The sequence below is a fragment of the Ochlerotatus camptorhynchus genome, unplaced genomic scaffold (assembly GCF_037179485.1).
Source record: "Ochlerotatus camptorhynchus isolate MF236.1 unplaced genomic scaffold, CSIRO-AGI_Acam_v1.1 ptg000371l, whole genome shotgun sequence".
Taxonomy (NCBI): domain Eukaryota; kingdom Metazoa; phylum Arthropoda; class Insecta; order Diptera; family Culicidae; genus Ochlerotatus; species Ochlerotatus camptorhynchus.
The window spans coordinates 3,147,416-3,219,504 of record NW_027040859.1 but is presented as its reverse complement, the minus strand read 5'-3'; the positions used below and the strand labels follow the sequence as shown (position 1 = coordinate 3,219,504).

General features: G+C 40.5%; 1 protein-coding gene across 1 annotated transcript; it reads right to left on the bottom strand.

Annotated features, from left to right (window-relative positions):
* Positions 1–30,023: 30,023 nt before the first annotated feature.
* On the bottom strand, positions 30,024–49,015 carry LOC135710196 (uncharacterized). The gene is made up of 2 exons (XM_065232709.1): positions 48,397–49,015; positions 30,024–30,280 (listed from the first exon to the last, which is right to left on the bottom strand). Exons 1-2 carry the CDS (start codon positions 49,013–49,015, stop codon positions 30,024–30,026), a joined length of 876 nt encoding a protein of 291 aa, XP_065088781.1.
* Positions 49,016–72,089: the final 23,074 nt, after the last annotated feature.

Genomic DNA, 72,089 nt, shown 5'->3' with positions numbered 1-72,089 from the left:
CCTTGGTGTTTTCGAACGGAAGTTGTTGCGTACCATCTACGGTGGAGTGCAGATGGATGACGGAACGTGGAGGAGGTGAATGAACCACGAATTGCACCAGCTGCTGGGCGAACCATCCATCGTCCACATTGCAAAAATTGGGCGACTACGGTGGGCTGGGCGCGTCGTAAGAATGCCGCACGACGACCCAGTGAAAATCTACAGAGAAAGCTAAATTACATCTTAAACTTATTGCTTCTTAAATCTAAAGTGAACTATTCCTAAAGTTAATTCTATTCGATACGCTACGACAGGTAAAACTGATACACATTGTGAAATTGTGAAACATAAAAACAACAATGATTAACTATTGCAGCAAACATTGCGGTACCCTACGCGCTAAACCAGCACTAACTAATTACATGCAAGAGAAAAACTAAACGTAAGTACTAGAACACTAAAAAAATTATAAACTCAAACTATTGCTAAAAATTGGTAAATCACGTTTATACCCCAGGAAATTTCTAACCCTACAACACCAAATAAAGTGAGGTTAAAAAGTCGGAAACTGTTTCGTTGTCATTGCATTGTTCCAAGATACACAACTTCTTCCACTACCTCAAATTGTCCAAATCACGTTTGCAATGTTCTAACCATATATGTATCTAAAAAGCCGTTATGCAATTTTTAAAAAGTATTAACCGACTGGAGAATCGGACGAATCATTTACGAAACTGTTATAGAACCTGTTTTGCTGTATGGCACACAGGTTGCCGTACTAACGAAATACAGTCGAAAATCGATACGGGGATACGAACAACAAATCATGAAAGGGATGTCCGTTCTATGTAGCAGTTCGGATGATGTAGAAACGGCGGGTAACCAAGAAGGTACGCATATACCACAAGCGTTAGTGGCGCCATGTAAGAAGACGACCCTCATCTCATCCACTACGCTATGCAGCTCGTCTGAGAGCACAACATTTGCGTCGCTGCAGACCTAGTCAAACAATACAACGCTACGGCAATCTTACATACGAGCAATGGAAGGAATTAGCGATGAACAAGGAGGCATTTCATAAAAAGTTATTTGAAATCTACGATCAGGAAGAATCCGATTCCAGCGATTAGGTATGGCATTATAGGTTCACTACAATGTTTATTAACACTCTCCTTTTCTTTTTTAGAAACCACGCCAACTTCCGTGTAAAAAGCTCATCCGTACGTCGAGTTAAGATTTATAATTTTAACTATGCACTTTTGCTGATAATTATTGCTGATACCATTTCTTTTACCAATGTTCACCTTTTTTTTCTATAAACTGACTGAACTCCAATTCTCTGATTGCCATTCAACAACTTGATTAATAATTGACAGACCGTCAGTGATCTGAAATCATATTAATAATTTTTCAAGTTGGAAAACAGCTCCAAGGAGCATTTTTTATTATGGCCAGTTTACCACATTTCAGGTCACTCGTGACTTATCCGAGAATGGGATTGTTACTCGTGTTTTTTTAATGTGAGATGACTAATGCTAACCAGTCCACTGGACCAAACCCTCCTCGGAGCACTAAATTCTCCGCGGAGCACGGTCTGAAAATCCCTGAATTAAGAAATTTATACCGATTTGGGCATTAACGATTTCTATCGCAAATCACCTTTCGGCACTATGAACCACGTTTTCAAAATTACAGACTTTTGACCTTCAAAATTTCTGCATCAATAAATAAATAAATGTTGGCATCCAGCGGACGTGCCTCCCATTCCCAACTGACACAGTGCTCCACATTACATAATTTACACCGCCGAACAAAAAAAAAAAACAATCATCAATCTCCTCCATCAACTCACAATTTGCACCACTTTCTTCCACATCATATGTGGCTGCACTCTGCACGTATTGGCACCGAAAACCTACTCCCAATTCGTGTTTCATAGATGTAGAGAAGAGCAAAAGCATAATTGAAAACGCACAAATATCGGTTACCAGGTAGAAGCAAAAAAGAATTGCTCGCCGATTGCTTTTCACCTCTGCACAACCTGGGGCACTATAATTAACGTTAAAATTGCGAGGCAAGCTGTATTTAACTATTCACCGGTTCCAACCGACCGACCCCATATGTGAACCGATCAACCGTTTTGAATATGGAAGCGCCCCACCACCCTCCACCCGCATCTCCGGAAATGCATCGCCAGTGCGGATCAATCAAAGCCACACCAACTACCTGTCTTATACATGGGTTCCAGTGTTCCAATTGATTGAACCACCTAACGGCGCTTCCAAACGAACGTACCAGATCTGAATCAAATTGGTGATACATTCTCAATTTCTGCTGCGTATGGGATTGACAGGAACTGCATCCACCATTGATTGTAGGAGGAAGGTGTTTAGTAATCGGTATAACTTATTGCCGATCTGCTCGGTGGTGCCAAAATTACCAAAATCACTCGGTGGCACTCTAAAAGTTATGTTAATTTCTCGTTTTCAAAATAATCACTCAAACAAGTGACCCCAACTAACGGACACCCAGTCTTGCACGTGCCTGAAATTGCCAATACTGCTATCACACTCTTTGGTTAGATCTAGAACGAAATCCAAGCGCTTTCTGGGAGTATTTTTCGCTGTTGTTATCCGATGCGAATAGAACGAGATTCGCCAATTCATGGAGAGTTAAGTGCTCAAACTCACCTACTCTCGTCCGACTGGCAACCGAATGGCTTTTGGGAGGAATAGGAAGAATCTTTAATTTATGCTCACATAAATCTGTATGTAACCGTTGCTACAAGACGCAATGGCAAGCAGCAAGCATATAAAACAATGATATATCAACGAATGGGTTCGGTCAGAAACTGATGCTTACCAACACGCCACGTTTGTATGGGTGAATTTATGATGCGTTGAAAAGTGTTCGTTTTCGCATTAGTACAAATTAAAGTTTCTCTTTCCCTAGCGGAAGTTGCGATTTAAACTCAATTTTTTTTCCTGCAGCATTTACAAAGGGTCATAAGATGATCGCCAAATTTGCCGTAATTTTTTTTTTCACGCGGCCAATAATAGCGAAACCGATCACACGTTGTCAATTTGTCTCACTTTCGAAAGCAAAGTATTTCTAGCTTAAGGGGTAGAGGCATTCTTCATATTGTAATGTTTAGCACTTTCTATTTCGTTTGAATCAATTTCAACCCGATGCGGCGAGGAAAAGGCGTAATCGCAACCTGATCACTCTTCACATAATTGCTCTTGTCAAGTTTTTTTTTTTTCTGATTGCTTCCCTCGATCGCAATTGTTTGCTTCGGTGCTGTCGTCACTGCTCCATTACAGTTACACAGAGTGTGACTAAATGGTGACTTAGCATCTTCTCCTCGGAGGCGCAAGCGAGAGCTGGGTGCTTTAAAGCAACCAATTTATGGCAGACACGTGACAACGGAGAGCGTGGCGCTCATTGCCTAGCTCGGGTGAAGTGCGTGCAAACAATGGGGCCTCTGATGACAGTTGCGTTTTCCAAATTTGAAGATCGTTGAATAGCGGCAGTTTAATTTGACTTGACGGTGTGTGGTGGGAATGCATGGGATTCGTGAGAGGTGTTCAACTCAAGAGTGAATTTTTGTGGCATTGTAAGAGCTTGTATATGACACTTTCAATGATCTCGTGTGTGGTCGATCGGTGAATATGAAAACATTGTTGAAGTGCAATGCACTTCACCGTTGGTGTGATGCTATGGGAAGGTTTTGATGAGCTAAAACCTGTGAAACACAGCACTGTACAATATTTAGGCACAAACCTTATGAAAAAAAATATACATATTTATATATACCTATCAAAGTTGATATTTTTCAGTTCATCTTTAGAATTTCTTATTGCGTTAAGCTCCATCGAAGATAGTTCGCCAATATAGAATTATCCTCAATTTTGTATGATCTTCAATTTTAAATCTGGATTTAACTGCTATACCCCGAATTCAGAGTATTTGATAAAATGAGAGATTTTCGAAATTCATGCAGCCATTACAAAAACTCTCTCACACACAGTTACATATGCTACAAATTTCACGTTTATATTATTTATTCGGCAGCGCAGTATTCAAACAGTTGCTGATAATACAAACATATTAGCCTGCTGTTGGGTCCTGGTCCTCGGACTCATGACCGTTATATCTTTTACTAACCACGACACGTCACGTTTGAAGGTTGAAAAGTAATTAATTTATTCTGATTCCTATTTTTCATATAGAGTCTAAGTTGGAGACACTTGATGCACCGAGTATATAATGCTATATCATACGACACCTTTATTTGTCGTCATAAATGCTGAGTAGGTTTGAACAAGCATTGAACTGAAGGTTCAATGCTGGGTGTGATTTAGCTACGCAGCATATTCCCACAAGTGTGGTCTGATAAAAGTGCATGATAGAAAAATAGCAATGACATGTGGTACGCACATGTCACACTGCGGCTGTTCTGCCAGCGGAAACAAAAACAGGCCAAGGAGCGGGACAAGGAAACGGCTGCAAAAGGCAACTTCGATCTTCCAGATGTGACAAACTGACCAGCCACAATAATATTAACGAAACCATCAACCGGCCGGTTTCGTCATAGGAGTTGACCAAGTTTGCCCACCGGATCAATACATCGAATTGGGCAAGTCAGATCTGAACATCAATAGTCACAACCTGCAGAACCAGAACAGTCTGAACGAGATGCACCGGAATACGACTGTGGCTGGCGATGGTGGTGCGGGGACTGGAAGTGGCATGTCAGGCAGTCCGACTTCGGCTCAGAATCAATCTTGTGCGTTGATTAAGCATCCTTCAGGGAAACTAAACGTGGTGTAGGTTTAGTTTCACTGGATGACGTATAGGTGTTGTCCACAGACAGTCCCAGCTCCAGCAATGCGATGGGGGAGGAAGGGGGGCTGTTTTTTAATATGTACAAACTGCATTTCGGCATCTCGTGCGCGTAGTCATTGGTCTTTCTAATCTGGAGGTTAAGTATACCCCTAAGTGTCGCAGAGGTTCTGTCGTCTTATACGTTGCCCCGTTGATGACGATTTCCGAAAGAGCCTCGCCGTTTGGCTCTCTTGTAAGTGAATTACACTTTTTCTTATTTAGGTTGAGTCCTATGTAGGATAGGTATTCTTGCAGCTTCGAATAAATTTTCTCAACATCCTCCTTCGATTCCGCAATGATTATTAGATCGTCCGCAAGCGCTAAAATCATGGGCAGCAAAACGCTCCGACTGATTCAGTTTCAGATTGTCTATGTCATCCTCAACTGACTCGAGAACAGAGTCCATCAGCAAGTAGAAGATAAGGGACAACCTTGCTTGATACCTTTTCTGCGTTGGAAAGGTCGCGACAGTTGCCCTCCCTACAACACTTGCTGCTTTTCATCTCTAAGACATTCGATAATCCGATTTATAAAGAGGTCCGCCTATTATTATGCCTTGAAAGAGAAATTTAGCATACGTCATTTGCATCAGCAAAACATACCACTTAAAATGGCAGGTAGTGCATCAAGAGACACTTGATCGAACGCCTTTTAAATGTCAAGGGACATCTATAGAAGAGGTCTCTCACCATTCCATCGTTCCTGCAGAATCCTCTGCAACACATGTAAGCGATCAGTTGTCGACCGTTCCGCAAGAAATGCAGCTTGGTGAAGTCCTATCGAAATTTCTGTTGAATCCAAGACGCATACACCTTGTATGCTGTGCAGCTTAGGCTAATACGCCTATACTCGTCCACCGATTTAGTGTTCCTAACCTTTGGTATTGGAACTACCAGAACTCTCTTCCACTCCTCGGAACACTTGTTTTCGTTCCAAACTCTCACTAAAAGGCTGTGTAGCTCTTGAATCGTTCGATCATCACAGTATTTGGAAATTCGGAATGGAGACCATCTATTCCAGGGGACTTCCCGTTCTTCTTGCTGTTGATGATCTGCTTCACCTCACTCAAGGTAGGAGGGTTAGGAGTGACACGTATCTTCAGGCAGATTTCCAGGAATCATTGGGGGACCAGAGCAATTAGGTATCCACTCACCCGAGCAAAGTATAATAACAACCTGATATCATCTTGAAAACAGGTCTTGTTATTCCAGATATCAGTTTGTTTTCAGTTGTTATCGCATAACTAATTTAGTTATCAACCTCGACTAATTTTGTTATCAGTTGATATCATGAAAGAATATGAAATGATGCAAGGTTAGTTCAAAACTTCAAATATTATCCTTATGGTGAGAAACAAAAACACTACCAATCATGTTTCAGTTATTAGCGTAAGGCTTTTATACCTAATCGATAAAATAATTTGGAATTTTGTTAAAAAAATGGGCATGCATACCAAGATTTGTTATCAAGATGTTTTCAATGATAACTAAATCAGTTAGTTTTGTGATATCCCAGAAGTATGCTTTTTGACAATTCAGCAGATGGTGATCGTTGTATCTTCTCCTAATCGAATTTGAACTCCATTCGACCGAGGTTTGTTCTTCTTATTGATACTGGCTGATTGATCTGATTGATCTTCGGCTGGGTACTGGTTAAGGTCTCTAAAGAACTTCTCGATCTCTTTCTCTTAAAAGTTACTAAAAGCTTTCTATACTCTTCATTTGCCTCAGCGAGCATATAAGTCAACTTTGGATTAAAAGATCGATTTGCCCAGAACAAGCGAAAGCCAGTCGGCAGACTCTATCCGGTGGAATAGATGACGTTTTTGTCAATTCAGCAGATGCTGATCGTTGTATCTTCTCCTTTAAAAAATGGCAATTATCCTCCAACCTGTCCTGTGATGAAGCTGCTACCTCTTGCAGACCCAATCTTTCATGAAATTTCTTCAAAAATGCTACATTTAGATTCTTCTTAGGCATACTGGATGCCTTGAATGATATATTCCCTCGATGATCAGGAGTGATCGTTTTAGTACGATTCTCGATTATATCACAAACTAATAGCTTTTGATCAGTTGAATCTGTACCTGGTCGAACATAGCACATGTTTCTCAAAAATAGTTTGGAATTTAGATGAGTAAGGAAATGATCAACCTGACTTCTTGAAAATTCATTATTCCACGTCCACTTGAAGCTGTTGTTTGAGTTGTGCTGTGTTGATCGAACAGCCATGGAGTACAAACTAGAAAACCTTCCTCATCTGTTAACCATTTGTATTGAATTGTTCGTGACCTGCAAAACAGTCAAATGGCTGTTAAAATATCCGGCGACGATCTAGTAACGAGTGTCAGACTGTTGGCTTAACAATCTATCTAGTTCTGCGAAGAAACATTCAGCGTTTCGATTTGGACCATGAACGTTTATTACCAACATGCACCGTCGAGCAGATTCAATCTTCATAGAATTAGATAAAATATAGAAATGAAATTAATAATAACTTTAAATTTGTCGAACCTCTTATTTGGTTTATTTCCTTTAAATTCCGTTATAATTGCTTCCCAAGTAACAATTTTGGTTTCTGAGGGTTCTGTAGACCATGAATTGGACTTGTAGAATGCTTTAAAACCTTGATAAAATTTGCAATGTTACTTGGGTTATCTTTTGATAGATTTGGTGTTGAGTACTGATGAAGTCTGCAAGTAGTAGACGAAATACGCGTATTTGTCAAAAGCTAAGCAATTGTAACGGAATTAGGGTTTAATTTTAATTTTATTTAGCCAGAAATCAGCAAAATTCTACATGACATAAATTTATGTCGCACGTGCCGCTGGTTTTGTCTGTTTCTTTGTGCGAAACTGTTCTGTCGCTGACAGAAAACAGTTTAAAAATGTCACGACATTTTTCCGCTTACCAGCGTGTTTTGTGTGTCTTCACTTTGGTCATTCCGAAACTAATCAAATGTTGAGGAAACAATGTTTAAAACCTGTACTCGTGCCTGGTGCCTGGTCACTGCACGAGTAACAACATGGAGCAACCATGATTCGCGTGACGGTCTAGGGGCGCAGAGTTCTGGGCTATGTACCGATGCTGATGCCGTTGTCGAAAGTCAGCACTGCGTAGTATCGTGGGCTCACAAACGGCTAATGATGATATCGGAACGGGTCGACACGTGAGCATAGTTCGACTTGATTGCCGCCAAAGAACTACTTAAAACCACACGCGAAACCACGTAGATTGAGGAGAGCTGGGTGTTTAGAAGGGCCACGAGGATGGTGCTTGCTAGAACCCAAATAAAGATTAAAAAAAACTAGTTTAGAGTGTAATGTGTACATGTATGTATGTATGTATGTATATACAATCCAACTTCCACTGTCCGGCAGTGTTTTTATGGAAGAAAAATGTTTGCAATATAATCTATTATTATTATACTGACCTCATTGCAAACAATTTTAGCCCGGAAGTTGAAAGGCGATAGCTCTGTTGAGATTCAGTAACCCATTTCAGAATGCCTGGTCACTCACGTCCATTCCGAGGTTACTTTCACTTACAACAAGCCCCGCATACACGTAGTACCGATATAAAATGTATATTGGTACTGCGTGTACACTTCCATCATCAAAGCAATTCCTGCTTTGTAGGTGGCACGTATTTAGTAGGATGCATTTCATATTTTTATATCTAGTTGTAATCAGTTAGATCTCACCGCTTATGTATTGTGTCCTCGACGTGGAAGGATCGTAGTCTAATCTGCAAAATCATCTTTCCCGGTTATTGTCCAGGGGGCAGAACGCCAATACCAAATACGTAAAAAGACACGGCAAACGTTGCTTCCGGGAGTGGAGGCGTAGCACCGAAACACACTAGCACGACGCTACAGCAACACAACTATTAAAAAAAAAATTCTAACCCGGGAATTTTCACAATAATTTACAATATTAAAACACCGATAAATTAATCATGATGAATCTATATTCACATGATAATAATGAAAACGAATTACTTTTTTCCTTGGTACAAGCCAAACAGCACGCGGAAAACACGGAATTTGTGACAGCGAAATTAAAACCGACCGTTTGCGGGCAGAGCCTACTGCGCAAATAGTTTAGAGTGTAATGTGTACATGTGCAAAATCTCGTCACAATCTGTTAATCTGTCGAGATGGCTTCCAAGCCCCGGATATATTGATTTGGTGAGTACGTTCCAGTTGAAGATTGTTCTCTCTAAATATCCCTTTTTTGAATACATTTCATTTATCAAACATTATTATATGCTGGGTTTGGGGGGGGGGGCAGCCTAAGGGTTTCAAAGTATTTGTAGACTGGACAAGGGTTCGTGGATTTGCCAGTCCCTTGTCACGTGTTGATAGACGTACATCTTGTCGTTTGTCTTCCAAAGGTCTTCAATGAAGTTGATTCACCCTGCTGCAACAAACCATCAGGCAGAACTTTACAACCAGTGAAGTATCTGCAGTCATAGGTAATCCTTGCACTGATGGTGGGTTCTATTCACATCACATTAAATGGAATATCTACGTATTTAGAGAAATTAGTGGCACCGCGAGCGATAATGTGCGTGAAAGAGCTCCGTACGATCGGTGTTAATGTTGGTTCGCTTGCAAATATTTTTACAAAAAAAAAAATAAGTGTTTTTGTACGAAATTGATATCGAAAGTGTGCCAAAAGTGCGTCTAAACGTGTTTCGCAGTTGGGTGTGGTGAAATTCGTGAATTCGCGGTTTTTTTTTCAGGGAAAATTGCGTATTACAAAACTGCTCACCGAGTTCCCGTCGACGACGACGGGTTTACGAGAGGAAAATAAGCATCGGGAATGTGCTCCCGGATATATTGATTTGGGGAGTACGTTCCAGTTGAAGATTGCTCTTAGGGGCTGTTCATTAACTACGTAGACAGGATTTTGGGATTCTTGACCCCCCCTCCCCCTGTGTAGACAATTGTCCATGCATTTTTTTATATGTGTGGGCCGTGCATAATTGCTAACGCGACGCGACCAATTCAAGAGAATCTTATTATTTTTTATTAACGTCGCTTAAGAGTAGAATTTAATGAAGGCATAAGCGCTTTTTCGTAGCTGTTTTGTCTCCAGGTTTAAAAGATCATCGGTAGAAGAGGCTTATTCTTGTGTAAAGGGCACCACCGTGGAGTTTGAGTTTGAATAAATCCCTGGTCCTATTATATTATTATTATATATTCAATGACAAATATTTAAAACAGGATCAAAACACAACTGGAAGAAGCAACGTAACATTGTTTGATTTTCTCTAATGTATGTTCTACGTTTATATGACAGAGCAATTAACCATTTTATTTTTCCATTCCCGGAGAGAAAATTACATTACTTGTTGATATATTTAATTGTATACTTGTAAATACTCATTTAATCAGATTCGGAATATGAGTGATCGGGGAGCTTATTGTGTTCGCGAGTCCTCCGTTTAGGTTGGATTTACTGATTTGAATCTTTAAGTTTATTTTCAGCTCTTCGATGATGGAAATTTTTTAGAATAATATTATAATGGTTCACTTTTTCAGCCTTCGTTCAGGAAAATACAAAAAATATTGTAATCCATGATAACAAGTGCATGAAAACTGTTAACTGTCCAAATAACCTCGATTTTTCTGACTAATTGATTCATTATTAAAGTGAAATTATAAACAGCTTTCGGGGACGCCGTTTTACTTGCATAGCTTTGCTGCGACGAACACTTGAAGAAATATTATTATTTAAAAATTTATTTTCAGCTCTTCAATGATGAAACATCTTTTGAGTTCGTTGATGACGGAACATCTTTGGATTTATAACGTAATGATTAGTTTTTCTCAATCTTCTCTCAAGTTAGATCCATTGTTTTAAATAAGATAAGTTTATTTTCAGATCGTTGAATATTTGAATATATGACATCATTAGGTTTACAAAATAATAATACACTTTTTTTCAGTTTTCATTCATGCGGGATGTATGGATTTTAATTATTTAAGCTTACTTTGACTATATGTTTTTAGTATTACTTCTACGTGAAGTCAACGATTTACATAGTTGAAGATGCTAATTTCAAATAACAGACTGTAGTGGTAATTTTTATACGATAGATGGAGTAGATGAAAGCATAGAGTTGATAGTTCCGTTAGAGTACGGCAGTGTGAAGATTGTATATAGATATTAGAATAGCGAACTAGGACAACTTTTAAGGAAGGTACAAATCGGTTTTTTCATCTCTCTTTACCAAACTCCCCCTTTGGAGAGGGATGGTGAGGGGTGTCCCCCCCCCGCCACCACTGGCAAAAAGAGATGAAAACCGACCCGTTCAAGTACCAACTGTGTGTTTGAAACAGTTCTACCGGTAAAAATCGGTAGAACTGTTTCAAACACACAGTTGGTACTTGAACGGGTCGGTTTTCATCTCTTTTTTCCAGTGGTGGCGGGGGGGGGGGACACCCCTCACCATCCCTCTCCAAAGGGGGAGTTTGGTAAAGAGAGATGAAAAAACCGATTTGTACCTTCCTTAAAAGTTGTCCTAGTTCGCTATTCTAATATCTATATACAATCTTCACACTGCCGTACTCTAACGGAACTATCAACTCTATGCTTTCATCTACTCCATCTATCGTATAAAAATTACCACTACAGTCTGTTATTTGAAATTAGCATCTTCAACTATATTTAAGCTTGCTTTCAGCTCTTCGATGATGAAACACCTCTAGGATTATATTATAATATTTCATTTATATTATTGAATTTTGCATTTATATTATAAATATTCACTTTTTCAGCTAAGAGATGAACTAGCCTACAGAAGTTAATGTAAAGTTAAGGTAAAGTTAAAGTAAAATTAAAGTTAAGTTAAAGTTAAGTTAAAGTTAAGTTAAAGTTAAGTTAAGTTAAAGTTAAGTTAAAGCTAAGTTAAAGTTAAGTTAAAGTTAAGTTAAAGTTAGGCTAGAGTTAAGTTAAACTTAAGTTAAAGTTAAGTTAAAGTTAAGTTTAAGTTAAGTTAAAATTAAAGTTAAGTTAAAGTTAAGTTAAAGTTAAGTTAAAGTTAAGTTAAAGTTAAGTTAAAGCTAAGTTAAAGTTAAGTTAAAGTTAAGTTAAAGTTAGGTTAAAGTTAAGTTAAAGTTAAGTTAAAGTTAAGTTTAAGTTAAGTTAAAGTTAAGTTAAAGTTAAAGTTAAGTTAAAGTTAAGTTAAAGTTAAGTTAAAGTTAAGTTAAAGTTAAGTTAAAGTTAAGTTAAAGTTAAGTTAAAGTTAGGCTAAAGTTAAGTTAAAGTTAAGTCAAAGTTTAGTTAAAGTTAAGTTAAAGTTAAGTTGAAGTTATGTTAAAGTTAAGTTAAAGTTAAGTTAAAATAAAGTTAATATCATTTTATATTCTGTTTATACTCACGAGTGCGAGTGTGTGTGCGTGTATATGCGCCCGTTTTTGTGTTTGTGTACCTATCATAAATCACTACAATCAGCATTAGTTTACCAAAAACGATCCGGGCTGCTGCAAACCTTTCCCCACATCCAACATCCCAGTGATTTCTCGTGGAAGCGCAGAGGATTTCTCGGTTTCCTTCACAGCGAGTATCACGTCAACACATTCCTTCCCATTCCCTATTGGACCTGCATTCGGACACGGCCGGCGCTGGTATTGCTAAATATTAGATCTTCAGTTTTTACACATTGAGGATGAATGTTAGTCCCAAACATCATCTGTTGGTTCTCTGTGTAATTGCAGCTGATCTGGTAATAACAGAGTAGCAACCGTGGGTGGTCAAAAATGCTAATGCTAATGCTAATGCTTATCGAGATGGCTTCCAAGCAAAAAGTGCTTCGACAAAAAATTATGGTAGTGGTCTTGGAAAATCCAGGTCAGTCCCACAGGTGGATCGCGAAACAGTTTGGAATCTACAATTTAACCGTTTCCCGTGTGGTAAAATCTATCAAGGAGACCCAGACGACCCAGCGGCAAGCTGGCAGCGGAAGAAAAGCGAAAACGACCGACCTCGTGAATGCAAGGAAGGTGAGGGATTACTTCAAGCGCAATCCGAACCTTTCGATTCAGGACCTGGTAAAGAAGGTCAATTCTTCCGTCTGGTTCGTCCAGCAGACAATTAAGCGGGCCGGAATTCGTGTCTTAAAGGTAAGGAAGACACCTAACCGAACCGATAACCAGAATACGGTGGTTTGTGAAATAATGGTTGGTGCAGCCAAAATGCATCGACGAGACGTACATTAAAGCGGACGCCAAGCTGATCCCTGGCCTGGAGTTTTTTTATTGGCAAGTCCTGCCTGGATATTCCGGTGAAGTTCTGGAAGAAGAAGGTCAACAAATTCATAACGACAAAACCAATTCAGCAAACCGTACATAACGCCCGGCACCATCAACAGCCGAATATATAAAGAAGAATGCCTCCACAAGCGCCTGCTGCCCTTCCTCCGATCCCATGAAGGTGACAAGGTCCCATGAAGGTGACAAGGTCCCATGAGGGTGACACGAAGGTTTCGGCCGGATCTGGCATCGTGACATTACGCAAAACCGGTGATGGAGTGGTACGAAGCCAACTTTGTTGTTTTTGTGTTGAAGGAGGTAAATCCGCCAAACTCGCCAGAACTTCGCCCAATAGAAACATTCCGGGTGATTATGAAGAGAAAGCTCCGGAAACAGGGAAGATCATCAAAAATGACAAGGATCGAAGAAAGAGTGGATGAAAGTGTGTAAGAAAGATAGCGCAAGTGTTGCACAGGATTTGATAGGTAGCGTTAAGTCCAAGGTGCGGCATTTAGTCTAGGAGGAGAGGTTCAATAAACCATGTTTACAAAAACATAGCTAATATGTGTTTATTGATTCTCTGATAGTTTCAAAAATATCCGACTTAAAATGAATTTTATGTGATCATTTTTGACTGTTGCATATTTTTCGTGTCTTTATAGCCTACGTGAGGTCAATTCTGGAAAATTGTATCATTGTATGGTCTCCTCTTTCAATCACGCACAAAGAAAGATTAAAACCAGTACAAACAAAAATCTACTATACGTCCTTCGTAAATTAGGTAGGACATCATTTTCTTTTACATCATATAAAGCACGTTGCATGCTTATAAACATACAAACATTAAAAGAGCGACGTGAATATGCAGTGGTTTCGTTTGTAAACGATATCGGTAACCATAGCCAGTCGAAGTCCAGGCGAATGTAGAACCGCACTTCCGTTCATACTGACGACAACACTCTGATGGGACAACAAAACCCCACCCAAGCTCCTCCCTTGATACTATCCTTCGAAAATGTACCCCCCTAACCTCGGGTAATCTGAGAGTATTCGACCCAACTCCTACTAGACATATACATAAGTGAATTTTGTTAAAAACAATGAACAATATATTATCGGCTCCGTCAAGCTATTGCGATTAAGCCTTTCAAATAAGCGAACTAGAAAAAATAGCAATAATTGATTTATATATACTAACCTATAATTAAAGGGTGTCTCACGTCAAATTGTTTCACGAAAAAAAACGAGGGGTGCGACACATCTAAATCCCAATTTTACATGGTCGAAAAATCTCTTTTTTCATCTCTTGCATCTAAATTCATCTACTCACATCGCTCTCCACCTTTTTGCAGAAAATCTTCAAAGTCCTCATCAATCTTCTCTCTATCTATTAAGCGCGCACGCATAGACAACAACAAAGCAAAAAATTACCTGCATCTTAGATAGAGTCGCCTCCTCGGAAAAAAAACGCTGTAGAAAATAACCGAATTGACCGATCTTTTTCAAACTTTCGCACCTTACGCTTAACTCCAATCATTAGGTTCTGTACAACATCTGGCTGCAGCTACTTCTGTACGGAAACCCACTTTTTCTTCATGTCTTCCTCAGATTTAATCTCGTTGGGATGCTTCCGTAGTGCCTGCTTCATAATAGCCCAGTATGTTTCGATGGGCCTTAGTTCCCGTGCATTGGGGAGGTTCATGTACTTGGCTTCATACCACTCCAGGACAACATTTGAATAGTGGCACGAAGCAAGATCCGGCCAGAAGATCATAGTGCCCTCATGTTGCTTCAACAGAGGAAGCAGACGCTTCTGTAGACACTCCTTGAGGTAGCTTTCCCCGTTTACAGTCCCACATGAGCAGATCGCTTGCCAAATCATGTATTTCTTGGCAAACTTTGAAAGTTTCTGCTTCTTTAATTCCTCCGGAACATCAAACTTGTGCTGGGCGGTGAATAACAGTAGCCCCGGAAGCTGCCGGAAGTCCGCCTTGACGTAAGTCTCATCATCCATGATGAGACAGTGAGGCTTCGTCAGCATCTGGGTGTACAGTTTCCAGGCCCGTGACTTTCCCACCGTATTTTGCCATTAGTCACGATTTGGAGCTTTCTGCACTTTGTACGTATACAGTCTACCGGTTCTTCGCTCTCTGAACGAAAGACTTGGACAGATTCAACTTTTTGGCCACTTCACTGGCCGAAGTATTGGGATTTCGCTTAAACGTTTTCACGACACGCTTGTGATCCTGATCACTAATAGAACATCCATTCTGACCGCATTTCTCCTACCGTTCGATACTCAGAGTTTCGTAGTAACGTTAAATCACACGACTCACCGTTGACTGCACGATTCAAGTTGTTTTCCGATGATAGAGTTGAGGATTCTGCAGGTGTTTGCGCAAAATCATTCGCGACGTTGCTTTTTGCGTGACGCCATGTTTTGCAACTCTCGAAAAACTGACAGCGATAAAAATACAGTGTGAACAATACACTCTACGCTACTTCTACCCAAATTTTCAAGAGAAAATACCCAATGGTTAATTTTCTACAGCGTTTTTTCCGTGATGCAATTTGATGTAGGACACCCTTAACGTTGGATTGCCTCACTTTTCAGACAGAGAAATTACCCTCCATTAAATTGTTTTAAAATTGGAATCGCATCATAAAGGTCCAACTCGATCCATTACACGCCATTCTCCTATGGCTTAATCAAATGCCAAAAAGTCATCAAGCCAAGTTCATGCAAGTACATTTGTTCCGCCTATCTTCACCATACGATAGCAATTTTCAACTAATGAGCATCAAATTCACCTCCTCAAAAAAAAACCGACTCCAAAAAATTAAAAGAAAAGATACACCTCCGCACAATCTGCTGTTTCTCATTTTTCAGATCCTTGCCTCTCCACCATCGACCCCATTAACCACATCTAATCGAGAAAAAAAAAACAAAATCGCCATGTCTCCCCCGACTCAAATTACATTTAAAAGCCTGCCTCAAGCGAGGCCGATTACTCAATTATATTTTCGCGGCCGCTTTCATCGCGGCATCATAAACCATTTACTCCAAACACATCGATCTCGCTATTGTTTTGCCTTATTTCACGATTTCCTCCACTTACAATTCTCTCTCTCTCTCTCACGACGGACCACCGAAGAAACCAAGCGGTGGGGATGCTCTTATCATGGTTTTGATATGATAATTGCTCAGCTAATAACCATTGCATTAAAGTGAGTGGCAGTGGCAAGCTCAAGCACACATCCATTCAAGAGAGCACGATAAACATTGCATGTGGCACGCGCTGTTCATCACAAAATGCTCCATCGGGTGGACGGGTTGTATGTGAGTGTACGGCCCGAAATTGTGCGTTACTTTCATCCGTTGCGGATGGACATTGGCTAGCAGCAAGCAACTAAAAGTTGGACGCGGTGCACGCTTTTAGCCATGATTAGGCTCGTTTCCAGCACTCGTATGTGGAAAATTCATTTCATCATTATCGACCCCCAACCGACGAACGGCACACACGGATCGGCACTTAAAAATGGACAATTAAATCGGTGATCGACGCCACCATCGCATAGTTGAACTGCGAGCGATTCGTATAAGGTTGAATCTTTATGTTGTGATAATAAATTCAGTACATTTTACTGGCGGATTTTAAAGCACAGGATATGCGTATGGTGTTGCGTAACAACGAGCCATGGGGTGAATGATCTCAAATGAATGGATTAGACCGTGTAGGATTGAACCAACTCTAATTTGAGTTTGGTTCAGTAAAATACGCTTAAACGTATGATACTTATAGACTGAGTAAAACTTTCCTTGATTTCCCGGAAAAACTAATTGTATATGTGGAAAAGTGAGTGAGGTTCCACTCAGTCTATTAGTATACTCCTAGATCGTGTAAAGTTTTCGTCAATTATCCCCATATTCGAGCAGATTTTTGAGGTAAGATGAGGAAAATTTTACTCAGTCTATGAGTAACCTTCATTTTTGAGACTTTGAGTGAAAAACCACTCAATTTTGAGTCGATCATATCGGCAGTGTATTATTTCAGAAATAAATCACAATGAAGGCAGCACTAATGTTCATAACATTCAGATGTTTTCCATCCTGCTTTTATGTTGTCTGTGAGCTAAAATTTGTGACATCTCAGAGTGTTACTCAGATTGTTCCAAAGTGAAAATGCTTATCAATATTGAAACAAAAATGGAGGGTATTTTCTGTTGCATAACAATATTCAAGCTGATTTATTTTACGAGTCGAACTGGATTTTGAAAATAGGGTCGTAAGTTTGAAACCACAATTTATTACTTTTTGTATTTAGAACTTTTCCAACATTGTGCTATAAGGTGTTATGAAATGTGCGGCACGATCTTCAATGTTGAACTGAAATATTATGGGCGATATTATGGGCACAATATTACTGGAGGCTTCGGCCAAACATATATCAGTCTATATTACCTGTGTCATTGAAAAATTTATGAAATATGCTTCTTTCTGAGAAAATTTAAAATTGGACACTAAACTAACAAAACTGCTTGAACTAATTTTTTGAACTTTTGGTATACAATTTTTGGATTTCTTACCCAAAATTGCGTGAATTGTTTTACCATGTGTAGTTTTTCATAAAAGACATATTTTTTTCTAACAACTTTGACTCGGATGTTATTTCGATTTGGAAGTGACGTTTTTGAGTTATGCTTTGTTGAACAATTTCGAGTACGCCATTTTGAAATGTTTTTTGAGATGCAAAATGGCCAAATTTTAGCAATAAATAATTATGCACAATTTCATGCAAATCAGAGAAAGTCATATCAGATTGATTCGTCATTTGGCGTTGAAGTGCTCTTTTGTCATCGCCATTAGAAACGATTTGTGAGAAATTAAGAATACCATCAAGCAGCGCCCAACAAAGTCAATTTCAATATCGTCAAGCGACGACGAAGCTCTCAACCATCACTTTCAATTAACCACTTCATTCGAGCAGTTCAAATGACGTTTACTACCACTCGAACTTTGAAATATAACATCATTTTGAGAGTGGAGGCGAACCAGCCCAAGGCTGAAAGCCTCCCTAATAAAGTTAAATAATAATAATCATTTTGAGATTTGTTCTTCTAGAACCACGAGAAAACTAGCCAACATTTGTGCGTTTCATAAAAAAAATAGAAACAAGTTGGTCCAGTTTTGTGAAATCGCTGGTAGAAAGTCACGCCAAAACTGCTTGACAAAGTGGTCAATTCAAAGTCATTCTGTCTTCCCCTTCAATATCAACAAATCCACTTTGGATCAGTTTTCATGCTTGTTTATTTTGGCTTGATTCGTGTTCCTTTCGTCTCTCATTGTCAAATGAACTTACTTTCGCATAGAAGTGAAGCTGTTCGATCCAAATTCGCGCAGTTTTTCAGACTTTTGTTTATTACTCGGTGAATTTAAGCGTATGGACGAGTGCACCGATGAATTTGAGTTCATGCACTGATATTTGACAGGAGGGTGGGCAATGTTGCAAAACAAACATTTAGTGTTAAATTTTTTGTAAACATTGTTCTCTATCATGTCAAATTTTCGTCAGTGCATGAACTCAAATTCATCAATGCACTCCCAAGTAACAATTTGGGTTTTATGAGGGTTCTGTAGATCATGTTTTAGACTTGTAAAACGCTTTAAAACCTCGATAAAACTTGCAATGTTACTTGGGACTCGTCCATGCACTTGGATCGATACACATGGATGTCAAATTTATCATTGTCGGGTGGTTTGTTTATCCATCAATATGAGTATTTTTGGAATCGGAGTGACGTCTAGAGGCTGAAAATCGATATCCGACACCATTTTTAAATCCAAGATAGCGGCTTCCAATTTCAGAAAAAAGTGGGAAATACTTATGCCATCCCATCAATAAGAGTATTTTTGGAATCTGACTGAAGTATTGAGATCGAAAATTGATATGCGACGCTATTTTGAAGTCCAATATGGCGGCCTCCAGTTTGAGAAAAAGTTAGAAATACTGTAAAATACCCATCAATACTAGTATTTTTGGAATAGGCATGTCCCTTTGATGGTATAAATTGATGTATGACGCCATTTTTAAATCCAATATGATGGCTTCCGATTTAAGAAAAAGTGTGAAATACTGTCAAATACACATCAATATGGGTATTTTTGGAATCGGAGTGATGTCTAGAAGCCGTTAATCGATATTCGACGACATTTTGAAATCCAAAGTGATAGCTACCATTTTCAGAGAATGTGGGAAATACCGATACTGACCCATCAATATGGGTATTTTTGGAATCGGGGTTACGTCTAGAGATTTGAAATAGATATACAACTCCATTTTTAAAACCAAGATGGTGGCTTCTGATTTCAGTAAAAAATGAGAAATATTGTCAAATACCCATCAATGTACACACTTAAAAAAAATCATGTAAATTTATGTGCTCTAAGACTGACATATTCGAACGTCAATTTTGACATCAAATTTTCGTCGAGTGATGAACTTTTCAGTCTTGTAGCACCTAATTTTACATGTATTATTAGTTTACGTCTGATCCTATATGTCAAAGATGCATTCCGTCACGTGTAAAATTAGTTATGTCTAAGTGTGTAGGTATTTTGGGAATCGGGATGACGTTTCGAGGCTTGAAATGGATGTCCGACGACAATTTGAAATCCAAGATGGCGGCATCCGATTTAAGAGAAGTGGGAAATACTTATGCCGACCCATCTATATGTTTATTTTCGGAATCGAAAATCGATATGCGACGCCATTTTAAAATTCAAGATGGCGGCTTCTAGTTCAAGAAAAAGTGGGTAAACTGTCAAACTCCCATTGATATAGGTATTTTTTGAATCGTGGTTACGTCTAGAAGCTGAAAATCGATATCCGACACCATTTATATTCAAGATGGCGGCTTCATATTTTAGGAAAAGTGGAAAATACTTATGCCAACCCATCAATATGGGTATTTATTGGAATCGGGTCGAAGTCTAAAGATCGAAAAGTGATATGCGACGAAAAAAGTGGAAAATACTGTCAAATAACCATCAATATAGATATTTTTAAAGTAGGGATGATGTTAAGAGAATGTTAATCGTTATCCGAAGCAATTTTGAAATTCAAGATGGCGGCTTTCAATTGCATTAAAAGTGGGAAATACTGTTAAATATCCATCAATACTGGTATTTTTGGAATCTGAGTGAAGTATTGAGATCGAAAATTGATATGTGACGCTATTTTGAAGTCCAATATGGCGGCTTCCAGTTTGAGAAAAAGTTAGAAATACTGTAAAATACCCTGTCAAACACACATCAATATGGGTATGTTTGGAATCGGAATGACGGCTAGAGGCCGTAAATCGATATCATTTTTAACATTTTTGACTTTTTTAAATCCAAGATGGTGGCTTCCGTTTTCAGAGAAAGTGGGAATGCGTATTTTTGGAATCGGCATGTCGTCCAGATGCCGTAAATTGATGTATGACGCCATTATGAAATCCAATATGGTGGCTTATGATTTCAGAAAGGTGGGAAATATAGTCAAATACCCATCCATATAGGTATTTATGGAATCGGGATGGCGTCTAGAGGCTTGAAATGGATGTCCAACGCCATTTTGAAATCGGAGATGGTGGATTCCAATTTCAGGAAAAGTGAGATATGTCGGTCGGCATGATCAATATGGGAATTTTGTTTTATCGAGGTGCCGTCTACAGGTATAAATCGATATACGACGACATTTTGAAATCCAAGATGGCGGCATCCGATTTCAGAAAAGTGGGAAATACTTACACCGACCCATCTATATGGTTATTTTTGGAATCGGGGCTCTAGAGATAGGAAAAAGATATGCGACACCATTTTGAAATCCACGATGGTGGCTTCCGGTTCAAGAAAATGTGGGAAATACTGTCAAATACCCATCAATATGGGTATTTGTGGAATCGGGATGACGTCAAGAGGATGGAAATCGAGCACCAACGCCATTTTGAAATCTAAGATGGTGGCTTCCGATTTAAGAAAAAGTAGGAAATACTGTCAAACACCCATCTGTCGGTACACGCAAACCAAAAATCTATTACAATGAATGTTAGTTCCATTTCCTATCATCCTTTGTTCATGAACATCGCAGCGAATGTTAGAAGTTGACCTAGCAGGCGATGTAATGGTTTTTTGCCTTTTTTATTTCGTGTTCTGTCTGTGCTTTCACCTACACAAGCAAGCATTTGCCTTGATTTTTATGTATAACATGGTAGAACGACGCACACCCTTGCCTCGAATCTCTCCAGCAGAAAAAGCATACGAAGTCGAGTGTGAGAGGAAATGAGCGCTTCTTGTTTGCTTTTAGGCTATCCTTATTCAGAAGCATGGAGAGAGCAGTGGAGAAAGCACAGGTCTTATATTCGCAAAGTTCGTTGTTCGAGTCTAGTCGGCAACCTTTTTCCTATTTTTTTTTTCGACATAATTAATTTACCTCACTAATACACTCTACATTTTTCGGTCTCCAATTTTCTTGCATTGGACCGCAGCTAGGTATATCGCATCCTCGGTTCATGTGGTCTCCACTTACATCCTCTGATGATGAATTCCACATAATAATAAGCGAATCTTACATCCACCGGTTGGGTGTAGCACAAAGACGGGCAGCGATAACGATGATGATAATCTTCATGGTATGTAAGCTTTTCAGTTGATGGTTCTAGTTTCAGGTGAGTTTCCAGGTTGCGGTGTTCGTGCAGGTTATTCTTTATTTTTCAATTTATTCACTCACTGATTTGTTTTCTTAATTCACCACTTATTGATTCCCTTAACTTCAAATTAACATGCAAATTCAGTTTTTATTACTGACAATTATCTACCACTACTTTTCGCTTGAACAAAATTCTTCACTCATCACAGTTTACATTTCAAACCGATGACGTTCAGGAACATGAGGCCACACCGACGACGAATCAAGCTTTTACATCCAGGGGTGATCGGAAGGCCTGTTTCCACCATGTTGGTATTTCTGAAGGGCCGTTATCGTCTTCTTCAACGGTTGTCGGAGTCGGTCGATGTTCGAGGAGATTGGCGATGTCCACGTTGTGAGTTGACTTGCAAGTGGCTCTGCAATGATCTTTCGTGAGGAATAACTATGATGCACGAACACCACCAATATAGGAATTTTTGGAATCGGGATGATATCTGGAAAATGAAAATATATTCCAAGCCATTTTGAAATCCAAGATGACAGCTTTCGATTTCAGAAAAAGTGGGAAATTCTATCAATTACCCATACATACGGTTATTTTTCGAATTAGGATAACGTCTAGAAGCCGAAAATCAATATCCAACGCCATTTTGAAATCCTATACGGCGACTTCCGATTTGAGGAAAAGTGTCAAATACCCATCCATATGGGTATTTTGGAATTTGCATGGCATCTAGAAACTAAAAATCGATATTCGACGCCATTTTGAAACACAACATGATGGCATTCGATTTCACAAAAATTGGGAAGTACTGTCAAATACCCACCAATGTGAGTATTTTTGGAATCGAGGTGAACACCATTTTTAAATCCAAGATGGTAGCTTCCGGTTGTGGGAAATACTGTCCAATACCCATAAATATGAGTATTTTTGGAATCGGGATGACGTCTAGAGAATGAAAATCGATATCCGACGCCATTTTGCCGAATATCCATACAAATGTTTTTTTAAGAATCAGGTAGCATCTAGAAGTTGACGGCTTCCGATTTGAGGAAAAGTGTAAAATATCCTAAAACATGGGTATTTTCAGAACGGCAATGATACATAGATGTTTAAAATCGATATCAGATGCCATCTTGAAATCCAAGATGGCGACTCCTGGTTTCAGAAAAAGTGGGAAATACTGTCAAATACCCATCAATATGGATATTTTCGAAATCCCAGTATTGGAATCGGGGTGACATCTAGAGGTCAGAAATAGATGTTCGACTCCATTTTGAAATTTAAGATGCTGGCTTCCGATTTCAAAAGAATCGTTAAATAGCCTACAAATGGCATCGAATATCGATTTTCAGCATCTACGCGTTGTTCCCGTTCCGAAAATACTCAGATCTAAGGGTATTTGACACTTTATGAGAAACCCGATGGCCACCATACATACATACATACATTTATTTGTACAACATCACATTTAAGATAAGACATAATCAACAATATTACGCCATAATACTCGGTTTGCGGCTGCCGCTCTCCATCCTCGGTCATGCCCAATGCTCGCTAGATCACGCTCTACCTGGTCCGCCCATCGTGCTCTCTGCGCTCCACGCCTTCTTGTGCCAATCGGATCAGTAGCGAACACCAACTTTGCAGGGTTGTTGTCCGGCATTCTTGCAACATGCCATGCCCACCGCATCCTTCCGGCTTTGGCCACCTTCTGGATGCTGGGTTCGCCGTAAAGTGCAGCGAGCTCGTGGTTCTTCGCCGCCACTCACCGTTCTCCTGCACACCGCCGAAGATCGTCCTTAGCACACGTCGCTCGAAAACTCCGAGTGCTTGCAGGTCCTCCTCGAGTATAGTTCATATCTCGTGTCCATAGAGGACCACCGGTCTTATTGGCGTTCTTTACATGGTACATTTGGTGCGGGGGTGAATCTTTTTTGACCGTAGTAGGCAAGACTTCCACTGATGATGCGCCTTCGTATTTCACGACTCACATTGTTGTCAGCCGTCATTAAGGATCCAAGGTAAACGAATTCCTCCACTACCTCGAAAGTATCCCCGTCTATCGTGACATTACTTCCTAGACGAATCCTGTCATGTTCGGTTCCGCCTACTAGCATGTACTTTGTTTTTGACGCACTCACCACCAGTCCGATCTTTGCTGCTTCGTGTTTCAGGCGGGTGTATAGTTCTGCCACCGTTCCAAATGTTCTTGCGATAATTTCCATGTCGTCCGCAAAGCACACAAATTGACAGGATTTCGTGAAAATCGTACCCCGGCTGTTGAGCCCGGCTCGTCGCATAACACCTTCTAGAGCGATGTTGAAGAGTAGGCATGAGAGTCCGTCACCTTGTCGCAGTCCCCGGCGAGATTCGAATGAACTGGATAGTTCACCAGAAACCCTTACGCAGTTTTGCACACCATCCATCGTTGCTTTGATCAGTCTGATCAGCTTCCCAGGAAAGCCGTTCTCGTCCATGATTTTCCATAGCTCTGTGCGGTCGATACTGTCATATGCCGCCTTAAAGTCGATGAACAAATGATGCGTTGGGACCTGGTATTCACGGCATTTCTGGAGGATTTGACGTACGGTGAAGATCTGGTCCGTTGTCGATCGGCCGTCAATGAAGCCGGCTTGATAACTTCCCACGAACTCGGTCATTTTAGGTGATAGACGACGGAAGATGATCTGGGATAGCAATTTGTAGGCGGCATTCAAAATGGTGATCGCTCTGAAGTTCTCACATTCCAAATGGTCGCCTTTCTTGAGAATGGGGCAGATTACTCCTTCCACTCCTCCGGTAGCTGTTCTGTTTCCCAGATCCTGACTATCATCCGGTGCAGGCAGGTGCCAACTTTTCTGGGCCCATCTTGATGAGTTCGGCTGCGATACCATCCTTACCAGCTGCTTTGTTGTTTTTGAGCTGCTGAATGGAGTCCTTAACTTCCCTCAGCGTGGGAGTTGGCGATGGCCACCATATCGTCTTCCTGTGCGGTTTTTTGTACCTCGGGTCATGAACTGCCAGCACTGTAAGCGGTTGGGACATACGGACTCCCACTGCGGGAACAAGGCACGCTGCTCCACATGCGGGGAGAAGCATGAGGATGGCGCCTGCGCAGCTACTGCACCAAAATGCGTGTACTGCAATGGAACTTGCTCTCATGCTCTCTCGTCGTGCCCGGCGTACAAACAGCTCGGGGACAAAATGAAACGCTCCCTTAAGGAACGTTCCAGGCGGTCTTTTGCAGAAATGCTTAAGACAGCCACGCCATCGAGCAATGACAAAAATCCCTTTTCTCTTTTGTCAGATGACGAGACTGACTCTGACTTGGCTGAGGAGGGATCTTCTTACCGTTTTTTTGCACGGAAACGAAAACGCATCCGTTCGCGGAAAGATGACAATCAAGAACCCCAAATCAGCTTGCCCAAATCAAGGAGTGGTGGAAAAAAGGAGACTTCTACTCCTCCTGGATTCCGCAGAACTGACTATACCCAGGATTTTCCACCACTTCCGGGGACATCCAAAACCCCTGATGCCCCAATTTTAAGAACAGAAACCCCTTCTTCATCTGGGCTGTTCTCATTTGATGACATTGTGGACGGTATCCTCAAATACCTCAACATTTCTGATCCTCTGAAAAGCATTGTCCTCACATTGCTTCCCACTGTGAAATCCTTCTTGAAGCAATTGACTTCAAAATGGGCCCTTCTTGCAGCTATCATCTCCTTCGATGGATAATTTTCCAAACGAGGTCGGGGATTTGATCACTGTTCTACAGTGGAATTGTCTTATTCTGAAATTAGATTCGTTCAAGTATTTAGTCCATAACAATAATTGCGATGCATTTGCCCTCTGTGAAACATGGCTCTCTTCAGAAATTGATCTCCCTTTTTTTAATTTTAACATTATTCGATTGGATCGTGAGGATTCACGTGGAGGAGGGGTACTTTTAGGGATCAAAAAGTGCCATTCCTTCTATAGAGTGAATCTTCCCGAATTCCCCGGTATTGAAGTTGTCGCATGTCAGGCTACCATTAAAGGTAAGAGCCTTTGTATTGCTTTTGTATATATTGCTCCTAGAGTCTCTGTTAATCGCCAGCAACTTTTCGACATATGTGCGGTACTTCCCGCTCCATGGTTGATCATGGGAGATTTTAACTCCCACGGTACAGGCTGTGGGGAGCTGTACGATGATAACCGTTCTACTTTGATTTATGATCTCTGCGACAACTTCAACATGACAATACTTAACAATGGAGAAGTAACACGTTTGGCTGGTCCATCCTCGAATGGTAGCAGATAAGACCTCACCTTTTGCTCCAATTCACTATCGTTGGATTACACTTGGCATGTAATCCAGGATCCGCACGGTAGTGATCATGTGCCGATCAAAATGTCGATTGCCAGTGGGTTCAACTCGTCAGAATCCGTTAACGTCGCGTATGATCTAACCCGTAACATTGATTGGACTAAGTTCCAATCCGCGATAGACGATTCAGAATCGTCAGTGGAAGAGCTTCCGCCGTTAGAGGAATATAATTTCCTCTCTAATCTCATCGTCGACAGCGCCCTTCAAGCTCAAACACGACCGGTGCCGCGATCGTCAATCCGTAAGAAAACACCATTACTCTGGTGGGATCAACAATGCACGGAGGTTTACCGTAAAAAGTCCGACGCGTTTAAACATTTTCGGAAACGCCTAACACGCGAGCATTTCGACGCATACACATCTCTTTAACGCGAACTCAAGAGCCTCTTCTTCTTTTTCTTCTTCTTCTTCTACTTTTTCTTCTTTGCATTTCAAGCTTATTGCACATCGCATATTAGCTTATTGCGTGCTCTCAACTTAGTGTTCTAGATGCACTGCCACAGTTATTAATTGAGAGCTTTCGATGCCTGTACCATTTTTGCATTGGTATAATTGTGTGGCAAGTCCAATCATACTTCTTTGCCCAGGGAAGTCGAGAAATTTTCCAACCCGAAAAATTCCTAGACCGAACCGGGAATTGAACCCAGCCACCTCCAGCATGGTCTTGCTTTGTAGCTGCGCCTTTACCGACTGAGCTAAGGGAGGCCCCTTAAAGAGCCTCATCAAGGCCAAAAAACGGGGTTACTGGCGGCAGTTTGTAGACGGATTGTCGCGCGAACCGTCCATGAATACGCTTTGGAGTACGGCGCGAAGAATGCGTAACCGGTCTACTAACAACGAAAGCGAGGAATGCTCGGATCAATGGGTTCTTAAATTCGCGCGAAAAGTGTGTCCGGATTCCGTGCCGTCGCAGTTGATTCCTCGCGAAACCGCAAATTCGGTAGACGAAATCAGTCAGCCTTTTTCAATGGTCGAACTTTCACTCGCTCTCCTTTCGTGTGGCAATTCTGCCCCGGGATCTAATAGAATCAAGTTCAACTTGCTGAAAAACCTCCCAGCCGTCGCTAGGAGTCGCATGTTGAACTTTTACAATCAGTTCTTGGAGCTTGTTCCCGACGATTGGAGACGAGTGAAGGTGATAGCCATTAAAAAGCCTGATAAACCCGCGTTGGATCACAATTCGTATCGGCCCATCGCGATGCTGTCGTGCATTCGGAAATTAATGGAGAAAATGATCCTTTTCCGCCTCGACAAATGGGTTGAGACGAACCACCTTCTTTCAGATACTCAATTTGGTTTCCGTAGTGGTAAGGGAACGAACGACTGTCTCGCGTTGCTTTCCTCGGAAATTCAGTTGGCTTTTGCTAAGAAAGATCAAATGGCTTCTGTGTTCTTGGATATCAAGGGGGCTTTTGATTCAGTATCCGTTGAAGTTCTTTCAGAGACACTCCACGCTTGTGGATTGTCTCCATTAATGAATAATTTTTTGTACAATTTGCTGTCAGAAAAACATATGAGCTTTTCTCATGGAAACTCTACAGCTTTTCGATTTAGCTATATGGGTTTCCCCCAAGGCTCATGTTTAAGCCCCCTTTTGTACAATTTCTACGTTAGAGAAATTGACAATTTCTACGTTAGAGAAATTGACAATTGTCTTAGTGACAATTGCACGTTGAGACAACTTGCAGATGACGGCGTAGTGTCTATCACAGGGCCAAAAGAGGTTGAACTGCAAGGACCCTTAGAGGATGCCTTGGACAATTTGTCTACTTGGGCTATTCAGCTAGGTATCGAATTCTCCAAGGAGAAAACTGAGTTGGTCGTTTTTTCCAGGAAGCATAACCCAGCACAACCTTAGTTTCAACTTTTGGGTAAGCCGATCACTCATTCCATGTCTTTTAAATATCTCAGGGTCTGGTTCGATTCCAAATGCACCTGGAGATCCCACATTGAGTATCTGAGACGAAAATGCCAACTAAGGATCAACCAGAGATGGTCGAGCCTGCATTTTTTTTTTGCTAATTGACATGGAAATGCTCAATATCCAAAAACTTAAACTCTACATATGTTCCTCAAATTCTGAGACCCTTTGGCCCAAACATGTTCGTTAATAAAATAAATCCACTGGAGTACCATTGTAGTTGACACACTATATACGAATTCATGCATGGGTTTGCATAGAAATCTTTCAATTAATAAGGGTGCGTTAAACAACACTGAAGTGAGAGTAGGCAGAAGCTCGACCATGGAGAAGAAGTATACTTTCAGAAAATTTTAACTAGTTGATCAGAGTCGATGGGATTCCTAACAAAGTAATGTTCAGAAGCTCCCTTAATCACAGCTTCCTACATTTTCATTAATTTTATGCAGCGCTATACAAATACCGATATCTAAACCATGTTCAACTTGCTTGAAAATCAATCATGCAACCGAACCAACCACATGCATACGAAATGAATTTCTCCTGTCGTAATGGGGTTACTTTTGCCGACTTACACGATCACCGGTTGATTTGCATTTACAACAATAATAATCTCACTAAGTACACTGGTCTCTCCTTTCCACTTGCTTTTAATTACTCTGGGACCCAAACAAACCCCATCCAGCGTTCAAAGCAGTCCATGTAAACTTATTCACCTAGTTTCTATGAATCGGAAATCGATTAGGTGTCTATTTGCAAAACCAAAAAAAAAAGTTACAAGTACCCAATCATTGGTAACACGATTTCGCATGTTGGCAGCCGGGCGTTGTTTTTCTCTTCCTCTCTATCCGAAGGCCGATCATCATCCTCTCATTGCAGAATAGTGATAATTGTACGTCTGTTGGAAGATTAGATACGCATAGGCTGCACCTGATCGTGCATTGCAATTATCTCACGCACTAACCCTTCGGAAGACCTAGTTTTGAGGAATGCCCAACAACAGCTGACGTTTGGAGCCGAAGAGTTGAGGTTCTTGGAGTGGAAAATTATATACGGTTAAGCCTCGTCAGACGATGATTTTCGGCAGCTGTTTGCTAGTTTGAAATTGAGGGGAAAAGGGCTTGCTTACGGGTGAAGTGTCATCATTGTAAATGAAGGTACTCGTTAGGAGATTTAGGTTTGGGAAATAAATTATCTACATTTATATGGTCATCGTTTCGCTCGGCTTCTTTAAACAACACTGACAATAAATAACTAACACTAGAAACGGTTTAAACTAGCAACAATTGTGACCATGGTCTATGCTTCGATCAGCGATTTCTCCTACTATAAATTATTTGAACCTGACATCGTCCAATTGGCGGTTCTGCTCACTCATAGATTGTCATCACTCGATAAATCAGCTTTTGAACAAAACAAAACATAAATTATGAAAAAAAAAAAACATAATACAAGCAGCACTAAATTCATTTGAGTATTTTCCGTTTCGGTGATCCTCGGCAACTAGTTCTTCTTTCTTACACCGGGCACACTCTAATCAAGGTCGTTTCAATTTCACGCTCACTGGCTTGCCGCATTTGCCCTCTCGCCGTAGATCACTCGTGTTTTTCTTTTTTTTTCTTTCGAATCTCGTTAACGTTACGCGTGCATGCGTGCCACGATCAGACCTTTAGGGGGAACAAAATAGACAAAAAGACAAACACAGTATCACATAAATGCTCATTAGCTTTCCAAACTTTCGCATCCGATCAGCGAAAAACAAAGAAAACATTAGTCACGCTTACTTACTTTTTACTTTCGTCCATTTCTGACAAAAATCACACTCAAAAACAACTGCGCGATTCACAACAGCACACTCATTCACTCGATCCGCATCCATCTTCCACAATCTGTGTGTTTATGCTCCTGCTCCTCCTAGTGGGATTTCTGCAAGCTCACGACCGAGGCGAACAGCGCAAAGAAGAATCCAGCCAAACCGGCAGCCTTGACCAGCAGCGCCAGCCCACCGATTATGGCCGGGAACAGCATCATGAACTTGAGCTTGTAGGCCAACAGCAGCGGGAGCAGGAATTTTTTGTACTTGTGCTTCAGGTGGTACTTCTTCTTCTTCTTGAAACGAGCCTCCGGGTTGGCGTCGATATCGTCGTCATCTTCCAGCGAGGCCGATAGCTCTGCGGGCGGGATGAAAGCAAAGCAGAAACAGGGAGGAGAAGAAAGGAAGGAAGGAAGGAAATGATAATTAATTATGCAACGTGTGTGGTGCAGGTTAGAAGAGTTAAATGAAGACATTTATAAACGACTCTATGTGACGTGAGAAATTCATTTTCACACATAGAGAGGTGGAAAAGTTACCACTGAAGTATAGAGTATCATATGGTTCATCTGATTTAGTCACGATTGAGTTTGGAAAATAATGGCTACGTTAGGAAAAGGTAAGATTTGACGAAGGCCTAATCTCCAAAGGATCGTGAAGTGATGAAGTGGGTTAATGCAAGAACTCGAGTTCGATGAGTAAAAGTAAACATTTGAACTAATCTAAATAAAACAAAGAAGAAGATTGAGAGATAGCAGAAGAAGCGTAAGGAGACACGAACAACCTATTAACCCAAGTATTATGGTGACATACTTTATCGCTAATCAATATCTAGTATCCGTGTATGAAGATTTTCCTTATTGAACAATTCAAACTTGAGGTATAGTTTGTTATTGATTGAAATTATTCGTCACCAGAGTCTCGAAGCCATCGGAAGCCGATATCAATTGAAATTCGAACGGCTTCGGCCAAGCAAGTTGGACGTCGAACTGAATGGTCTTAACCGGGCTTTAGTATTCGTGAGCTCTTGCAGCAAGAAGTCAACTGTGGACAACTAGGGATCATGCTCAGTTCTCTATTGTCATGTTCGGTAATTTTTAACCGAAATCTAAACAGGACCGTTCGTTTGAGATGAAAACTAATTATAAAACGCTGTTTAGTTTTATAGTAGTTTTAAAATAAATAAAATTAACTGCCAAAATTTTACCGAACAATCCAGCTGTTGACCATCTACCGGTAGTCTGTGATAATGTCTAAGCGAGAATTCTCAGTTGAGCCAAGTTTTAAGTGAATTGAGGATTATTTTTGACCATTTGTGTATAGTTCATTTTTTTTTACTTTTTCGGGGAAGAAATTTAAACCCACGCCTTTCAGCGTGAGATAACATGGATGCATTGATGTCGACCCTCTTTGAATTTGATATTTCTTAACACTCCGAATACGGTGGGTAAAAAACTTTACGCTGACTACGAAGCCTCCGAAAAACGTGTAACGGTAAGTTTGCAATGTCATAACTTAGCCATTTATTAATGAATTTCAAAAATTGTGGCATCTTTAGAATTTTAAAAGCCCAGTAGATGATTTTGATTGCAAAAATATTGGAAATAGAGTCGTCTACTTTTTCAAAAAGCGAAAAGAGTTGTTACACGTTTTTTTGAAAAGTGTGTTTGTAGGGTTTTGCAAGTGGCGCAAGATCTGTAATTTAGATTAATGGGCACAAATGTTCACAATTAGCCAGAATACAGTCATGGTTCACATATATGGATCCTGGAGACAACGGAACGGTCCTTAAAAAATCCGGAACATCCGTAAAAGTGGTCAATCCATGAACCTGATCCTAGAACTCTGCGGTTTTTTTTTTGGAAAACATTAGGAACTGTGATATAAAAAAATATTTGGGGTCATGACATAAACATGAACCTGAATGTCCATAGGACCGTCCTCCAGAAGATCCGGAACATCCGTAAAAATTGTCAATCCATGAAACTGATCCTAGAGCTCCGCAGTTTTTGAAAAACACTAAGAACTGAGATGATAGAATGAATTTGGATCATGGAACCAGATGGCCATCGGACCCGTCCAGCGGAAGATCCGGAACATCCGTAAAAGTGGTAAATCCACGATCCTGATTCTAGAGCTCCGCGTTTTTTTTTTAACATTAGGAACTGTGATGATAGAAAGAATTTGGGGTTGTGACATAAACATGAACCTGGATGTTCATGGGACCGTCCTCCGGAAGATCCGGAACATCCGTGAAAGTGGAAAATTCACAAAACTGATCCTAGAGCTCCGTGGTTTTCTTGAAAACGTTAGGGACTGTGATATTAGAATGAATTTGGGATCGTGACATAATCAAGGACTCAGTGGACCGTCCTCCGAAAGATCCGAAAAATCCGGAAAATAGGTCAATGTGTGGAACTGATCCTAGAGCTCCACGGTTTTTCTCGAAAACACTCGGAACTGTTAAATATAAATTAATTTGCGGTCGTGACATAAACATGTACCTAGAAGGCCATGGGACTGTCCTCCGCAAGATCTAGAACATCTTTTAAAATGGTCAATCCTCGAAACTGATCCTAGAGTTCTACGTTTTTTTTTTTCGAAAGCATGTTGAACTGCGATATAAGAAAGAATTTGGGGTCATGACATAAACATGGACTCAAATGGCCATGAGGCCATCCTCTGGTGTAAGTCCAGAACATCCGTAAAAGAGGTCAATCAATGAAACTGATCCTATAGCTCCGCAGTTTTTTTACAAAAACATTAGGAACTGTGATATAAGAATGAATTTGTGGTCGTGACATAAACATGTACCTAGATAGCCATGGGACCATCTAAATCTGTGAAGTATGAAGAAAGCATCTACAAACCTCATATAAAACGTGGAATGATTTCTGCATCACTTATAACACATTTATACAACAAGTGGCTTCTAGCAAAGTTTTATGTGTTACTTTTGATTTACCCCTCGACTGTAATCAAATGCAAATTGGTTACCTTTGATGAGTTTCTGTATCCTGAGTGATGTTTGGAAAATCGGAGAGTGAATTATATTGTTAATGTAGTATTAATCTATATATATAAAAATGAATTTCTGTCTGTCTGTCTGTCGGTCTGACCCTTATAGACTCAGAAACTACTGAACCGATTGGCGTGAAAATTTGTATACAGGGGTTTTTGGGGCCGTGGAAGGTTCTTATGATGGTTCGAGACCCCTCCCCCTTCTGTAAGAGGGGGCTCCCATACAAATGAAACAGAAATTTCTGCATAACTCGAGAACTAATCAAGCAAATGGAACCAAATTAGGCATGTGGGGGCGAGTTTGGGGTTATAAGGAGATAATCATAGGGGGTAGCCCCTTAGATAATAGGGGGGGGGGGCTACGTACAATATAGCATGCTTTTTTTTAAATCGGCGCATAAACTCAAGCTAATATTGAATCCCGAGCAAGACCGGGCACACTCAGCTAGTATATATATAAAAGCCCAGCGTCCCTCCGTAATGCACCTAGACAATTGAAACAGACGCAGAAGTTAGGCCAAAGAGCACAGATTATCTCGTGACATAAACGATGTTCATCGGTTGATGGTTTGTATCGAACTCTTTATTACGGAAACATTTTGATTACAAGTTACTTAAACTCTACATAGTTTACTATCTCTACAATGTTATTCGTTCTAGAGAGAGACGCTTGGAGTTGCCTGAAATTATGGCTTAACCAATGGGAGCTCAGTAAGAAGTTTTATCAGAAAAGAGAACTCGGCGCTTAATCGCAAAGTAAGAACGAAAGTCCGGCGCCAGCACATGTAATATGATGCGTTTGGTGCCGGTCGAACATATTGGTGCGTATGCACCGTGTATGGGAACAAATGTGGTTCGGAGAAGGCAGAGTCAGATTACGTCTTGCTGTGTAGGAATCTGGATTTGGTTTTGTCTTGAGGTGACGAAAACGTGGGTCGTCATTATGTGTTACATGGGAAAATGCTTTAGCAATAAGTTTAGTTTGAAGTTGTGTTTTGCACTTGTGCTGCTAAGCAATCAATTGTAAAACTCCACGTAGGCAATGTTCTGAAGTAAGGGAACTTTTGGTTTGGAATGTGGGAATGTCTGGGTTTTGTCAAATGTGTCATTGTAAGGATTTATGAACTGTGGGAAAATTTGAAACCTTGAAGCATGAGCTGATGAAGGCTTGAGGATAATGTGTGGCATGCATGTTTCATGTCACTGGCGTTCATGATAATTTATGATAAGTTGGAAATATTAGAAATGCTACAATTTGGGATGCTACACAGACCTTTAAATAGTTTTTGTTTTTGAATTTTTTTTTATTTTGAATATTTTATTTTATTTTGAATATTTTTTTATTTTATTATATTTTAATTTTTAATTTTTTGATATTTTTAATATTTTTTATCAACATTTATTTTTATTTCTTATTTTTTTATATAGGAGAAATGACGGCTTCGGCATACCAGACTATTTTCGGAAACCCAAATTGAAACACTATTTTCACTGGATTTTCTTACGAAAACACTTCGCTGAATGCATGCAAACGATTCTTTATGCTTTCAGCTTCAATTTGACTATATTTTTACCACTGAGAAGAAGCAATCTAGCAGGGTTTTCTTGAAATGCAACACACGCACTACAAATTGTAGCTGATTTCGAGTTGCCGATAATAGAACAGCAGATTTACACGCAGTTCAAATAGAACGGTTGCCGAAGAAAAACTGGTTGCCGACAATACTCGCTCTCACTAGAGAAGATTGGAGCTTTGTAAAAGCGTTTCAAAACAGTTTTTGACCATTCTTTCGACTGAAATTGTTAGAGCAGCTGGCAGCAAAAGATTGTAAAAAAACCAATACTGCATATGTGTGCGTTCCTTAGAGAAAAAGGCTATAGAAAGAAGGTCGCTGCTTAGGTTGCCGAGAATACGTAAATTCCCCTAGTTTTTTTTATTTTTCATTAATTTTATTTTTAATATATATTTTTTCATTCTTAATTTTTTTTTATTTAAATCTTTTTTTATTTTAATTTATATTTATTTTTCCATACAAAATTTTTTTTATTTTAATTTTTTTTTAAGATATTTTTAAAAGCCCAGCGTCCCTCTGTAATGCACCAAGACAATTGAAGCACACGCAGAAGTTAGGCCAAAGATCACAGATAACAGACCATAAAATAGTTTTTATGTTTGAAATATTTTTTTTTTATTTTTAATATATTTGATATTAATATTTTTATATTTTAAATATTTTTTTTTTATTTTTTGTTTTGTTTTTAATTTTTTATTTTTTTTTTAATATTTTTTTTATTTCAATATTTTTTTGTTTAAATATTCTTTTTTATTTTTCATTATATATTTTTTTTTATTTTTTTCTTAATTTTCAATCTCTGTTTTATTTTAATTTTTTTATTTGTTATGTTTTTTACATATAATATTCTTTTTTCCTATTTTTTTTATTTGTTTTATTTATTTTTAAAATTTTTATTATTATTTTTTTTTTTTTTTTTTTAGTACAATGTTAAGCATTTTTGTAGTCAAATATTTAGAACGCTTTTTTCTGGCCGTAGCTCAATGGTAGCCCTATTAAATGTCCAGGATCACATTGGCCATACCCGAACATGATCCGGGTTCGACGGGGAAGTGGTCAGAATATGAATTGAATTAAAACCAATCATGCGACAGGTCAAATCAGTGTAGGAACGTTTAAAGCCTACTTTGGAGTAAAAATCTTAAAAATTCCTTTTCCTGGCCGTATGAACGTTTTATGTGTTTGATGCGTAGTACCATAGGTTTCATTCGCAAATTACGTAACGCTTAAATTGGTTATTTTTTATTTCCCCCCCCCCCCCTTCGAAACAAATTTTATATTGAAAGTCTAAAAACGCTTTTTTTTGTGTCTTTCGGCTTTTTTTTTAAATTAAAATCTTTATATCGTGATTTCTTGCCTTAAAATTTTAGGCCTGACAGAAAAAAAAACGCTTCGTGGATAAAAAATGTAAAGATTGGCAGGTTTTGTGAAAACACGCCGAACTTTTGAAAAATCATAACACATTTATTTATTGACGAATTTCAAAAGATCTGGTACTAATGAAAAGTACAAGTTATAACTTTCCAATGCATTTGAAATTTGTCACCAAATGGTTGAGTAATGATTGCAAGTTTGCCGTTCAACGGTTCAGTACTCCTACTTTTCATCTTTAATTAATTAGATTTCCCTAAACATCGATGCAATGCCTTTGGAAAAGGGTTTTTGCAGCGTTTAAAGCGAATAACTGCTCCATAAATGAGAAACGCTCAATTACCGCATAGCCCTCAGAATTATTGTCCTGTCCATGTTTTTTTTTTAGTTAGAGGAGCGTAGCGACGGGCAAGCTTCCTCTAGATGCTACTAACAAAACCTTTCAAAATAAAATTCTATTGGTTTGATCATCACTATGCTCCTCTATTTCATAAAAACATGAATAGGACAATAGGGTAAACAATAGCTGCAATTTCCAAACCTACGACTGGATGCCTTCCTTCGAGTAACAACTGGAGTGCGGTAAAAATCGGTAGAACTGTTTCAAACACATCGTTGGTACTTGAGCGGTAGGCGATCATCTCTTTTTGCCACTGGTGGCGTGTGGTGTCACCCCTCACCATCCCTCTCCAAAGGGGGAGTTTGGTTAAGATAGATGATAAAACCGATTTGTTCACACTGCCGTAATCTAAACGGAACTATCAGTTCTAAACTTTCATCTCCTCCTCATCTATCGTATAAAAATTACCACTTCAGTCAGTTATTCGAAATTAGCATCTTCAACTATGAATAGGACAATTAATCTGAAGGCAACGTAGTTTATGGAGCATTTCAGCAAGTTTATGGAACGATTATTTAGTGACATGTTTATGTGTGTGTATCAGAATTTGATATTAATCGATAAAATGCTCTATGCATGAAAAACTGCAACAACGATCAGTTTTTGAGATTCTTAGTCTTGTTTTTTAGTTAGATGAGCGTTTTTTAGAAGCTTCTCAAATAAGCTTTTAACAGTATCATCTTAAGGAAGCTTAAAAAATGCGGTTGCCCATTGCTACGCTATTCTACCTCATAAAAAATAGGTAGGACAAAAAATCTTAGTGTTACGCAGATTGTGTTTCCATATAGGAATATTTGCGAGATAGAATCTGTCAAAAATTAAAAAAAATCTCAAATTCCAACAACAAATGCTAACAAAACAAGCTACAACGGGCGCCACGGCGTCCACGAACCAACTAGTATTTGATATTATGAAATTTTGTGAAATGCGCAATATCTAAAATATAAAGCACAGTAGGTATAGTTAATGAAACGATCTAACCATATGCCGTAGGTTTACCAACAAATTTCTCTTTATAAAAATGTTATTCTCAATTTGAAATTTTGTCGTTTACAAGAAACTGGCACTATATCACAAATTACTGCATAGAAGTAGATTTAAAAAAAGGAGTCTACAAAGGCTTGAGCCTCGCGCGCTTCTTATGGATATAGGGGACTGAACTTAAAATTTGATAAAACAAAAATGCAATTTTGAAGCAGTTTTGGAAGAAACATTGAGTTAGTAGTAAGTTTTCTGGCAAATGTTGGGGGTTCGTGAGCATTCGAGACATTTCTGAAAATTATGATAGCATCAGATTGCGGGGTTGTTAGTGTAATAGGATGCTTTGTTGATTGTTCATTAACTCTTGATTGCTTGTAATACCAATGAATATGTCAGGTGGACAAAAAGGCGAAATAAAAGGTGGACGCGTAAGCTTTTCCACATTTATATCGCTGGAAGTAACTGTAAACTAAAGACGGAATTTATATCTTTAACTGTAACCAGTTCGATTTTCTTTGCTAACCTGGTTAAAATGACATATTTAATTATATTAAGGATAAATCGTCCAACTCAAACCTTTGTAGGGGTAAGAGGTGGGACGATCATCATGATCATCATCATTTAAACATATATACCATTGCCGTGCAGCTAGGGTTACCATATCAAAAACTTTAAAAGGAGGACATTTCATTTGACGTTTGGTGATTAAGGAGGACAATGATTACTTTTCTTAACATTAAAGGAGGACAATGAGTTTTTATCAAACGTTTTAATAAAATGTGCGCTATCACAAATTTATGATTTGCGAAGGTTCAATTGATATTGTTCACAACTTGTGGTCGTTATCAATTCAATTCATCTTCTCTTTGTACTTCTGAAAAATGCATCAAACTAGCCTTCACAATTCATGTTTGATGCTTGGAAATGATCTAGTCCAGCTGATTTGAATAAAAAAAATGCAGCTTTACTGTCTTAAAGCCATCCCAACTTTCATCATGTACAAAAATCAGTATACATGTCATCGCTGATTGAAACCAACATGGAACATCTAAGCAACCTGTTAATTTTGCCATTGATTCAGCATAGGACTCTAATACCCCGTACAGACTATGGATTATATAATGTAATATAGGCTGTCTTGCAATAAGCACTCATACATAGGATTTCCAGTGAAAACTAAATGTATGAGTGCTCATTTCAAGACAGCCTATAGCTATAGCTTAGCGTTATATACAAAATAATTCCTATTATTGATATCATTCCTTACATTCGATTACACGTTTGACGTGTCTCTTCGCTCTCAGTATGGCAGCGGGCAAATAAAGCATAACTATTCAAATCGACGAAAAATGCTTTTGTAAACAATCTCTTCAATCGACGATTTTTCTTAACTGCTAACTCACCCACGCAAACAAAGACCATCATCAGGTAGAGAAATCTTTCCCCTACTAGCTGGTGTTGTTAGTTTCTGTGAGTGAGCTTGCAGTTGCCACAAATCGTCGATTGTATAGTTCTGCTTGAAATACCTATAGAACCAGAACGTCAAAATCGAACGCATGTTGGATTCAATCTGTGTGGCTGTGTTTCATTTGTTGATTTTTTAACTTAAATTTGACAGATATAAAATTTTCAAATAAACCTTTTATTGTACCAGACTCATTTCTGCCAGACCAGGAATCAATTTTGACAAATTTCGTCTAAAAAATCACACGATCAACAACAGAGAGATTTTCGAACATTATAATTTATTTTCGAAATGTCAAATTTAAGTAAAAATTCAGAAAAATGGAACACAGCCTAAGGTTGAGTTCCATTTAATGAATTTTCACTGACTCTTCAAAATTAATACATAATGTTCGAAAATCCCTATGTTGTTTATCGTCCAATTTTCGAGAAATTGTTTGTCAAAATCGATTCCTGGTTTGCCTGAAATAAGTCTGGTAGAATAGCAGATTTGAAAATTTTTCATTTGTCAAATTTAAGTTAAATTTTACGAAATGGACGGCAGTCTTGACCGCAGTCTAAATGTAGCGGGGTTGGCAGCTGTAGTATACTCTTAGTCCCACCATCAAATGGCATTTGCTAGATAAGATGAGGTTGCGACATAATTAAACAAATAAGCTCTGCAAACAACGCTCTTTGAAAAGAAATTTATGAATATGTTATTGGAAAAATGCAAGGATTAAAAAGGAGGACATTTTCGGGCAAAAGGAGGACGTAGAAAAATTGTTGAAAAAGGAGGACATGTCCTCCTTTAGGATACCATATGGTAACCCTACGTGTAGCTGATAAATCAGTTTCAATTTTTTTCAAAAACACTCTCACTTGAACAAAAGCCTGGCCAAATAACAAATAACACACATCAATGGCACGGCTCATATTTTCATATTTGCAAACCTTCTCTAGCAAACTCTTCGACAAAAGTCTTCATGTTTTCTGAATGATTTACGGAAAACTTTTGGAGATTTGGTGAAGCATTAAGTGCTTCGTGAAGTACTATCTGTAATACCCTGAACAAACTTGAACTTTTCTTTAGGATGTCCTGATTATTAATAGCACATTTTTCTCGATTTCACACTGTTAAAACGACAAAAATCCAAGGGGTATTCAACTCTACACACTTTAATCTGTGCCTAGAGTTTTGGTAGTGCCGAAAGCTGTGCCAAGCGTTGTGCCGATAATTCCGAAGTAGGCCGAAGTGTATAAATCAAGATGTCAATATTCCATGAGTTTGGCAACCCCAGTTTTTCCGAGTGCTTGGAAAACTGCTGCCATTACTCCCATACATAAAGCTCGTAGTATCCACAACTTAGAGAACTACCGTGGCTTATCAATTTTGAGCTGCTTGCCAAAGATTTTTGAAAGCCTCGTCTTCGATTCGTTTTATCCACACGTTCATCATATTATTTCCGAATTCCAGCACGGATTCGTGAAAAAACGCTGTACCACTACCAACTTGATGGCATATGTTTCTTCGTTGGTCAACGCACTGGAAATGAGACAACAAATCGATGCCATCTATATCGACTTCTCTAAAGCATTCGATAGAGTGCCGCATTCTTTGGTGGTGGACAAATTGAACAGAATGGGCCTACCCGCCTGGTTGACTCGCTGGATATTTTCCTACCTAACTGAGCGCAGTGCCTACGTTCGCCTTGATGGAACGAGCTCTGACCCATTCGATATCACATCTGGTGTGCCTCAAGGGAGCCATTTGGGCCCACTTCTGTTTGTGCTATTCGTCAACGATTTTTGCGAAACGATTTAATCTCTGAAGGTGATGTTTGCCGATGATTTGAAGTTGTTTCGGGTAGTTTCATCGTTAGTTGATTGCTGTGCCATACAAGCTGACATCGACGCGTTACTACACTGGTGCAGGCTAAACGGAATGGATGTAAATGTCCGAAAATGTAATTTAATTTCTTTCTATCGAACAAGGATGGCGACCATTTTCGATTATAGAATGTTGACAACTAGTATCGACAGAGTAAGCACTGTTAAAGATCTGGGTGTACTTTACAGTAAGCTGAGGTTTATCCAACACATAGCTGCAACGACCGCCAAGGCGTACGCAGTGCTTGGATTCATCAAACGAAACACGGCGCAGTTTGAAGACATTCATTGCTTGAAAAGTCTTTACTGCGCGCTGGTACGCAGCATACTTGAATATGGAGTGCTGGTGTGGGCGCCATACCATGTCGTTCAGATTAACCGGATCGAGTGTATTCAAAGGAATTTTCTTCGATTTGCACTTCGTTTACTTCCGTGGAATGATCCGGTTCGATTACCATCCTACGAGCATCGCTGCGCTTTGATACATCTACCGACCTTGGCTAGTAGGAGGATCCTGTTGCAGTGGCTTTTTATATTCAACATCCTGAAGAGCAACGTAGACTGCTCAGTACTGCTGAGCAATATAAATGTAAACATTCCGGCCACAACGATCCGGCGTGCAGATTTTCTCCGCCTGCACCGCACTCTTTATGGACAGAACCATCCGTTTGATGTTTGTTGTCGTCGTTTTAATGAAGTATTTGTCCTTTTTGATTTTAATATATCTAAGACAATGTTTAGAAATAGGATTAGTGAATAGCAACATCTGTCTGTACGATCAGTTCGAACACTAGTAAAATAAAATAAAAAAATAAAATTACCCAATTACACACGTTCAAGCCTATCAAGATCACGATCCTTTGCAGACGTGATACCTTCCACAAGGTACCACCAATCAAAACCAATGGCCAATGTACCACCAGTGAAAACCATCGAATGTCCCCCAATTCATATCTGTCATACATCGGAAATGGTGCACGATCCAGATAAACTTCAAATGCAACTAAACTAAATGCAAAGATGTAATTGCATTTTTGATTGTATTGATCTGTTCCTATAAATCCTATACTCGCTAAGGCAAACGTCCAGATCTGATGGAATATTTGGAGAATACGTATCAACATCCTCCAATAAGTATTGGAATTTGTTTGGACATCCCTATAAAGTCCTGTGGATGTCTTATCGAAGTCCATACCAATTGAAACCAATGATTGACAATGATACCTAAGAAAAAAAATCGTAGGAGAATACGATAAATTTTTCATCCCGGAAAACCTTTGGCAAGACCAGGATTCAAACCTGGCCGAACTACAAAACCCATCACCCACACCCCCTATGATGTGGTTTTTTTTTCTTTATCGTTCGTTCTGCATAACAACCTTGTAAAAACACAAAAATCCTCCGCAGCTGGCACAATATTGTCGTTGTTCAGAGGATTGTTGTCCATTCAGTTCGCCGATTGCATTTTGCACCGTACCGTCGTATTGGACGATCTTACAGGCATTTGACCAACCGTTGCTGGAGGGAACCCATTTTGGCGTGAAGCTATTCTGGACGAAACCACGAGCCGCTAAAATTTTCGCTACGAATCGGATGAGATAAACATAGTTTCATGGTTCAGACAGCACAGTGGTTTGAATGCTCAATATCACGAACTTTTTTATTTGCGCCTTCAATGTCGGTTTTTTCACTATGGTACCTTTAAAAGAGTTTTTGTATAAAATAAGGCGCAAAGACTAGTTATAGGTTTTAGTTCGGATCTCCACCACAGGCGGCGCTGCAAAATCTAACTTTTTACATTTACAAGATAGGTATGTGATGTCTTCAGCAAAGTAGTAGATAATTTTACTACAAACATCTTTGCTGAACACACAAATCCTCTGTATTCCTTAGTTTTTGAGATAAGTAGCGTTTAATATGACTGTTCAACAAATTTTTTTTTTCAGTTTTTATAACATATTTAAAAAAACTATAGGTTTTAGAAGACTATAATGTTCTACAAATATTTGTATTTTATCACAATATGAAACTTTGTTCAAGACGTCCAAAAGGTAGCGATTACACAGGCTGAGTTATTCACAAATTTAGTAAAAATTTTTACATATTTTGTGCCCTCACAGACAAAAATCCGGCAAAATCCGGCAGGTGAATCTTGAACAGGATTAAAGCTTGTTCAAAAGTGATCTCAAATTCCATTGAAACATTTGTCCCTTTTAGTATCCTCATTGATTATTTTGCATTTTAAAAAGGTCTTGACCACGGACTTCAGAGTAATTGCCATAATCATAAATCACAGTAGTCTACTTGAAAGTAATATCTAATTTTGAGTTAGCTATTATTATATTTTAATTAAATGATTTAACGTATTACGTTATACATTATTGTATGTATGTATATATAAATATTACAAAAATATAAACAAAGGTTACACAATATTGTTATCAAAAAAAATTTTCATCTTTCTCTTCCACATCAAACATGTATTTCGCACCGCTACAGAGGTCATTAATCGGCTTGTCTCGAGATGCTCTAAGGCTGCTGATGAGAGGATCAGAAAATATTCCCATTTGATTCCAATTTGATCGGCACAATGGATGTAACAAACATATTTGCATCGGATTTAGTTCCGTCATCATCGCCAAGTGCTTGCTTGTGTTCACTTAATCCAGTTGTGCCATTAAATCCCCACTTAATCGTCATTTTCTCCAATTCGTCATCACTAAACTTTTCCAGCATGCACGCATTTGCATCACCAATCCTCATTGTCGTGTGCTCCAAGAGATCCTTTAGTTTCACTTCTGCAGACGTTTCCGAAACTACTAACCCTGTATTGGAATAACAGCACTTTTTAGCTTGCAGCACTTTGTAGTAGGACGGATACAAAGGCACAAGCCGATCCAGAGCTCCATTACGAAGCTTTTCGTATTGGTCTTTCGATAAATTAAGATCCAATATTAACGTAAGAGCTTCCGTCTCTGAATAGGGTACAAAGCCATTTTGGATGATTGCATAGCCGAACCCATTTACACGGCTCTTGTCGGAGTTGTTTGCATTGCCTGTTTTACAATGAACGCTGGATCTTTTTTACCATCCTCACGTAATTTCATTTGGGTTGCAAATGCAAGTTCATCTGTTGGGTAGTTAGACCGCATTGCAGACTTCTTGCGTCTCTTAACAACCTCGCTGCTTTCTTCGAACGCCTAAGATTTTCTTCTACGACGGGAAGATCCAGAAGTACAAGGGAAACGATCAACAACTTTCTGTGGTAGTTTGAAGGGGCTATCGAAATAACCACGACTGCTTTCAAGCATAGTCCGGTTGTGGGTTTCCCACAGTTTTTTTTTTAATATTTGCATGTCGCCTTCACAAAATGGTTGACTTCAGCTGCCACTTATGTCCAGAGAAGTTTTTGACTGTTACGGCATTGATTATGTTTCAATGCCGTAACAGTTAAAAACTTCTCTCGACACAACGTTTGATTTATCACTGTCGTTTCCCTTAAATTCTTTCCACAGTTTAAAAAACTTTTGCCTGTCGATTTCAACTGAAATTTCATTTGATCACTTATAATTTAAACTATTTTTGAAATTGTCACAAACAAATAACTTCCATAGATAACTCATTTATATCATGAATTGGAAATTAACACTGAATACCTTAATAACTACATGGTTGACATGCTTTTCTCACTTTTGGGATCTGCTACGGAAATGTTGAAAAATAACCTTCACTTCACTATAAAAGCATTATTTTCTAAGTAATATGCGTTTAATGCTGCAAAACCGATCAATGTGTGACCAAACTTTATTATATTATCACTGAGCCTACTTTGATTCAGTCTTTGACAAATGCGCGCTGTTACTGAACTACGGAACGACCTTTTAAAAATACAAAACAATCAACGAGGATACTAAAAGGGACAAATGTTGCAATTGAATTTGAGATCACTTTTGAACAAGCTTTCATCCTATTCAAGATTCACCTGCCGGATTTTGCCGGATTTTTGTCTGTGAGGGCACAAAATATGTAATTTTTTTTACTAAATTTATGAATAACTCAGTCTGTGTAATCGCTACCTTTTGGACGTCTTGAACAAAGTTTTGTATTGTGATAAAATACAAATATTTGTAGAACATTATAATCCTCTAAAACCTATGGAAAAAAAATTAAATTTTGTTGAACATTCATGTTAAACGCTACGTATCTCAAAAACTAAGGAATACAGAGTATTTTTGTGTTGAGCAAAGATTTCTGTAGTAAAATTATCTACAACTTTGCTGAAGACACCACATACCTATCTTGTAAATGTAAAAAGTTAGATTTTGCAGCGCCGCCTGTGGTGGAGATCCGAACTAAAACCTCTTTGCGCCTTATTTTATGCAAAAACTCTTTTAAAGACATCATAGTGAAAAAACCGACATTGAAGGCGCAAATAAAAAAGTTCGTGATATTGAGCATTCAAACCACTGTGAGGTGTAGGCAATACTCACAGCATTTTTCCTTGGAATCCGAAACCAATGTGAAGCCAAATGCAGTAAACAAAGAAGTCAACCTGGTGATGCCGTTTTATATTATGTTGATTGTATCCTACTTGCCAACGTTTGATGTAAAGTGCCGAATAGTATGCCATGCTGTGTTTCGGCACAGTGTGCAGAGTTGATTACCCCTTGCAAAAATCTTATACAGATCCTCCACATTTGTGGTCTGCCCGATTCTATCCCGGACTCTCTACCAGTGATTGATGTTGTCCAAAAACACCGCTGGCAAAACACGACACCAGAATTATGTTTAATAGGTTTTGATACGTGATAAATTTCGTTTTGGAATTAGAACTTTGTATGCTCAACTCTTGCTACTCAGATGGCATCCCTTCTATCGACTGCTACTGCATAAACTGACAAGATTGAAGAACATTGTATCACTGTTTCTTTGCATTATTTTTTGTCGGATGTATTTTCCTTTTGAAAATAGTACAGAAATGAAAAGAAGAACTAAAATACTTTACAACAGAAGATGCTTTATGTTAGCATGTTTATTCAACTTCCTGTATTGATAGGAGGATATTGGAAGAACTGTTGCAATCATTTATTGGTAAATGGTGTAGATGATGTGCAATGGCACGAATAAAAGATCATAAAAAAGAATCAACCGATTTTTTGGTTTTTGATGAAGAAACTAAAGATAGTCCAAAAATACTTCCTTAACGGTAAACAGTTGGTAAGATCATACAGTAGAAGCCACAAGTACCTAGTGAATTGAATCGTTCTGGCAGATATTAACTCGAAAATTGCCGTCTCAAGCCTCACCCGAGCGGGAACGTCACGTTTAATGTGATTTTGTTTCGTCCACCGTTACACAATATCAGGATCAGGAATATGTCAAGAATGATTTCCCAGAAGAGACTCCACCTGCTCTTACCTAATCCTCTGTGACCGTGCTTCTTCTTGTGTTTCTTCTTGTGCTTCGCCTTGCTCAAGAAGATATTAAGCACTTTATCGATGACCAGGCTCAGGTCATACAGCAATTCTTCTATCCCATCCAATGCTAGGCGATAATGGATGATTGTTCGATGTAAGATGAATGAAATTCAGATTTCAGATCGGTTTAATAAGGTCTTGACAAACCTAACTTCCACTGTTTTAGGAATCTTACTAGCGTCCATATATTCTTAGAAGCTTCTTTTTATAATTGGCTTTGTTTGGGGAAAGAAAGTAACAGTGAGACAATGAACCATACAATCCATGTGACAATCAATGCTTTTGAGAATAATGACATTTTGCTATTAGTGATGACTTTTATTACAAATGATAATTTGTGCGTGTGTGTGACAGTGAGACACCACTAGCTTCTACTAGTATCGGACTGCTTTAATTGAAGATTGTGTAATCACTAGTACTTGAACATTATCTCACACGGTCGATGAGAGTAACTCAGTCATTGATTCGAAATCAACTCACTGAGTGAGTGAGTGAGTAAAATTTTCCTCACTTTTCCTGAAAAACTGCTTGAATATGAGGAAAAACGACCGTAGTTTAAATCAGTGTAGGAGTATACCAATATACTGAGTGAATTATCTCTCAATTTTGCTCATAATCAAATGTTGAAAATTTACAATTTTAAGTTCCATTTGACTCAATTTTGAGTGACTCTCAGTGGCCGTGCATTTATCATTATATAGCATTGATTAATCAATAGTGTCTCACTGCCACTTAGCCTTCCCGTGCAGAAAACAATTGTTCATGCAATGCACCGATTTCCGTTATAATGTTGCCAAACACACGGCCGTTCAATCTAACTCATATTTGAGTTCCGTTTACTAAAATGCGCAAAAATATTGACTGAATAAAACTCGATTTTTTTTTCAAAGGGACGTATCTGCTTTTATAAAAAATACATTTAAAGCTCCACCGGAATCAGAAAATTGGTGATTTTGTAGAATATCATCTGGCGTCACTGAAATTTATTGCGACATGTAGCACGATTCTCTACATGTTGCACTAACGTATTTGCGTATACAAATATTAGGAATTTAGTGATGGTGAACATTATGGCTGATGGGGGATTCAAATGATGGGAAATTTTAGATTATTATGTATAATTCATACAACTGTCTTATTAATGGTAAATGGTATGGTAAATTCATTCAAGGAGACCCGGACGACCCAGCAGCGAGCTGGCAGTCGAAGACGCAAGGAAGGTGAGGGATTACTTCAAGCGCAATCCGAACCTTTCGATTGGGGACGTGACCAAGAAGGTCAATTCTTCCGTCTAGTTCGTCCATCAGATAATGAAGCGGGCCGGACTTCATGTCTTAAAGGCAAGGAAGGCACCTAACCGAACCGATAAACAGAATTCGGTGACCAAATCCCGCTCCAGGAAGCTGTACCGCGAGTGGTTGGTGCAGCCGAAATGCATCGTTATGGACGACGAGCCGTACATTAAAGCGGACGCCAAGCAGATCTCCGGCTTGGATTTTTATTTGGAAAGTCCCACCTCAATGTTCCGGAGAAGCTCCGGAAGAAGAAGGTCGACAAATTTACCAAGAAGTACTGTGGGTGTGGCAAATTCAGCAAGCCGTCGATAACGACAGGCACCATCAACGACCAAATATATAAAGGAGAATGCCCCCCAAAAGCGCCTGCTGTCCTTCCTGCGGCCCCACAAAGGTGACACTGTGTTTTGGCCGGAACTGGCATCGTTCCATTACGCGAAACCGGTGATGGAGAGGTACGAAGCCAACGATGTTGTTTTTGTGCCGAAGGAGGTGAATCCGTAATCGGTCTCTGTTCCGAAATCTAGTGCCAATCACCGACAGACATCGATTGCCATCCATTGACGGCAATCGATTGTGAAGGAAGGCAGCTTTCACACCTGCCTACGATATCGTACCCATTCAAACACACATGGGCCGGGACCAACGGCTTTACATCCCTTCCGAAGGAAGACGTGACCAGAGATAAGATGGGGGAAACTTTATCCCACCTAATAGTGATGTTAGTATACATGGTCGAGCTGCCAGTTACGCCAAACAGATGATCAAATGCATTGTTGACAAAAGCAAATACGTTCCTTTGAAAAAATAATCGAGAAATGTTTACTCAAATTTGGGTAAATGGCACTCATATATGGGTAAATGTCACTCAAATGTCACTGACTATTACTCATATTTGGGTAAAAATTTACTCAACCAATGAGTGGTCTACATTTTTGCCAATATGAACAACCGATACACAAATACGAGTTGGTTTAATCGGCCGTGCAGCGCACAGCTATTTACCATTCTATTGAACTTACCATCTACCAGCAGAGCCTCCAGCAGATACTCGTCCTCCTCCTTCTTCTTCTTCTTCTTCTTGAACCGTGCTTCCTCAATCATCCTTGACTCCTCTTGGTCGTCCTCGTCGTTCGCGGTGTCCAAACTCCGGTGCACCTGCAGCGCCGTACTCCAGTGCCTGGTAGCCGGCTGGTGGTGGTACTGATGCTGCTGCTCCAGGTTCTGATCGTCACTGTACTCGCCGCTATCCATCTCGTTAAATGCGGTCATCGACCGATTATTGATGCGACTCCGTCCCGGTGGGGTAATTTTCTGCAACTTCCACCGCTTACTCCTGATAATTTCACTTGCACTCGGCTGCGACAACGAATCCATTCGATCTAGATCTAGTTGTCGCGCCCGCGGTTGTGACCGGCTGCTGGCACTGAGTTGGGGGGCGGTTTCACTGTCACTTGGTTGCTGCAGGGCCAAGGCAGGGGCTTCCACCAAATTCAGACCGCCATCGGTTTCGAACTTTCGCTCGACTGTCTCCGGCAGGGCATGACTCTGCACTGTAACGAGAGTTTGCAACAACAAAAACAGCATACTGCAGCCGAAAGACACTAGCAGCGTCGTGGGACACCTCCTGGATAAAATCATTTTTGCATCCGTTTGACACCGGCGCACTATAACAACTGAACTCAATTCACGCAGTATTCCTCCGGATCCAGAAAAACACCGCTATCTGGCCACACACCGTCCGGCAATTGTTCAATCGATTGTCTTTTTCACTATCGCTTAACACTGAAAACAGAACAGCACCCTCTTCACCTTTAGCTGTGACCTGGATCTGTAAGACTCCCCGAAATCAAACACTTTCCTTCCGGAGTACCATTCCGGTGGCTTCACACAAGACAATAAACTCAACTCGCAACCGATCCACACTGTCCAGCACTTATCTATCGGATTGTTCAAAATAATCTCCAAGCGGGAAGATCTTTCCTTTCGGGGACTCGGGAGGTTGGCAAACTACGCGGATGCCGGAATGTGAATGGGACCAACAGCCGCCACCAAGTCAAACAAGTGATCTGTGCGCCTCGCTGCCTCGGCCTCTTGTGTATATTCAAATGCGGTTGCTGCGCGGTTTATTTCGCGGCCTTTAATGATTCCCAAACCTCCTCCTCCTTCTCTAGATGCTCTCTAATCTGTGTGCTGCCATATGCCAAGCAAGCACACGGGTTCAGCCAGAGCTTGCGGAGTGGAAGTGGCTGGTGGCATCCCAAACGAAAACGAAAAAAAAAAAGCAACAAGAGCGCCACCGCCAAAAGCCAGCATCAGACGCGAGAAGAGTCATGGAGATCCGTAGCTCAGCATAGGTAACGAACGACGATGACGATGATGGATTGATGATCAATGATCGGCATGTGTCTGGTCTGGTGGTAGTGGTGATGTGGTTCACTGCGTGCGACGACGACGATGACGACGGCGACCGCGATCATGATGATGATGATGATGATGATCGTAGTTTTTGGCGGTTGTTTTTCCGACTTGCACCGTTTTCCTTGTTGTTGGTGTGAGGCAGCATATTTGTGATGGCAGTGGCAGGGAGGCCAGAGTGGTGGGAATGATTGGGATTGAGGAATGATGTTATTTTTTTATCACTGAATATATGGTGGGAACATAAATTTATATAATTGTGCAGTGTACCAGATGATGGCCGTTTTAAATCCATCGAATCCAATTAAGGACAACGGAATGAATGTACCGAGAATGTCCGTTACGTGAAAATGAAAGGACAAAAAACTGTTGGATGTTCCGTCAAGCACATGGCTGCAGTTTTGTTCCCACAAAAAATTAAACCGGATTTTTTATTCAAGATGTAATCTAATAAATTCATGTTTCAAGAATACTTGAATTACTGCATTCCTAAATATTACGAATACTTGAATTACTGCATGGACGTTGTCGGGGGGAAGAATTTTACAAGAAATAAAAAATTGTGAGTCACATCTTGCACACTTTTCCTTTGAAGTCTAGCAACATTTCCATGTCACAAAATACAGATAATTTTTGTATTACCTCGTTCCAGTCATTGTCTAGCTGTCCCCTTGCTTGATGCTGCATAGGATTGTAGAACGTGTATGGGAGATCCATCAACCACCAGAAATATCAGCGCGATAGCACGACTACAGCCACCGAGCCGAAGATGTCGTGATTTCTGTCGTGAAAAGGAAACCGGAATTTAAATTCACCACGTCGGAAGAAATCCCAATGAATCGATTCTTCCAGATCATATAGGAAGGATCCTCCAATTCCAAGAACCAGCCCCCAGGTTTAACAATAATTTCGCCGAATAGGTCATTTCGCCGAAGGACAAGCCATTTTGTACAGTTTTGAACTTTTCTCAAAGCTGAGTAAATTTTGAAATCGGTCTCGAAAAAAGTTTAAGAAGGATCGATTTTTTCAACCTGGCAAGCTATTCAAATGTAATGTTTCCTTTATCAGAAATTTTCAAATAATATATGGGTCATTCCGCACCAAGTGGTGACAAAAAATTGCAAAAGTGAAATTGACCTCTTCCGATTTGGACCAAATTTGGAGGGAATGTTCATTTAAGTTCGAATTCTAAAATTCCAAAGTTGTATGCTGATCGTAGCACCCCTAGATCAAGGGGCACATTTTTCATTTTTCATTATTTTTTAGAAACCACTACTTTCTTTTGTTCATATCTCCGGAACAAATAAAGCTACAAATTGCATTAGGTATTGTTTTAATAAGGAAATTAGACAAGAAATGTAAATCTGTAACTTTTGTTTCTGTAAAGTGTTGCCAAATATTTTTTTATTTTTGTTTGAAAACTTTAAATGCATTCTTCTCATAATGCATGTCGTTTAATTTTCATTTTAAGGACACCATCGTGTTCTTCATCCTTTTTTACATAAAAAACACTTAACGACAAAAAGTAATTTGCGTAGTTCCTGAGATATTGCATTTTGAATGAACGAAAGTCATAAACTATGAGGGTTATTTTTTTAACGTTTCCTCGTAATAAGATTCATTCTCATGACTTACTTTGTTAAATAATACTTGATGGAAATAAAATAGGTATGATAAAACCAATAATAGTTTTTATGCAGTGTTGACAAATTTAAATATTATTCAGTGGCTGAAAACTTTACACTAGTAATAATCTAAACGAATTGCATTATAAATTAAGACATTCCAATAAAATGTTGTATCGAACACTGATCGATTTGTTTCTTACATTTTATTATAACAATGTAAAACATAAATTACAATTTACTTATTTTTTTTCTCAAGGCTAGCACTTCGTGATGATTTTTCCCATTATTATTCGAATCCACTTGCTTTGCACGTTTCGTTGCCACAACTCTAAAAGCTGAACCAGTTGTGGCACCTGAAACAGTTTTCATAATAATGGTATCAATACCAGAAGGAGCTGCTGCATTTATTTAACGAATACTGGGAATAGATGCAGCTGATGCATAACGGTGGAACAGTATTTGTTTTTCTTCGGAACAGATCTCAGATGACACAAATCTAACGTTTGTATTGCAATTCTTCATTGCCCAGTCATAGAGCTCCTTTGGCGTGTGAATAGTGGCTCCTTGTAAACTAGCTCGCGTTTCCAATCTCTTCAAAGTTCATCCCAATCCGTCGCTTGGTCCTTTGCCATGTGCCGTAACAAAGTAGTGCCACTGAGTGGGCACCCCAAATTTGCTTTCGTGGAAAACCAGGGTACCGCACCATCGGAGAAGTACGAGATTTTGGACAACTGTGATACCTAGGATTTGAGATACTATTTGAAATGGCACTGGAAAGCATGAAATGTTGTTGTGCTGTGCTCTAGAGTATCGGACATTATGACGCAGTTCAATGGTACAACTTTATTCTGGTGTACAGTGTAGGCATCAAAAGTGTGAACGGTTGCCAGCAAATTATTATAATGAATTCTCTGTACACTTAAAAAAACAAAAGAATAGTTTTCAGAGAAATCTGCCACTACAACGACTTCACCTTCACGTAAGCTATGACAAGTGAATTTGAAAAACTCGGATTGTTTCGCTACAATATAGACGTGCTTTCGTACGGCTGGGATTGAAATGAATAATTCAAGATAAATTTTACCTGCAAATGGCTGGTCATTATCCATGTTTTTTTTTAACCGCCAGATGACATTGCACGCATACTTTCCGACCTTCGATAATTTTTGGCAAAGTTCTTATTGTACTCATCATGAAACCGTGCAGAAATTGGTTTCAAACTCTTGCGACGAATAACTGTATGCAGATTCAATGGGTTGCAGCACTGCCGTTGCATTGTCGCATACAGGTCTCCATATTGCTTAGCATGGCCATCACAAACACTTTTCAGTTCCGTAACACCAGGACGAAGCTTGTAATTGTGTTTCACTGTTCGGGACCTAACACCACTGCGACCAGTAATTTGATCTATTGTAGTATTTCCCGTGTCCTTAGTTTAGTGCATGTCGCATTACTCCATCACTATTGAGAAATGATGAAGTATTTGATATTTTTTTTACAGTTGTCATTCTTGCATTTATCTCAAGGATCCGACTCTAATTGAAAGGTCCCGCTATTTATACCCTTCGGAGTGTTGAAACACCCTCCAAAGGCACGCCCCTTTGTCAGTCAAAATTGGATTCCTTAGCAACAAAATTAAGGAATGACACCGATATTGACCATGCATCAGAACCCTAGTCTTAAGCACTTCAAATTATGGAACAACGAATATAAGATTAGGAATCACATAGATGAAGACTAATTAACCCCCTTTTTCCTTGTTTTTCAAGATCATCCTCGGTGGACAAAGTCGAGTCTTATCACTATCAACAAGGCATAAAAAGTAACAAGGACTAAGATGTGTTCCTTTGATTACTGAAAAATCCTGTTCCCCTAGTTTGAAGTAGTCAGGACTAGGAATCGGTGGTAGATCTTACATCCCTTATCGTACCACGAAAAGGTGATCCACCCACGTTACGGGGGGTAATTGTGTTTCTTGTGTGTTTTAGGGTGTCGGAAGGTGTTTATGGGTGTTTCTGCATGTCGACCTAGCTGTCAAAACGTTTATTGAAAATTAATGCTTACTGGCTAGCATTACATCCACTTTTGTTTATAATCAGAATTCTTTTTTTTTGCTCTCCAAAAATTTACCAATTTAATCATGCACAGTGAAAGCACGGAATTTCAGGAATAATGCACACGTCTATGTAAGCAACTTACAGGAATTCAAATTCGCATCCCTGATCGTCAACCGCAACACCTATCTAAAAGAATGTGCTGTGTATGTATGTCTGGATTTCCACTCCGATCTCAAAAAGTACTCCCTCAGCCGTCGCATTCTTTTGTCATGATGCTTGACATCCTGGCTCAAACCAGTAAAGTCTTCTCGAATCCATCCCAACCGAATTCCAGTCGCAATCAAGCCCAGATAACCAAACCGAGCACGCCCCTTGCTAAGCAATCTCTGGATCTAAATTTCGCAAAAAAAAAAAACGAACCTATTTGCAAGCGGCAGCTAGTAGGATGAATCTCTCTGATTTGGTATTGTGTATATGAAATCCACGACGAAAGGGCATCAAACACATTAGAAAGAAATATCTGTCTTCAGATATCGATCAATAATTGATATGATAATTATTATCCGCTTCATTCATTTACAGTTACAGATATTCTAGCTCGTTAGAGGTTGAAATTGTCTGTTATTCAATGTTGAGCTGGATATTGAATCTTCTTTTCTAATTTGCGGGGGTGAGGGCTACTTCGGTGTCCCGATCAGTTTTTTTTTGTAGAATCCTACCGATTTCTGGAGGTCCCTCCTTTAGAAAAAAAAATCAACAAAAACGAAAAAGGGCATCAAATGAATGGCAGTGCTGCCAGAAAAGATTGAAAAATTGGTTCTCATGGTGGTTGAAGGGTGTTTGAGTGTGTTGAAGAGTGTCGAAGAGTGTTTTTGATGTGTTTAACACAAGGTGGCAAAGTGGCTTACCCCCTGAATAGAACACACCATTTTCCACTCGGTATCTGCAAACTTCAAATGTACTGGACAAATGCGCCAGAGATGCTTAAAACATTAATGCCTAATATAAGAAAAAAAAATCAAAAATGTCATATTTTATACGTTAATAGATGACATCTTCAAAGACATCTATTTGATCTCGAAATTCTGGATTGTATGCAAAACTTGAGCAAATTACAGTTTTGTCCTTTATTTCACATTTTTGTCTTGTTTTATGACTGACCATAAATAGTTATTTTGGCGTTCTTGTACCAAAAAATATAAATTTAGGTCCGTTGTGCACTTACATTCTGAAAACTTTTAAAATAATAGGTTTGGATATTAATTCCATTGCTTTAGAAAATGCATCAGAAAAATAAAAAAACACTTTTCTTTAATTTGTTTTTCGAAAATGTTACATTGCGTTGAACTTTGTTTTAGATAGTCTATCTTATGTAAAAATGCTGTGGGACACGATGGGGCATCAAACCAAATATTTAGATGCATCAACTTAAAAAAATCACGTTTAAAGTTTTTAGTTGCTAAATAATATTTAAATTTGGCAACACTGTTCTTGGTAATGTAATCGATTTTTTTTTCTTTAAATATTATTTCACACAATAAGTCATGAGAATGAATCCACTAATTGAGAGGAAATGAAAAAAAAAATTAAAAAAAAAGTTTTACCCTCATAATTTATGACTTTCGTTCATTCAAAATGCAATATCTCAGGAACTACGCAAATTACTTTTTGTCGTTAAGTGTTTCTTATGTAAAAAAGGATGAAGAACACGATGGTGTCCTTAAAATGAAAATTAAACGATATGTATTATGAGAAAACTGCATTTAAAGTTTAAAAAAAAAAAAAAAAATTGGCAACACTGTACAAAAACAAAAGTTACAGATTTAGATTTCTTGTCTAATTTCCTTATTGAAGCAATACCTAACGCAATTTGTAGCTTTATTTGTTCCGGAGATATGAACAAAAGAAAGTAGTGCTTTCCAAAGAATCACGAAAAATGGAAAATGCGCCCCTTGACCGAGGGGTGCTCCGATTAGCATAAAACTTTGGATTTTAAAAATTTGAACTTAAATGAACATTCCCTACAAATTTGGTCCAAATAGGAAGAGGTCAATTTCATGTGCTGTGTACACTTGGCACGGAATGACCCATATATTAATAATTATGGTTTATAGAAATGCTTCCTTTTTTTAAACATGAGCAGTTCTTTCGAATAGTACTGATTCCGGAATTTTCTTTATAATCAATATATTAAGAGGGAAATACTCTTTTAAACTCAAATAATTAATTCATACTTTGGCTTTTATTTCTTTTACAAACAATTGTTTCATCATCAAGAGCGTACATAGATTACTTTCTAACCCGTAAAGTATCAGGACGAACGTCTTTTTTTTCAGCAAACTCGTTCTCAGCAATGCCTTATCCGATTTTCATAAAGTTGAATTTTTATTCAACGGGAATAGTTGAACTAACTTTTGTCGCAGGTACCACCCCCTTAGAACCCTTCTCGTTCTTAGGAGATCATATTTACATGTGTTTTTTGTACTTTTTTAACCAGTTTTTAACCCCTGGTGCAACAAATGATATCAGATAGATGAAATATGTTTAGTAAGACTTAATGTTGCGGTCAACTGTGACAGTCCCCATCGGGAGCGTTTGTAAAATGATCGATAGGGCCGCAGCATAACTGTCATATTTAGGTAGCAACGGAAACGTTTAGATTGGACTGTAATCGACAAGAATAACCACAGGGGAAAGAGCGTCCAACATAGCTCTGGTCTTCACAAGCTCCTACCTCACGCTTCCACGTGTCGGATGATGACAGCCAGTATATGCCCATATATGTGCTGGTAGCGGGGTGTGGGCAATGTCATCACGATTAACCCATATCGTGATGATAGCAAGGCTGAGGAGGTGCGAATCGTTGAGCGTCTGTCCACCAGGAGGAACGGCTCGAACAGCGTCTGTCTGGGATCCAGCGGCTGAAAATGAAATGCTGTATTGTGTCAGCTTAATCCAAGATGGCAGCCCCATCTACACAATAACCCGAGCGTCTGTCCACCAGGAGGTGCGGCTCATACAGCGTCTGTCTGTCATCCAGCGGCTGAAACAAGAAATGTTGAATCGTGTCAACTAAACCTAAGATGGCAGCCCCATCAACACGATGTAGGTATCGCGACCCTGGTACGGTAGCATACTGAATTATAAAAATACTCAGAAAAATGAAGTAAGCAGAAGAAAAAACGAACGGAATTTTCGGCAACTGACCCAACGGCAACGAAATAGGGACAATGGATGGAAACTCGGTTCGTGGAATGTCAGAACGTTAAATGAACCTGGACGAGTGGGCCTTCTGGCCCGTGAACTGCAAAAGGTGAATGTGAGTGTGGCTGCTGTTCAAGAAGCACGGTGGCTTAGATCTGGAGAACGTGAATTCAGGGCGGTAGATCCTATCGCCAACACATCGTTCAAATACCATATTTACTACAGCGGTGGCGATAGAGCAGAACACGGAGTTGGTTTCGTAGTGATTGGGAAACAGATGAAGCGGGTTATGCGGTGGCAAATTCTTCAATTACAGCCTGATCAACATCTACGCACCGACTAACGATAAATCCGATGACGTGAAGGACGCGTTTTATGAAAGCCTGGATAAAACCTATGATGAGTGCCCTAAACATGACGTGAAGATTGTCATCGGAGATGCAAACGCGCAGGTCGGAAGAGAGGAATTCTTTCGCCCAATCATTGGAACAGAGAGCCTTCACTCTGCAACGAATGATAATGGCCTGAAGCGGATAAACTTCGCTGCTGCTCGTGATATGGCCATCAGTAGCACCCACTTTGCACGCAAGGATATCCGAAAGCACACCTGGAGACACCCTAATGGCGAAACTTGCTCCCAGATCGACCCCGTGTTGGTGGATGGTCGGCATTTCTCGGATGTCGTAGATGTCATGACCTTCAGGGGTCCTAATATCGACTCGGATCACTACCTCGTTGTCGCGAAAATTCGAGCGCGTCTATTGACCGTTACGAGTTCGAGAAACCATATTGTCTAGTGGTTAGGATATCCAGCTCTCACCCGAAAGGCCCGGGTTCGATTCCACGTATGGGAACCACAGATGTCGATATCAAAGTAGAGAGCAGTAGAGGTTTCAATTTACTTCGGGCACTTTCTTCACAGATCACTTAATCTTCTGTTTAGTTCAGTTCATTTATTATATTTTCCTACGGTTTACAATTCAATTCATTTTATTTTTAGGTTAAACTAAGATAATCAACTTTTATTTTTACTTAATTTCACTTAAATTCAATATTTTACAAACTATGGACTTGGTTCACTTTGGTTCTTCACAATCGGTTTCGTCCTCGTTGTCGTAGTCGAGAAAAAAAGAGTTTTTCCCATGCGCGATGGTCCTTTTATACAACGGGGCTATTCATCGACGGCGGAAAAAGGAAGTAAACAAACGACAACACTATGCTGCATGAGTTACTCTGCTCCGTTGGGACGACAGCGGGGATGACGCTTGTTGGGACGACAACTCGTAGAAAATCGACGGATCTTTATTAAGGGTGATGATCATTTTCAACAACTAGGCGGCGCTAGTATATTCGTACGCGAACAGATGCGTTTCAACATCCAGCGTTTGACAGTAGATGGTGTTGCTGCTGAGTACCACCAGAAGCTGAATGAGCGGATAGCGGAAATCAACGTGAACGAGAATCTCAACAATCTGTGGGAAGCTGTCCACGGAGCGGTGAGCACAACAGCACGAGAGGTGATAGGTACAGCTCAGAGGCGCTCCCGGAACGGGTGGTTTGACGAGGAGTGCCAGCAATTGACAGAGGAGAAGAACGTCGCCAGAAGCCGGATGTTGGTGTCTGATACCCGTCAGAACAGAGAGCGGTACAGGGTAGCAAGGTCAGCCGAGAAACGAACCCATCGCAGGAAAAAAAAGGCAGTACGAGGAACGTGTTATTGCTGAGGCGCAAGAAAGTATGAAGCAGAATGATATGCGAAGGTTTTACGCAACTGTCAATGGTGTGAGGAGTAAGACAGCGCCGTCTCCCGCCATGTGCTATGATCGTGAAGGTAATCTGCTGACAGATAAAACGATGGTCGCTGCCAGGTGAAAAGAGTACTTCGAGACGTTGCTGAACGGAGAGAACGAGAGAGCATCTACAAACAGAACACACATTGACGACGATGGTCAAGCTGTGGAACGCTAGAAGAGCTGAAAAAGGCGATACGAGAGCTGAAAAACAGTAAGGCTGCGGGGAAAGACGAGCTCCCGGCCGAACTTCTCAAACACGGAAGTGAGCAGCTGCACCAGATGATCCACCGTATACTGCTCAAGATATGGGAGGAGGAAGAATTGCCCGCTGGTTGGTTGGATGGTCTCGTTTGTCCCCTCTACAAAAAGGGACACAGACTGGAGTGCGCCAATTACAGAGGAATCACGCTTCAGAATTCGGCGTACAAAATATTATCACGTGTTCTGTTCAACAGATTGAGACCGCTTGAGGAATCCTTCGTCGGCAAATACCAGGCTGGGTTTCGTGAGGGTCGATCAACGACGGGTCAAATGTTTACCCTGCGTCAAACCCTTTAGAAGTTCCGGGAATACAACTTGCAGACTCATCATCTGTTCATTGATTTCAAGGCAGCGTATGACTCAGTAAAGAGAAACAAGCTATGGCAGATAATGCAAGAAAACGGTTTTCCGGCGAAACTAATTAGGCTGATTCGTGCAACGCTGGATGGTTCGAAATCATGTGTACGGGTTGCAGACGAGATTTCGGCCTCGTTCGTGACCTTAGATGGGTTGAAACAGGGAGATGCTCTTTCGAACTTGCTATTCAACATCGCCCTCGAAGGAGCGATTAGGAGAGCTGGCGTGCAGAGGAACGGTACCATCATCACAAAGTCGCACATGCTCCTTGGTTTTGCGGACGACATCGACATCATCGGAATCGACCGTAGAGCAGTGGAAGAGGCGTTCGCGCCTTTTAAGAGGGAGACAGCGAGGATTGGTCTCACGATAAATTCTACCAAAACGAAGTATATGGTTGCCGGTAGAAAGCGTGGGAGCAATAGTGATGTTGGTAGATGGCGAAAAATTTGAAGTTGTGGACGAATTTGCTTATCTTGGTCCTTTAGTGACGTGCGATAATGATGTTACCCGCGAGGTGAAAAGGCGTATTGCAGCCGCGAACAGGGCTTTCTACGGGTTGCGTAGCCAGCTGAAGTCCCGCAGAAAACGAAATTCGCACTGTACACGACGTTGATTCTGCCGGTACCCCTTTAAGGCCACGAATCGTGGGCATTGAAAGAGGCCGCTCGGAGAGCTTTCGGTGTCTTCGAGCGTAAAGTGCTGCGAACAATACTCGGCGGTAAACTGGAAAATGGCATCTGGCAGCGTCGCATGAATCACGAGTTGTACCAAGTATATAACGGCATGAATATTGTGAAGCTTATAAAACACGGCAGGCTACAGTGGGCTGGGCATGTGGCATGAATGTCGGAAGAGCGTCAAGCGAAGTCAATATTCAGCAGGGAACCCGGAAGAGGACGTTGGCTTCGGGGTATGCCACGCACGCGTTGGCTTTTTGCAGTTGAGGAGGACATTAGGTCCTTGAACGTCCAAGGCGACTGGAAGCGATTGGCTCAGGACCGAGACCAATAGAGACGGTTACTTCGTTCGGCGCAGATTTGAATTCAACGAGTCGTCGCCCATCAGGTACTCAGGTAGGTAAGTGTGTAAAAGACCGTCGCATGGTTAAGGGACTTGTTGAAAATTAAAGTGATTACTTTGTTGGTTATCTAAATTGAATCTACATTATCAACTAAAATATCAAGTACAAACTAAATCGAAATTCTTAGTCAAATTTAAATACCCAATTACTTGCCTACTTATATTGATCTACAAAGAACTTCACAACATTGAGATTATTACCAACAATCAATACGAAACTAACGATTTTGACTAGCCTATTGGTCCCAAGCAAACGATTAACGTACCCCATTGTAGTCGAAATTCTAGTACTACACAATGTTTGTTTTGATTCGCTATGAAAGTTTGACAGATAAAATGAGGGGTTAGTGGATTTTCCTATGTTTCGAGGGGTGAATCGAGTAGCTTGGGACCGAAGAGAGTACCAGAGCTGAGCCAAAAAGTTGAGCACGTTTCTTCGGGACCTTCTAGTCTTGGAGTTACCTCTATGTTATTACTACGATTCGTGCACTAGGAAAGGTTCATTTGACCTAGTTTCCCGTGAGTTAAAACTTACAACTAAAATACATTTAATTATTAAACAGAACAACTATACTATAACCAGGAATCGAGCAGCCGTAAGCCTACACATTTGTGGTAAAATTATAGAGCGGAAAATCCAGGAGGAAAGAGGAAACTAAAATTGTAAGAAACGATAAAATTGAATGTTAAAACTAAAACTAATTCAATTTATAAATTACAGTTTGATCTGATAAGTGCAAAGCAGATTTCCAAGAAGAGTTTCTCAACTCGCAGTCCGAACAAAATAAAAAAAAATATACCGGATCGGATAAAAATTCCAAGGATGTCTGTCTTCTCTAATTAGGATAACCTCGAAGACCACGAGAAATGCCTCGTTTGTGGACCAGCTGGATCAGATGACGTCGACTGGGTCACATTTTTCGTGTGTTGGAGTGGATGAAAAGGTAACCAAAGTCCATAGATTGCGTTTGCTCGAATTGTGTCCCGCCAGTTCAGGAGCTGACCGTTCCGAAGCAACAAGAAGTGCGTTCAAAGAAGACTTCGAAAAGCAATGCAAGTTGTGATAGTGGGACTAGTGCCGTCCTGGAACCAATCGACAAGTCGTTGGAGGAGGAACAGCTCGCGAGAGAAAGAACCTTTGCAAAGCAGATGGAGATCCGAAAAAAAAACGAATTGCGCAGGAGGTAGCTTGGAACGCAAAGCGTTTAGAACAAGAGCGGAAGATGCAAGAAATGGAACTCGAGGCTCGGCGTGAGATACAAAAGCGTCAACTGAATCAAGAAAGGAAGCTGCTGGAGACCCAGCAGACCGAATAGCGAAAATTTCTTAAGCAATTGGATACCATCTGGTGTGAGCTTGGCAATTCAATGCCCCGAACCGGCTCTATGGCTACTGTTATCCCTGCTCCTAAGTTGGCTTCTTTCTTCATCGCTGTTTTGTCCGCTGGTATTTCGATCGTCGGAGTCTTGTTCGTCGGTTTCATTTGATTCCCAATCCTTTCCGTCACTGACCGAATAGGACTGCGGCTTGGTTGGATTCAATCCCTTCCGGTCCTTGGTGGTGCTTATTAACGTAACTGGTTTTCCACCTTTCTCGTAGGCTCCACGAGTATCTCCAGTTTGCGGTTTGCCTTGTTGCTCCAACTAGTCCTTCACCTTTTCCACATGACCACCGACAGCACCTACGACATCATGCTTCGAAAGCTTAGCTTTCTGTTTCATTTGGATTTGAATGGTATCCAATTGCTTAAGAAATTTCCGCTCTTGGCTTGGAGGGTGAGACATTAAATGTTCGTAGTACGCTTGTGCATCTGGAGTCGGTGCCAGAAGTTATTCAGGACCTGTGAAGACTTTTTGGCCAACCGGAAAAAAAGTTGATGAGGACGCTGTTGGTTAAGGTAAGGAATGCACCAGCACCGAAGGTTGACCGGCTTGGAACCTTCATCAGTTTCGGCATTACGGTCAAACAACTCTGTGACCATCTGGAAGCAGCGCGATTAAACGATCACCTCAACAACCCGATGCTGGTTCAGGAGCTGGTGGAGAAGCTTCCGCCAAATTGTAAATTGGAATGGGTTAGATACAAAAGAGGAAAAGAAGGCACTCCTTTGAGGAAGTTTACCAACATCATCACGGATATCGTTGCCGATGTATCAGAGGTGGTAGATTTTTCGACAGTGGAAAAGGAGATGGTACATCCTGCTAGGGGAAATCCTAATAGGAAGGAACAAGAGTCAGAGCTCAAACGCGGTGAATTGTCACAGAGCGAAGCGGTCTGGAAAGCGTGCTGGATTTGCCAGCGAACGGATCATAGGATCAGGTTTTGCGATGATTTCCGGAAAATGAACGTTGCAGAACAACTGAAGGCGGTCGAAAGGAAAAAAAACTGTGCGAAACGTTGTGAATCCAAGCAACGTTGCCACATTAAACACTGCCAGGGAAAACATCATCCTCTTCTGCACAGGGTTGAGAAATCGGTTTAGTTGCAGAAGGTTATGTGCAATCCACACGGTAAGGATCGTGCGGTCGTTTTTCGCATGGTTCCGATAACGTTGCACGCAGGTAACAAACGGTACGATACGCTGGCGTTCCTAGATGAGGGCTCGTCCGCTACATTGGTCGATGAAAGTGTCTGAACATGAAAGGAGAACCTGAACCGCTCATCGTTACATGGACCGGAAACATCAACCGGTTCGGGAATAGTTCTAGCAAGATTGACTTGATGCTGTCAGCGAGGGGATCTGCGGAGAAGTGTCCATCCCAAGCAACAATTTCGGTTTTATAACGGTTTAGTCTTGAAGAGTTCTTTAAAACCTCGATAAAACTTGCAATGTTACTTGGGATTGGATAACGTACGAACAGTGTCCAAGATGGTTCTGCCGCAGCAGGACGTGCATTTCGCGCAAGTAATGGAGAAGTATCCGCATCTGGCTGGAGTACCGGTAGTCGATTACGCCGGGGAGCATCCAGCGATTCTGATTGGATTGGACAATTTGCATTTGTTGGCGCCGTTGGAGTCACGAGTCGGAGAGAAGAATTAACCTATCGCCGTTCGCACAAGAATCGGTTGGACAGTCTATGGGCCAGAGAAACGGAGAGGCAGTACTAACGTTTATTTGAATCTGCATTCTGTCGAACTGGTGAGCAACGAACAGCTGCATGATATGATGAGGGAGCAGTACATCCTTGACGAAACAGGAGTGTCATCTTTTGCAGTACCAGAACCGCTAGAAGATCATAGGGCACGCGCTATCCTACAAGCGACAACGAAGTGGATTGGAACGCATTTTGAAACCGGACTTTTATGGCGTGAAGACGAGCGTTGTTTCCCTGACAGCTTCCCGATGGCCAAGCGCAGGATGAAGGCTTTTGAGCGGAAGCTGAATGTATGTCAGCAGATTGCTGATTACCAGACCACGGGCTACGCACATAAGGCAACCGAAGCAGAACTTGCAGAAACACCCTGTACGGACGTCTGGTATTTGTCGTTGAATGTAGTGGAAAATCCGCGAAAACCCGGGAAAGTGCGCCTCGTATGGGATGCCTCCGCTTCTGTCGGTGGTATTTCCCTAAATTCCCAGCTATTAAAGGGGCCCGACATGTTGGTACCTCTTCCCCATCGAGTCAACTGGGCGCAATATCAACACTGCGTCGACACAACCATCGACTACGATGTCCAACCGGGGACGTCGGAAGATGTTCACCGGTGTCTACATACCATCGAGGAGGCGATTTCCCGGGCTAGGGAACAACACGTGCCAGTATCCAGACAGGTGAGTAACACTCTGAACCTTGACAGCCCTACCAAAGATCTCATTAGACTCCGTAACACCATTCGTAGGCAGTACCAGCGTACTGGCCTGCCTGACTTGAAGACCAATTGTAATCGATTAACAAAGATCATTCAGGCCAGCATGGTGGATCTCAGAAATAACGATTTTGCTAGTAAGATTCGCTCTCTCCCAGATTGTGCTAAGCCCTTCTGGAAACTTACAAAAATTCTTAAAAACAAGCCTAGGCCCATTCCCCCACTGACCCCACTGGATCGTCCCAGCGACCCAGTGATTCATCTGATAACTCCTGAAGAGAAGGCGGTCGCGATAGGTCAACACTTCGTCAGCTCCCATAATCTCGGACAAAACACCGTCAGCTCTCATGAATCTGAGGTTGCTGAAAATGCAACCAATCTTCTTCAGATTCCTAACATTTTTCCAGAGGAATCCGAGATTACGGCTGACGAACTGTTGGCCTATATCAAATCATCTAAAAACATGAAGGCCCCAGGTTTCGACAACATCCCGAATCTGGAACTCAAACACTTGAGTTCCAGATTCTACAACCAATTCGCACTGATTTTTAATCAGTGCCTCAGACTTGGCTACTTCCCCTGGTGTTGGAAGTCAGCTAAAGTCATACCCATCCGGAAACCTGGGAAGGATCCGTCCTCTCCTTATCGACCAATCAGCCTTCTCTCAGGGTTATCAAAACTGTTCGAAAGAGCAGTCTATCACCGGCTCCTAACATGTGCCGAAGAAAACAACTTGTTACTCGAAGAAAAGTTTGGATTTCAGAATGGTCGTTCGACCGTCCACCAGCTAACTTGAGTAACAAACATTCTCAGTCGGAACGAGTCTGTTTCGAAAACATCTGCCATGGCGTTTTTTTTTTTTTTTAACTAGTTCGTTTATTTACTAGGCTCAGTCGTGTGTGACACTTTGCGGAGCCAAAATCAGTAATGTTTGATTTACATTTTAAATAGCAGTATTTCTAGGTTAGTATTGGGTACCAATTACTCGTGGCGGGCTCGAGGTTAATAGGTAACAATTTCAATTGGAAGGATCTAGGTAGGAAACTGGTTTCTGAAGCCTCCTTCAGATACTACTCTCGGACGGTTGACCAAATCCTGGCTGGGCAGGGGCAAGTAGCACAGGAACAGGAGGATAATAAGACTGGGACACAATGGCGGGAAATTGTTTGGAAAGGAGGGGATAGTCACATCAAACTCTAACATCAGACAAACAAAGGAATTCGTAGATCGCTTGCATGTAGGGAAGATCACGTGTTCCCAATACATCTCTTACTTCACGGAAGGGTTGTCTACCTCGGGCCACTAGGGTATCCAATAGTCGTGCTCTGGAGGCGTCATTACCCGGGCAATACCAAACTGCGTGATCGATGTCATCATAACCGGTTCTGCACCTACATATATTGCTGTCAACGAGGTTTATTCTATAGAGATGTGCGTCTAGCGAGTAGTGGTTGGACATAAGTCTTGACATCACTCGAATGAATCCCCGACTTATATCCAGACCCTTGAACCACGCTCTCGAAGAAACATTTGGAATAATGGAATGTAACCACCGCCCAAGAGAATTATTTGTCCAATCGTTTTGCCAACTTAAAAGAGAACTCTGACGTACTAATGGGAAAAATTCATCATGTGAAATTCTTCTATCATAAATCTCGCCTTGTTGTGCGCCCACCTTTGCGAGAGAGTCTGCCTTCTCATTGCCTGGGATTGAGCAATGTGAGGGGACCCATACAAAGGTAATCATATATGATCTTTCGACCAGCAAACTCATCTGTTCCCTTACCTTTGAAAGGAAATAAGATGAGTGCCTACCTTGTTTCATCGACCGAATAGCCTCAATCGAACTGAGACTATCCGAGAAGATGAAGTAATGGTCCATGGGCATATCGGAAATCATCCCCAATGCGAAGTTGATTGCTGCTAGCTCAGCAACATAAACGGAACAAGGTTCCTGAAGTTTCCGAAAGGCGGTTGAGTATTCATTGAAGACGCCGAAGCCAGTGGATCCATCAATGCGTGATCCATCAGTGAAAAATCTTCTATTGCAATTGACTTGTTGGTACTTTTCAGCAAAAATGCGGGGAATTGAGATAGGTCGAAGTTGATCTGGAACTCCTTGAATAGCCTGTTTCATGGAGAGATCATAGCCAATGGGGGAACTGTAGTTAGTAAAGCATACACGAGAGGGGTTATAGCAAGGAAGGCTAATATCCGATGACATATAATTAAGATAGATTCGCACGAATCTAGACTGGATGCTCAATTCGAGCATTTCTTCGAAGTTTTCAATCACAAGGTTGTTACTGACAGTACATTTAATCAATATTCTTAATGAGAGCTCCCAGAAACGGTTCTGCAGGGGTTTTACGCCCGCTAGTACCTCTAGGCTCATATTGTGTGTTGAATGCATACAGCCAAGGGCAATACGTAAACAACGATATTGAATGCGTTCCATTTTAATTAGGTGGGTTTTTCTTGCCGAGAGGAAGCAAAAAGAGCCATACTCAAGAACTGAAAGAATAGTCGTTTTATATAGTTTAATGAGGTCTTCCGGGTGAGCACCCCACCATGTCCCGGAAATTGATCGTAGAAAGTTGATCCTTTGTTGACACTTTTGTTTCAAATACGTAATGTGGGTACCCCAAGTGCATTTTGAATCAAACCAGACTCCAAGGTATTTGAAGGTTAAAGATTGGGTAATGTCTCTGCCCAAAAGATTTAGACGCAGTTGGGCTGGAAACCGCTTCCTTGTAAACACTACCAATTCAGTTTTTTGCGGTGAAAACTCGATCCCTAAATTTCTTGCCCAGAGAGACAGATTATTTAGGGAATTTTGCAATGGTCTTTGCAAGATTTCTGCACGTGGACCTCTCGTGGAAACCACGGCATCGTCTGCAAGCTGTCTAAGCGTGCATAGATTATCTAAGCAGTTATCAATATCTTTGACATAGAAATTATAAAGCAAGGGACTTAAACATGAACCTTGGGGTAAGCCCATGTAGCTAATTCTAGAAGTTGTCAGTTGACCTAGTTTGAAGGTCATTTGTTTTTCTGACAGCAAATTATACAAGAAATTATTCAAAATACCGGGTAATCCACTACTGTGCAAATTGTCTGACAGTATGTCTATGGAAACCGAATCAAATGCGCCCTTAATATCCAAAAAGACTGAAGCCAATTGCTCCTTGTGCGCAAAGGCCAGTTGAATATCAGATGAAAGCATCGCTAGACAATCGTTTGTTCCTTTACTCTTCCGGAAACCAAATTGCGTATTTGAAAGTAGATTGTTTGATTCAACCCAATGGTCAAGTCTTAATAGGATCATTTTTTCTAATAATTTTCTCAGGCATGATAACATAGAGATCGGACGGTAAGAATTGTGATCAGACGCTGGTTTCCCAGGCTTTTGAATAGCTATTACTTTAACCTGTCTCCATGCTGGTGGAACTATATTGAATTCCATAAATGAATTAAATAGGTTAAGTAATCGTCTTTTAGCGATATCGGGGAGGTTTTTTAGAAGGTCGAATTTGATCATATCACTTCCCGGAGCAGAGTTATTCGATGAAAGAAGTGCCATTGAAAATTCCAGTATTGTGAATGGTTCATCCAGAGAACCGTTACTTCGGACTGTATCCCGTAAAGTTGGTTGTGCTGGAACAGAATCTGGACAAACCTTTTTAGCGAAGTCGAATATCCATTGGGAGGAGTATTCTTCACTCTCATTGGAAGATGAGCGGTTTCGCATATAGCGAGCCTTTTTCCAAAGCGTTGTCATCGAGGTTTCTCTAGAAAGTCCCTCGATAAAAGTACGCCAGTAGTTTCGTTTCTTTGCTTTTAGTAAGTTTTTAAGCTTTTTTTCAAGCTTTAGATACTTTTCAAAAAGCTCAGATCTTTCATGTCTACGATAATCTTTAAAGGCATTGGATTTCTCAAGGGATGCACTTGGAACACGTCGTTTCTGAGCTTCTAATGCGCTTTTGTAGATTAGCTCGGTAAAGAAACGATACTCTTCCAGTGGTGGTAGAGGATCGGTAGAATCAATACCAAGAGTTACCGCCGATACAAATTTTTGCCAATCAATGTTCCTCGTGAGGTCAAAAGGAACTTGAATTGACTGATCTGTTTTTAGAAGACCACTTTTGATTGAAATAATAATTGGCAAGTGATCACTACCATGGGGATCATTGATAACCTTCCACAGACAATCTAATGATAGTGAGTTAGAGCACAAAGAAATGTCAAGACGGCTCTCTCGAGCAGGAGGGTTTGCTATACGTGTTGCTTCACCAGTGTTCAAGATAGTCAAGTTGAAATCGTCGCACAAATCATAGAAAATACCCGCTCTATTGTCATCGTATGATTCGCCCCAACCAGTACCGTGTGAGTTCATATCGCCCAGTATTAGAACTGGAGATGGAAGGATATTAACTGAACTCCAAAGCTGACGGCGGTTTATGGAAGTCCTTGGAGGGACATATACAGAAGCTATGCAAAGATCTTTGTTCTTCACATTTATTTGGCAAGCGACAATTTCAATGCCTGAAATTATTGGGATTGAGATTTTATAGAAGGGGTAGCACTTTTTGATCCCCAAAAGTACGCCACCATATGAATCATCTCGGTCCAGGCGGATAATGTTAAAATCGTAGAAGTTTAGTTCATCTTCAGAAGAAAGCCAAGTTTCACAGAGTGCAAATATATCACAATCAGAATTGTGAATCAAATACTTGAACGAGTCTAATTTAGGTATTAAACTACGACAGTTCCATTGTAATAAAGTGATCATATCTTGATCCTCACTCGACGAATTATCCATCGAAAGATATGAATTCACCAATGAGGGGCCATGATGCAGTCAATTGCTTGAAGTAGTTTCCGACTATAGGAACAAGCAGGTCAATAAGCCCTCGAAGTGGCGATTCGTCGAGAAAGCCGAGGGCATTCAAAATGTTATCCACAATGTCCTTAAATTTAATCTTTCCTCGATTGGACGGGAGAGTTTTCTTTGAATTGCGAGTAGACGTGGTGTTTATTTTTGGTAATCTCTTACGATTACCTTTATTAGGTAGCGGCGGGGTGGAAAAGCTGCAGCAAGGATCAGATGGAGCAGCAATTACCGATTTGTTCGGCTTTTTCAATGAATCCCCGCTACCTTCAGATTTTTGCATGCTTTTGAGAGTGGTTTTATTTTTTTCCGGCGCACTCCCGGGGAGCTAGTCGGCTTCCTTTTACCAGGGGCGTGTACCTCCGGAGACTCACTCTCATCTGCTATGTCAGAGTCCAGTTCATCGGAAGACAAAATCTCAAAAGTGTTTTCATTTTGAGCGGCTGATGCCAACGAAGCAGAGGTTCCATTTTGCAACTTAACCATTTCTGCAAACGTCAGCTTGGAGCGTTCTTTTATTGAACGCTTCACATTATTGGTACGCTTCTTGTACGCGGGGCAGTCCTGCAAAGCATGAAGAGGTTCTTTGCCACAGTAAGCACATTTAGTTGCTTCCTGTTGGCAAGCACCCTCCATGTGGTCTTGGCTACATTTGCCACAACGGGGCTTGTTGTCACAAAAAGCAGCTGTGTGTCCCAACTTTTTGCAGTTGGTACAATTGTATACCCTTGGTACAAAAAGTCGCACCGGGAAAAAAACATTTTCAATTTCTAAAAACTTTGGGAGAACCGATCCAGTGAAAGACACCTGTAGTGAGCCTGAAGGGGAATAAGTCTTTTGACCATCTACCGTGGTCGCTGAATACAATATCCTGCAACCCAGAACGTCCACGGTAGATGTTGCAGCATTTTGAAGGCGCCCCATACCTTCCATGACGTCATCACACGTCAGGCTCACTGCAGAGACCACGCCGTCTATCTCCACATCTCGAGATGGGATGTAGACGTAATACTCTTCATTATAACCCTCGTCGTCAGCAATGTCATTTGCGACTTTATATGTGAGTGCAGTTATACGCAGTTTGTTCCGATTGACCTGATGAAATTCGGTCCCCGGAAAACGACGCGTCAACGTTCTTTTAATCCCTAAGAAGTTTAGGGCTTTCTCTTTCTGCCGAAAGTAGACAACCTAAGGCGAAGCAGAAAACGCCTGGTAATGACGCTTTCTAACTTTATCATTGGGAGGCTTGACGCCCCCCTGTGCATCATCCATACGAAATTTAAAACTTTCGTTAGCAAGTAATTAATTTTATTTTTACTTTTTTTGATTTAGGAACCACCCTATGTGGAATCGTTTACTGGGGGAGAGACAGACGATTCACAAGCAAACAGTCAGAGGAATGGGTATACAAAAAAACAGATACGTGCTACTATTTGCCCTTACCGTTTCTACTGCTTATATTGTTGCTGCTCTGCCACAATAGATGCCGGTCGTACACACCGTCCGTGCGGTGGCTCACTGCTTCTGCTGGTTATTGTTTCCAGTTGTACACACCGTCCGAGTGTTTTGCCGTATGCCGAATTTCGATATCGTCGAAGCGGGGTTTAAAGGTGGACAGTCCGACCGTAGGCTTCGCCAGGATCGGCTGCTTCCTCCAGAATTGCGCGAGTCACCTGAGGCACAAAAACTTTTTCCGGAAAATAACGTTTCGCGGTGAAAAAAAAACACTTTCAAAGCTATGCCTTGTGACGAGACAACAGACCCTGATGTTGCTCATTCGCTAGCAGAACGAGGAATGATCTGCCATGGCGTTGTTGGACGTTGAAAAAGCATTCGACTATGTCTGGCATGATGGCCTGGTGTTCAAATTGCAGTACGGTCTTCCAATCTTCCTAGTGAAGATCATAAACAACTATCTATCAGACAGGACGTTCCAAGTCTCTCTGAATGGCATCTCAACGGATGCTTTCAACATCGGTGCCGGGGTTCCACAAGGAAGCATTCTTGGCCCCATCCTATTCAACCTGTTCACCTCCGATATGCCGGCTCTCCCTGATGGTGGATCTTTGTCTCTGTTCGCAGATGACACATCCATCGTCTACAAGGGTAGGGTCATCGGAGCTCTGACTGCCAAACTTCAGAGAGGCCTAGACGTCCTGTATGAATACTTCAACAGCTGGAAGATCCGTATCAACGCGACAAAGACCCAGGTCATCATCTTTCCACACTCTAAATCTCCCAGACTTGTTCCTTCGGAGAATAACAAGATCTGCCTGAACGGCACAGTGGTAGAATGGTCCAAAGAGGTCGTGTACCTCGGGCTAACACTAGACAGCAAGCTTCTTTTCAGGGAGCACGTTGACAAAACAAAAACCAAGTGCAACATCTTGATAAGATCGTTGAATCCACTTACCAACCCTGTCCTTGAAAAATAAGCTTGTTGTCTACAAACAAATCATCCTTCCTGTAATCGAGTACGGTATGCCAATCTGGGAGAGTTGCGCAAAATGCCATCTCCTTAAAGGATCCAGAACAAGATCCTTAGGATGGTCCACTTCCTGGCTGGAATTCAGAAATTAGAAGAACGGAGAGTTTTTATCCTGGAAAGGTTCAGAGACACCTGTCAAATCATCAGATCATACGTGATCTAGCACGTTAGGTTAAGCTCGTAGTTAGGTAGGTTATCGCTTTTTTCAATTCAAATAAAACACATCCCCAAAGGGATATTCTGTAAACTAGTTGAAAAACGCAAATATTAAATTAGAATATCAAATTAAACAAAGATGAAGAGCCAAGTAGGCTAATCAATTAAAATGATAAATCAATGTACTACCATAATCAACAGAAATAAACATAATTTTACTACTACTGGTACCTCTTCCTCGAATAATCTGTCATTTCCGAGAAGGACCAGTCGCGTTTGGAGGTGATGTTCAGGAGATGTATCACCAATCAGGAATTCGACGGGAGGATAAGCAGGCACAACGGTTTCTCTTCAGGCCGAGTAAAGCAGAGTGTATGTTATGCACGTGGCTACCTTCGGCTAAACATGTTCGCCCTGCTCGGCACAGCTCGTGAAGAACTTGAATGCGCAGGAGTTTGCAGAGAAATATCCGGAGGCAGCGGAAGCGATCATCAAGCGCCACTATGTGGACGATTACTACGATAGTGCAGACACCATTGGGGAGGCTGTCAAGCGAGCAAATGAGGTGAAAT

Excerpts from the sequence above, each read along its gene's own strand:
- LOC135710196 (XM_065232709.1), bottom strand. The coding sequence starts at position 49,015 with ATGATTTTATCCAGGAGGTGTCCCACGACGCTGCTAGTGTCTTTCGGC. Across the intron at positions 30,281-48,396 it reads GGAGGCTCTGCTGGTAGATG|AGCTATCGGCCTCGCTGGAA; the intron begins GTAAGTTCAATA and ends TCCCGCCCGCAG.